Source organism: Muntiacus reevesi, chromosome 5, assembly GCF_963930625.1.
Source record: "Muntiacus reevesi chromosome 5, mMunRee1.1, whole genome shotgun sequence".
NCBI lineage: Eukaryota > Metazoa > Chordata > Mammalia > Artiodactyla > Cervidae > Muntiacus > Muntiacus reevesi.
Window position 1 is genome coordinate 52,192,631 of NC_089253.1, and position 69,663 is coordinate 52,262,293.

A 69,663-nucleotide genomic window follows, 5' to 3' on the forward strand; every position below is an offset into this window, starting at 1 on the left:
CCTCAAAGACTTCGGGAGAGGCAGACAAATAGCACATGATACATCATGGTAATGGCAGAGGTAGTGTTCATAAAACACAGAGAGCTTACTGTGTGCGAGCCCTGATTTTGTGCGATTACTGTTTTAAGCACTTTATATCGTCATGTAATCGTACATGTGTGGATATTACAAATGCAAAAGCTGAAGCTCAGAGAGGTTAGGTAACTTGTCCAAGATCACTCAGCTAGTAGTAAAGGAGGTGGGGAGTGATTCAAATCCAGGTCACCCAGCTCCAGAGTGGAGCTTTTGAACAATGCTAGATTGCTTCTAGACGAGTTCAGGAGGGAGACTCGCAGGGGCCAGGGTGTCCCAGCTGCCAAAGGGGTAGTGAAGGATTGTGGATGGTTTACCTTCTTTTCCCAGACACCTTGAACTACCCTACACTTGGGTCTAAACACAAGGGACTGGCAGGAATCCTTGAGCTTCACGATGTTAAGTCCTGAGAGGTCAAAGCTCTTTCAGCAGAGTCAGTCCTTGGCATGGGAGGGCAGCGAGGAAGCAGCATCATGGTGCCCGTGAGGACCACAGACCCGTTAACCCCACATGAACAGGGTGGTCCTGGGGACCCTAACGAGGCCTGTCCCCCATTTATTTCATTCATGCCTGTTACACTCTATTTCTTGGTCATAACTCATACTTCACGATTTTATTGTATGTTTCATAACTCTCCAAGTTCCCCGGAAGTATGTCTTAAGCAAAGGTCTATCCTTTGCAACCAGGGCCATGCCTGGCACAGAAGATACTTATCAAAGTTATGGAATAGATGGATGGATGGATAGGTAAACAGTAGGCAAGTTAACGAATCTCAACCATACGACTACTGGGGGAAGATGGAATAGGTATTATTATGCCCATTTTATGAGGCTCAGGGCAGTGGCACAGCAGAGGGACCATCTCCGTGATCTGACTCCAGACAAGGGAACTTTGTCGGGTCACACCAGGGGCAGGTCCCAGGGTCACGAGGATCGCTGAAGACCCAAGGAAAGTTGGGCGACAGCAGACTTCTCAGCACCTCAGGTCCTATTATCCTTCCTCTTTGCCGCCTCTCTCCGCTGGTCCTCTCTAGCAGTGAGTCCGTAGACCCCGGAAGGTTCCAGGCCCTTCCCCTAGCTTGGACTGTCTTTGTGTTTTGATGCGCATTACAGTAGACAGCCCAGGGGAGTGATTCAAACGTTGAGTTGTATCTCTGGGACCCTGGTGCCACTACAAAGCCCTCCTACACAAGCACCCATGCTACAGGGAAGACCCAAACCCAGCACTCTAGGGGTGAGTGTTCCATTCATTCCGTTGGTCGACACATACTCCTCGCGGGCATGCTGTGTGCTGGGCAGAGGTCTAGGCACCAGGGACCCAGGCCTGCCCGCAGCGCTCCCAGTCCAGCTGGGGAGACACGAGAAATCAGGCAAACACGCCAGCGACACAAGCTACACGCTCGGTGGGTGCACTGAGGCCGGGAAGAGGACAGGGTCTCTGTGAAGGACCGAGGCACTAGGGGGAGAAACAGCGCAATTTGCTGCGGAGGTTTCTGCAATTTTAGCAGAAGAGCCTGGCTGTCTAAGCACATGTGTGAGGCAGAGAGGGGCAGCGAGGCGAGCTGGAAGGGGAGGGGGAACAGCCCCGGTTCCAACTGCTTAGCACAGAAAAACCCATTTAGTCCTCACAAGTCTATGTGGCAGGGACGCTTTTGAAAAAATATTTATTTGTTCATCTGGCTGTGCCGGGTCTTAGTTGAGGCATGCGGGCATGTGGGATCTTAGTTCCCCAACCAGGGATCGAACCGTCTCCCCGCACTGCAAGGCAGATTGTTAACCACTGGACCACTAGGGAAGTCCCAGGGCAGGCACTCTCAACATTCTGATTCCATAGATAAGGAGGCCGCAGCACAGGGCGGCTTAGCGACTTGTCCTTGGCGAAGGGCGATGCCAAAGAATGGCCAAACTACTGTACAATTGCTCTCATTTTACATGCTGGGAAGGATATACTCAAAATCGTTCAAGTTAGGCTTCAGCAATGTGGGACCAAGAACTTCCAGATGTACAAGCTGGGTTTAGAAAAAGCAGAGAAACCAGAGATCAAATTGCAAATATTTAATGGATCTTGGAGGAAGGAAAGGAAATTCCAGAAAAACATCTACTTCTGCTTCATTGGCTATGCTAAAGCCTTTGATTGTGTGGATCACAATAAACTGTGGAAAATTCTTGAAGAGATGAGAATACCAGACCACCTTAGCTGCCTCCTGAGAAACCTGTATGCAGGTCAAGAAGCAGTAGTTAGAACCAGATATGGAACAACAGACTGGTTCAAAATTGGGAAAGGAGTACATCAAGGCTGTATGTTGTCACCCTTCTTATTTAACTTATATGCAGAGTACTTCATGAGAAATGCCAGGCTGCAGGAAGCACAAGCCGGAATCAAAATTGCTGGGAGAAATATCAAAAATCTCAGATATGCAGATGTCACCACCCTTATGACAGAAAGTGAAGAGGAACTAAAGATCCTCTTGATGAAGGTGAAAGAGGAGAATGAAAAAGCTGGCTTGAAACTCAACATTCAAAACCCAAGACCATGGTATCTGGTCCCATCACTTCATGGCAAATAGAAGGAGAAAAACTGGAAGCAGTGACAGATTTTATTTTCTTGGGCTCCAGAATCACCGCAGATGGTGACTGCAGCCATGAAATTAAAAGACGTTTACTCCTTGGAAGGAAAGCTATAAGAAATCTAGACAGCATATTAAAAAGCAGAGACACTACTTTGCTGACAAAGGCTCATCTAGTCAAAGCTATGGTTTTTCCAGCAGTCTTGCACAGATGTGAGTCGGACCAAGAAGAAGGCTGGGCGCCGAAGAATTGATGCTCTTGAGCTGTGGTGCTGGAGAAGACTCTTGAGAGTCCGTGAATGCACAGGAGTGAGCGCTGCCTGGGGGCCAGGAGAGACAGTACTAGTGACCCTGTGACTCTGTGACCCTGGCCCACTTGCTCAGGCCCCTCGGTACTGTCCAGGGCGAAGACGGAGCCTTTCAGCTGTGCACATCCCTCGGGCTCCCGGAGGGCCGCCGGCCCCACCTTTGGGGGAGAAAGCCCCCGGCCCGGAGTGCGGCTCTGGGTGGGGGAGGGGCACGGGCGGAGACTGCCGGCTGTGTCAGCAAGAGGCGGGGCAGTGGGCGGCTCAGCGCTGGGAGATTACTCTGCTCATTTCCCCGTCTCTGTGTTGGGACGCGCCGGGGCTGGGTGTCTCCGTTTCGGTAAGCCGCTCGTTCCAATCGCGTTCTGGCAGCTTCAGTCTCTTAGAGCGCGCGTAATCCGCTCAGGAAGAGCCTGGCCTGACATTGCAGCCGGGGGCGTGTTCCGCGCGGGCGGGAGCCGTCCGTGCTCCGCAGGCTGCCTGCCCTCGTCCCGGCCCGCCCCGGGGTCACCTTCGGACGCCCTCCAGACCCACCCAGCCCTCGTCAGGGGCGCGGCTAACGAGTCCTTCTCAACAGGGAGGAACTGAGCTGGACGCTAGCAAGAACTGTCCCAGGGTCAGGGTGGTCGAGTTTGAAGTCATGTGGCCTTCCTTTGTCTGGGGTTTAAAAAATACAGATATTTTCTTGTCTGAGGTTGAAGTTGCATGAGTGGAGGTTTGGTATGAGGGCAGGGAGATGGCGATTAAGCTTCCAGAACTTTCTGGAAAGGACTGGGAGTGGGATGGGGGGGGCTCTGCAGCAAAGCCATGGGTGGGGAAGAGCACTCAGGAACAGCACTCTAAGAGATGGCTCCCCTTCCCCTCTAGAGGTGATGAGTTGTGAAGCCCGAGGCCGGGTCTGGGTTTGACTCAGGAAGCATTTCTCCTTCGGTTGTGCAGTTTCGGTCAGTAGGACACCTCTGACCCAACACTCCCAGCACGCGACACTATTTATTCACTCTCCCTCCACTTGGACATCTTCCCCCTCAGTTACCAAAAAGTGACTTGCTTCAGGGATTCCTTCTTCCTCCGCACGGTTAAGGAATATTCCATGTGCAGGAAACAGACAACGCCACCCCACAGAACAAAGGGCGGTTGTTTGCTCACAGTGGCTCAGGTGAGGCTGGGGGAGGCCTCATGGGTGCCCCGGGCTAGGTTTCCATCCCTCCCCATCTCCGCCTGCCTCAGCCTGAGGCTCTCTCCCCCAGGGACCCGGAGCCTGCCTCCTTGTTCATGCACTGGTGCAGACAGCTTTTTTGTCCATCAAAAGCGCTGGGGTTCTCTGATGGGCCTGAAGTAGCACAAACATCCTCCCTCCAACACGCAGTCATGGTTGCTAGAGGGGCGCCGTGTGCACCACGCGGGGTCTGTGGGATGGGATGGGATGGGATGGGGGCCCAGTGCAATTTTCCCCTGGGATGGGATGGGGGTCCAGGGCACACTTTCCCCTGGGATGGGATGGGGGGGCCCCAGGGCACACTTTCCATCTTGGATGGGATAGGATGGGATGCGGGTCCCCAGGGCACACTTTCCCCTGGGATGGGATGGGATGGGATGGGCGTCCCCAGGGCACACTTTCCCCTGGGATGGGATGGGGAGCCCCAAGGCACACTTCCCCCTGGACCGCCTCTTCTTCCCTGTCAACAGCCTCTCTCCAGCTGCTAACCTGGTACCTGGACTCCCTTTCACGACTTTAGAGATCACGTCCAGTGGCTCATTCCTTCCTTTTCTGCATCTTGAGTTCTGATTCTCTTCTAATATCTCATCATATACATCCACAGAGCATTTCTACTTGATGTCTTCAAATTCATCCTCATAGGAAAAAAATTATTTCCCCCTAACATTACTCTTTTCTCAGCCATTACACCTTGACTTTCCAGTTATTCCCGTCTTGGACCAGTCCTCCTCCAGCCTCCCAAATCATATTAAGCTCTACACCCTGGCAATTCTGGAACCCACACACCCTCTCCATTGTACCTACAGTCACCTTAAGCTGGACCATAGAAACATCCTCTCCTGCTTTCTTCCCAAGGCACCCAGTCTCCTTATCACTTTCATATCAACCTCTCTAAGACACCATTAATTCCTACCACATGCTCCCCCAAAGGCCTGCTGTCTCCCCATTGTCCCATCCAAGTCCTCCTCCCTGAGCCTGGCATTAAAGGCTCCTTGTGAAGCAGCCTCCTCTAACTTTATGGACTCTCACTCTGCCCTTAACTGACTCAGGCTCATCCCAAATGACCACACGTGTTCCTGCCTCTTCATTCTCCTTCCTGCAGCTCCCCAAAGGCCATCCTCCTGGCGGTCTTCCTTGACTACTTTTGCCCAGCAACTTCCCTGCCGCTGTTCACTGCCGAAACACATCTGGGTGTGTCTGTATCCATATGCTCTTGTGTTCTGAACTGCATCAAAGCCCCCGGACAGAACAGTCACTGTTGCTTTCAGATACCTTGGGAGAGCCTGTTTTGGGTCACAGTGAGCTCACGTGTTCGGAAGCTCCTGCTGGGTGGAGCAGTGCTTTGGTGTTTCACCAGCCTGGAGGGCAGGGACAGAGACACTGGCAGAAAGTGCTGAAGATGGAGCCTCGTGGGGAGTGTGGTGGTTAAGCCCAGCCCTCTGGCGGGGTGAGACCCACACCTGCCGCCCAAGATATGACCAGAGCTACAGCCCCGGACAGCCTGCTGACTGGCTCTGGGACTCTGAGCGAGTCACTTAGCCTCTCTGAGCTTCAGTTCCCTCAGCGGAATGAGGGGCATCACTCCACGGCTCTGCCTACATCCAGGGTCGCTGGGGGATGATGCGAGGAGATGTACAATAGGCTGGAGAAGGAGCCTTTACCCACTGACCTGGCGTCAGCCTGGCCTGCCTCTGAGGGACAAAGAAAGGGCAAGAAGGAAGCCCGGCCCACCCTCAGTGGAAACCTCTGCAGCGGTCTGGCCCTCAGCAAGCTGTGGGGAGAACAGGAGCTGATCAAAGGCCAGGGTTGTAAACAGCAAGGCGGGCACCCCTCCCCAGGCCGGAAACCTGCAGACTGACTGCATCTGACGCCCTGCAGGCCGCCAGCAGGCCCTTCCTGCCCTCTAGTGGACCCAGCTGGGAGCTGCATGTGCTGATGCAGCCCCCCTGCAGGCGGAGCGGCCTACCCTCAGGGTCTTCTGAAAGCCACTGTGCACCAGCTGTACCCTCTGTCATCTCAGAGACTTCTCAGCAGCCCTTCAAGGTCTTCCTTATCATCCGCATCTCACAGACGCAGATCCTAAGGCTTAGAAGTTGTGGAACTGCACCAGCCCACAAGTTCACAGCGGTGGAGCAGGGGTTCCCAGGCCAGAGGGTATGTGGAGGGGTCTAGACCCCGTCATGGGAGAATCAGGGCAGCTGGCTCTGCAGAGGCCTCCTGAGAGACCGCCCCTCCTCTGCCCCTCTGCCACTCTCCTCTAGGCAGCCCGATTCCCTCAGGCAACTTCTCTCCTGTGGCCCACGGCCTCTTTTCTCTAAGGTAGGGGTCCACAAGCTTTCTTGTGGACCAAGAGTCCACACTTGAAGAGCCAAAGTGTAAATATTTCAAGCTTCGTGGGCCCTGTGGTCCATCCCGATCCACTCTGCTGTTGCAGTGAGACATGATACGTAAGAGAATGAGCTCATGGCTGTGTCCCAGTAAAACTTTATAAACACTGAGATTTGAATGTCATACGATTTTCAGGTGACATGAAATATTATTCTATTTTGAAGCTTTTAAACTATTTGAAAATGTCAAAACACACCCTTAGCTTGCAGGCAGCACAGCAGCAGGCCGTAGGGCCGTCCAGACCCGGCTCCTGTTCTGAGATGCACTGTCTGTCTCTAAAGCACTCAGGTTTCAGCTCTTCCATCTGACCGCATCTTCTCTGTCCCTTGCTCTTTCTCCTTCCATCCCTCAGACGGGCTGGAAGCGTGGGCCCGCTCTGTCCTCCTCTCCCACCTCTCCCAGAGACCCTCGTTCTTGCTGCTCCAGCTCCCAAGTTTGGGGCAGGGACCCCCAGCGTCCACCTGCTCCCCGCCTCTGCTCAGCCACGAAGCTCTTGTGCAGCCACCCCAAATGACCTCACAGTCCCTTACTGTCTGTCCTGGCAGTCTGACGTCTTCTCCAAACCCTCTCACTGACATGCAGCACTCCAGAGGGCCCCTGGTGTCATCGCCACCCTGACCTGGGTCTGCACCCTGATGGTCACCAGCCGGCATGGGGTCGAGGTCTCGTTCTTCTCCAGGGCCTTGTTTTGTCCGTGTCCTCTGCTGCCTTGGTGGAAAAGCAATGCAGTGTTGTGACGTGAACACTGAGTCGGTAGCCGGGACCCCTGCGTTCTGTGCCAGCTCTGAACTTAGGGGAGTCACAGGGTGTTGGGGTACATCAGCATACACAGGCCTGCGTCTCAAAAGAGATGAAGATTTGGGCAGAGAGTTCTCACCACCAAACAAAAAGTTAACTATGTGAAGCAATGAATGTGTTAACTGAAGGTGCTGTGGTGATCATTCTACAATGTGTGTGTGCATCAAATCAACATGGATGCATGCCTTAAGCTTATAATGTGTATAAATATATATCGGAGTCACTGTATTGTATACCTGAAACATTGTAAATCAACTATACTTCAAGTTAAAAGTGGGGGAAATAAGCTGCTGTTGACAAGAATTTCTAGATTGTGTTTCAAGCTATTATTATGATTCAGTAAAAATAATCCAATATTTCTTTAAAAATTTATACAATGTGACATGTCAGTTTCATCTCAATGATGCCGGAAAAATCTGGAATAACAAAAAAGATATTTATTTGGGAATCAACAGCATGTAGTCTCAGGACCCTGGGAGATGCCTCGCAAGGGAAGAAGCCTGAAGAACTCCTGCAGGGCCTGTCTTAACCCTCTGTGGCCAGGAGGTGGCAGCACAGGCCACTGAGGGTGATCTGAGGGGCGCGGCAGGGCGGCTGCACAGAGACACACATCCCAACCAGGAGGTCAGCCTCAGTGGGCCCCTCAGAGAGGTCGCTTCCTCTTCCCCACCTGAGCGCACACACCATGCTTGCTGCTTGTCTGGTATCCAGGTGTGGGAGGAGAGAGACGCGGAATCAGAGGGTACATGTGTATGGAAGTAGAAATGTAGCTTTTGCCAGCTAAAACCCTACTGGATGGGGATGGAGCAGGTGTCACACTGCCAGAAGCCCTGAATTGGGAGCCCAGAGGTAGCATTTAGGGAGTGGGGGAGGAGCGCTGGCTACCCTCTTCCAGGATGCCTGGGTTCAAGTCCCTGCTTTACTGTTTCCTAGCTGTGTGACCATGGGCAGGTTACTCAACCTCTCCGTGTTTCCTCAACCTTGAAACCTCCGCCTCCTTCAGTTTCTCCCACTTTATCTGGATGCGTTGCAGCATGTGGCATCTTTCATTGGGTGCAGGGGCTTTTCTCTAGTTGTGGCGTGCAGGCTCTAGAGCCCATGTGCTCAGGAGTTGCGATGTGGGGGCTTGGTTGCCCCGTGGCATGTGGGATCTTAGTTCCCCGACCAGGGATCCAACCTGTGTCCCCTGCATTGGAAGGCATTTCCTTACCTACTGGACCACCAGGGAAGCCCTGCTTCAACTTTAAGGTGGGGACAATGATGGCATCTGTCTCCATAGGGTTGTGTAAGTATTAGATGATGAACTGATACCTGAAAACCACTTAGAATGGTGCTGGAATAGAAGGTGTTTCATATATATTAGCAGTTAATGTTACCTTAAAAATCAATACTGAAGATCACCAGCCCAGGTGGGATGCATGAGACAAGTGCTCGGGCCTGGTGCACTGGGAGGACCCAGAGGAGTCGGGTGGAGAGGGAGGTGGGAGGGGGGATCGGGATGGGGAATACGTGTAACTCCATGACTGATTCATGTCAATGTATGACAAAACCCACTGAAATGTTGTGAAGTAATTAGCCTCCAACTAATAAAAATAAATAAATTTAAAAAAAAGAAAAAAAAATCAATACTGAAAGGGAAACTTTCCAGGTCCCTCCATCCCATGAAGAGGCCCCAAGATCTCAGCCTGAGGACTCCGAAAGGTAGCAGACATGTCAGACCAGCCGCTGGAGAAGGGTCCTGGGAGACTCATAACAGATCGCATCACCCCAAACCCTCAGGTTCCAGAGGCCATGCCAACGGTAAGGCCAGGGGACCTGGTGTTCTGGGGACCTGGCCAGGGCCTCGCAGCTCCCCGTACAGCCTCCAGGAGGCGCTGGTGTCTGCGTGTGGATCCGAGTGTGACCACACAGAAGATGGGGCTTCTCTTGCTGCGCCGCTTTGTCTCTGAGCCTGAAGTCAAATGGTGTGCCGGAGGGAGCCGCAGCTGGACCGCAGGAGACCCAGCTGCCGGTCCCTGCTGCGTGACTTTGGGCGCCCTGCTCTCCCTCTCTGGCCTCAGTTTCTCAAGGGTGCCTTCTGAGGCTGATGTTTCACGGTCCTCGAGTGGGCTTACGACTCCTCTCCCCGGCCCCGCAGCTGCAGCCCCGCCTCCTCTCCCGCGGTCCTCCGCACCCTCACTCTCCCGACTCCCGTGTCCTTGTCGCAGGCTCCTAGTGATGAGGCAGGCTGGGAGAGTGAATGAGAAGGACAGACAGCTCTCCAGCCTATCAGGTTGTCTTTCCCCTCTTGCCCTGATGCTTCTCAGAGTTCAGGTGGTGGGCCCCAAGTGCCAGTTTAGCAAACAGCTGGGCCTCTGGGAACTGGAGTCTAAAAACAGCTCAGGGCAGACACAGCTGGAGGCAGAAGCCTAGGAGCAGTCCGCACCAAAGGAGGGCGGCCTCCGGCCCTGCCTCGGGGTCTAGGCCTGGGACCTGCAGCGTCTGGAGGCTGCCCTGCCCATGACCCTCTGAAGCCGCTCAGAGCTCTGCCTCTGTCCTAGCCAGCAGCCCTCTCCCCGACGCTCTGGAGACATGCAGGCTTGCCCTGGAGGAAGAGGGTCGCGGAGTTGGAGGCTCCCAACCTCACAGAGCTTTAATCCTAAAGGGGCTGCTGGCATCTGGGAAGTCACGTTGACCACCAGGAGCCCGAGCTCACGAGTCTCTTCAGAAAGAGAAAGGGGGGATCCTCTCCTGCCCCGCGGGAGGTGCTGGCCGCCAAAGCGAGAAGGGACTCTTGTCTGCTCTCCCTGTTTGCTTGTCAGCAACAGAGAAACACTTCCTGGGCCTGGAAGACTGTGAAATGATGAAAGGACACCTTGTTCCAGAGTGTGGGAGTCAAAAGAACTGAACCCAGATCCATAAGCAGGATTCGATAGAGAATTTGGGGGACCCAATACAACATGAAAATGCTGGGCCCCTGGTTCGAAAAGTGTTCAAAATTTCAAGAAGGCACCAATAAAGCTTTAAACCAGGAATGGAGCCTCCTATGTGTGGGCCCCTCCGAGCAGAGGGCCCTGAGTGATACATGATCACAGGCCCCAGCAGCCCACCCTGCCTGGAACCATCTTTTACTAAGCGCCTGCCATGGGCTAGACTCTTTATATGCAGTATCTCATTTAAATCTCAGATAGCTCTATGAGGTAGGCATGTGTATGTCCTCTTCACAGATGAGCAAATGTAGGCTCAGAGAAGTTAAACCCTTTGCCCAAAGACACGGGGGCTAATGAGTGGGCTCAGTCATGCAGTCGTGTCCGACTCTTTGTGACCCTTTGGATTGTAGCCCACCAGGCTCCTCTTTCAGGCAAGAATAATGGAGTGGGTTGCTATTTCTTTTTCCAGGGGATCTTCCTGACCCAGGGATCGAACCTGCATCTCCTGTGTCTCCTGCATCGAAGGCGATACTTTACCTGCTGAGCCACGAGGGAAGCCCAGCGAGTGGTATGTGAATCCAGATTTTTCCGAGGCTAGAACCTGTGTTCTTCTCTTGAGTGTTGCTGTCTCTGATGGGCAGTCTTTGCAGGCTGCTGGGAGCACGACCTCTGAGTTTGGGCACCCTGAGGTTGTGACTGAGTCTCCCTCCCCTGGCTTGACCTGCCCTAGGTTGGGCTCTGGTGTCTGGAGGGGGCCTGCAGCCTGGTTTGAGCAATGAAGCATTGCAGAAAGCACATGTGTCCTCGACTCAGACCTGGATTTGTATTCAGCCCTGCCTCTCACTGGGGACCTTCCCTGGTGGCTCAGGCAGTATAGAATCTGCCTGCAACGCAGGCAACCTGGGTTCCATCCTTGGATCAGGAAGATCCCCTAGAGAAGGGAATGGCTACCCACTGCAATATTCTTGCCTGGAGAATTTCGTGGACAGAGGAGCCTGAGCAGGTTATATTTCATGGGGTTGCAAAGAGCTGGACATGACCGAGAGGTAACGCTTTCACTCACTAGGGACCAGGAAAGTCACTCGACCACTTAATAAGCCTTAGTTTCCTCATCTGTAAAATGGGATAACAATGTCTACTTAATGTCATCAATCAGTCAGTTCAGTCGCTCAGTCGTGTCCAACTCCTTGCGACCCCATGAACTGCAGCATGCCAGGCCTCCCTGCCCCTCACCAACTCCCGGAGTTTACTCAAACTCATGTCCATTGAGTCGGTGATGCCATCCAACAATCTCATCCTCTGTCGTCTCCTTCTCCTCCTGCTTTCAATCTTTCCCAGCATCAGGGTCTTGTCAAAGGGAATGGCAAACCACTTCAGTATTGCTGCCTTGAGAACCCCATGAACTTAATGTCATCATGAACTTTAAATCTGATCTGCGTAGGGTGCCCCCGTAAAGTAAATTCCCATCAGGAAAACACATTGGCTGCTACCCTTGTCCCTACTTTTTCTTTCTTCAGCAAGCCTCCCCACCACCTTGGCCCCCTCCCTGCCCTTCTTTGAAGCTCTGTCTCTAGGGCTTCTCCTCCAGGCCCGGCTAGTGAGAGATCCCTCAGCTCCTCTTTCTGTAAGAACCTGGCAATTACATCGGGTTTCGAAAGAAAGTGAAAGTGAAAGAAAGCAAAAGTGAAGTCGCTCAGTCGTGTCTGATTCTGACTCTTTTACAACTCCATGGATTGCAGCCCGCCAGGCTCCTCCATCTATGGGATTCTCCAGGCAAGAATTCTGGAGTGGGTAGCCATTCCGTTCTCCACGGGATCTTCCCAACCCAGGGATCGAACCTGGGTCTCCTGCATTGCAGGCAGATTCTTCGCCCTCTGAGCCCTTAGGGCTTCCCTGGTGTTTTCGGTTTCGAGATTTATGGCTAATCATGCCAGGGAGCGTTCCAGTGCCTAATGCAGGGAAATCACCAAGTTCCTGGATTCTCACAGAGTCTCAGGTCTGAGTCCTTTGCGGGGAGGTGGCCCAGCCCGTTGTTGAGGAGCCACCCGCTTTCATTCCTCTGAGGGGCTCCCCAGTCCCCCTTTCCTCTTCCCATCCCCTTCCAGAGAAAAGCAGGTTGACCGCTTCCCACAGGGAGGCTCCTCCCCCCAGAAGCCTCCCACCCACTGGGTCCAGGGCAGGATCCGGGGGCCTTCTTATCTAGAGGGAGAGGTTTGGGTTTCTAACAGCTTCTGGCTGAGGTCCCTTATCTACTCGACTCTCACACTCCTAGGGACAGTCCCTGGGGACAGAGTCCCCTTTCTGTCCCTCCCAGCCTGAGCCAGAAGGAGGCGGGAGACAGTTGCCCGGGGGCACACCCGCGGCCTGAGCGACCCTCCGGTGCCCAAGCAGATATTCATGGGAAGGATGATGCTGAAGCTCCAATACTTAGGTCCCCTGATGCGAAGAGCTGACTCATTGGAAAAGACCCTGATGCTGGGAAAGATTGATGGCAGGAGGAGAAGGGGACGACAGAGGATGAGATGGCTGGATGGCATCACCGACTCAATGGACATGAGTTTGAGCAAGCTCCGAGAGATGGTGAAGGACAGGGAAGTCTGGCGCATTGCAGTCCATGGGGTCGCAAAGAGCCACGACTGAGGGGCTGAACAACAACAACGACCCAAGAAAAGACAGCAGGCCCCCCTCCCTGGCCCTCCCCCACACCCAGCCGGTGGCGGCGGGCTCCTAGGTGACGCCTGCTCCATTGCCCTCCCTCCAGGAGTAAATACAGGGTAAATACAAGGTAAATACAGTAAATACAGGTTCAGTCCCCAGATATTTAACAAAAAGAGGAGCCATGAGTTCATGAATGGCTGGGGTCCTGCGGAAGGAACGAAACGCATAGTGGTGTTACCATCCCTGAGGGGCCAGGGGCCAGCTCCCTGCTGCAAACAGCAGGCCTGGGATCTGGACGGGTCACAATGCCCCCTTCCCCTTGCCACAGCGGGCACTACCAGATGCCCACCTGTGAGGCCGGGCTGTCACGTGGAGAAGCTGGCTCCCCAAAACAGGCCTCTCTTGCCAGGTCATTTGGCACTCGGGTCTGCTCTGGGGCAGCCTGGAGTATTCAGGTATTGTAGTTGGTCGCACCTGTTCACGCAGAGACTTATCATCACTGCCTGGCCTCTCAGGCCCACTTTCACCTGTGGGGACCCGACACGGCCAGATGTGCTTTGACCAGACAGGCTTGTTCATGCAGATGTCGGGGCCCTGAACCTCACTGATCACTCAGGGGTGTCTGAGCTGAGCAGTCTTATCTGCTCCCTCACGCAGACCAGATGTGTTTCTGGGAGGCCCTGGCAGTCTTCACCACTCTGGTCATGGGCTCCCCCCAGAGCAAAGGGGACTGTGAGTATAACCTCCCACTTCCTCCTCGCTCCTCCAGGCGTGCCCCCACGCCGGGGCCCGTCCGGATCGCTTCTGGCTCCTGACCCCGCTGACCCCTGCTGTCTGCCTGGCTCCTTCCCACTCCTCAGGCCACACCTGGCCACTCGGGAGCCCCAACCCCTCCCTGGCTGCAGGAAAAGGGGAAGCTGGCCTGGGAGGAGCCCCCAGGAAAATGAGCCGTGGCTCCAGGGAACAATGGTCCCTGGGCTGGGCTCCCAAGGTGTGGTGGCAAAGGGCTCCCAGTGGGCCTGGCGGGACAGGCTGGGCTGGGAACCTTGGTTCCTTTGGGCCGCGGTGGGAGGGGGGCCCCGGCCCCGGCCTGGCGCAGGGCTGCTGATGAGCTGGGGCTCGGAGCGGGCACTGGGAGGAGCCCAGCCCGCCTGGCGTTGCTCCAGGCTCTGCCAGCCTCGGAGACCAGCAGTGTGAGTCACCCTCTGAGGCCGTCCGCATCCTCCTGTCCTCCCGGCCGGGACTGGGGGGCCCGGGGAGGCAGCAGGCGCGGCCTGGGCCGGTCAGAGCCGGCAGAACCGCCTGGGGGAGGGCAAGGCCCAGGTCCGAGCCCTCTTCTCTCAGCAGAGGTAGTTCCTGAGCTCTGGCTGGGCACCGGCCACCACTCCCGCCGCCCCGTTAAGACGAAATGCCTCACTGATGGATGCCAGACGGCGTCCACATCCATCCACACCTGCCCTCGGGGGCTCTGGCCTGGGTCTCCCTGTCTCTGGCTGTCTTGCCCGTTTGCCATGTTTTCTCTGCGGCGCTCCCCTTCTCCATCAGGATGGGGCTGCTGGAGCTGGAGGTCGGAACAGTGCCCATCCAGGCCCAAGCCGCTTGGGCTGGGGAGGGGGCACACGAGGGAACTCGGAGGGGCCCGGCGCTGCCGTCTGCAGGCCCCAGGCTGCTGCCTGCCCTCCAGTCTCCCCTCTCTTGCTTCATCCTCTCTCCGGACCTGGTCCGCCGCGTATGACGAGTGCTGCAGGCATCCCGCAGTGTCCTCTGCCTCCTTCAGCGGGCGGTCGTGGTTGGCTGGAGACCCGCGGGCAGGCCGGTCACCTGGCACCTCCCCGGGACCTCCCTTCACCTGTGCAAAGCGGATCTAGAAGAGAGGCTGCCTGGGGGCGGGCAGAGGGCTGCTGGGACCAGCCCAGGCCCCGCCTGCCTTCCCAGGGGGTCTGTGTCCTCCACTCGGCAAAGCACAACCCCACTGTCACTGGAGCACCCCTGACCATTAGGGGTGCTCACCTCTGCCCTGAGAGGCTTGGAGAATGATTTCTCCTACACACATCTTGTTATATTTCCATCTTGGGCACCTGTCTGCCGCCCCAACCCTTACTGCAATTCTGGCTACAGGGGCTTCAGGGGGCCATTTTTCCCCAGCCCCGAGTCCCCTCCCAGCCCCAGGTACCATCCCCACCAGCCCCCGGGTGACTGAGAACCTCTGTGTGTGTGTGTGTGTATGCGCATGCATGCTGGGTGGCTTGGGTGCTTAAATGCTCTCAGACCAACCTGGAGCAAAGACCTCCCCACTTCCCCACTTTCTGGAGTTTCCCTCTAACCCAGAGTCTCCCGGGAGGCCCGTCTGGCCCACTGCCCCCGGTACTGGGCGTCCAGGTGGGCAGAAGGCGGGGTCCCTGCCCTTGTCCCTGCCCTTTCACTTCCTTCCCCCGAGGACTTCCCAGATCTCCTCCCAAGGTCACGGCCGGGCTGGGACTCTCTGCTCAAACCTGTGCTCTGACCTCCCTTCCCCTGAGCAGGGCTGGCAGCCGGGCCCGCCCGTGCCCTGCACCTGCCCTCAGGAGGGGCGGGTGGGCGCCTCGACGAGGCCGGGACTCTGTGTCTAATTATGGAGCAGGCGCTTGGCAACGGGGCGGCTCCCGGCAGGGCGTGTAGCGTCTCTGGCACCCTGGCTAATGAGATAGCGCCGAGCCGGCTGACAGAGGCAGGCTCTGTAATTTACGGGGGCCTAATTGCCGTGCAGGCGATTGCTTTTTAATGTGATCAGGAGCAAAGGCCCTCTTCTTCTTCTTCTTTTTTTCCCCTCCCTTTAATTCGTCCAACTGGGAGAAACGGAGTTCTGGTCTCACCTCATATGTTGTTCCAGCCTGAACTCAATGGCCACGAGGGGGCCGTTCAACAATCTTTACTTCTGAACCACTGTTCAGAGCAGGGTCCCGAGCCACCTGGTGCTTGGGAGACGCAGAACGGAAGTTGGAGGTGCCCGCAGCGCCCCTCTGGCACCTGTCATGCGTGTCCTGCAGTCAGCATGCAAGTCAGTCTCATCCACTGGGCCCCCGACTCTTGGTCTTTTCTGGACCAAGAACCCTTTGAGAGTCTCACGAATGCTTCTCTCACCGTCTCTCTCAAAAACAATAAGAGTTAACACTAATCGTCCTCTTATTCTGTTCCAAGCACTGTGGCAAGTTATTTATATACATTCCCCATTAAACCCTCACTGTGCCCCTAGGAGAAAGGTACTATATAGTCCCCATTTCACAGGCCAAGAAACGAGACACAGAGTGGAGAATAATTTGCCACATCACACAGATAAGACTTGAATCCAGCTGATTGACTCCACTTGAATATGTTCATTTGTAGAGTCTCTCTTTAGAACCATGCAGTCTCCACCACATACACACACACACACATCCCGAGTCAGCATTGGCATATAACAGTGTGGGTTTTTACAGACTCTCTGAGCTCTCTGCTGGCTCCAGGTTATAAAATTCTCCACGTTCAGGTCTCCTGAACCCAGACTGGGAGACACCTAAGAGCAGCAACTCTAGCCATCATCGTGACCGCTGGAGAGACAGCACTTAATTAGTGTTTACTGAAGGCAGGAAAGGGGAGGCAGCGGGGAGGACATGGTCCCTGCCTTCGAGAAGTTCAGGATCTAATGAGTTGGACAGATTCAAAGAAGACTTTCACAACTCAAAAGAAGAGAGGACCCCCAAGCCGTCCAAGCGGAATCCGCCGTGCTCAGTGGACAAAATACACAGAGGCCAGAGGCCGCAGCTGCTGCTGCGGGGACCAGAGTGGCCGGAGGAGCAGTCGGGTGACCGAGGCGGCGGGGGTGGAGCCCTTTGGGAAGAAGTCACCCAGATGCCCACTGTGCTCCTGACAGCTTTGTCTGCTGTCTGTCCGAAGTGGCGGGGCCGGGGAGCCCCCAGGTTCTTGCCTGCTCTCTCCTCTCAGCACAGCCTAACAACTCAGCAGTCACAGCACCCCAATCTCCCTTCCCTGCCTCCATCACTCCTTGGCTCCTCACATGAAGCTTCTGTCCACCCCCACCTGCAGAACTGCCCTCATCAAGGTCACCAATGTTGAGCGACTGACCACCTCCATCTGCCCGGGACTTTTCAGTCTAGAGCTGGGTGAGCCCTGGGAGAAGTGGGACTGTTTGCCTCCTAGTTGCCAAATTCAACGATAATTTTCAGTCCTTCACCAGCTCGACTGCCAGGCTCCTCTTGATGCCTCCTTCCTTCTTGATGCCCTCTCTGCTCAAGGCTCCTGACTTGTTCTTCACCTCTTTTGTCCGCTCCGTTTCCTCTGCCAATTCAGTCCCACCCTTTTGGTTCTCCAGACCTACTAAACGCTAAATCCTGGGAATACAAAGGCTACAGATGTGGTGTCTGGCCTTAGGAAGCTCATAGCATAGTAAGGAAGACAGACACAGAGTCCCCGTGTATCAGGAGGCCCTTGGGGAGAGAAGTGTGCAGAGGAAGCAGAACTGATTCAGGCTGCGGAGTGATTGAGCCTGTCTGGACAGCATCGAAGGTGTGACTCCTGAGCTGGGCTTTGAGGAACGAAGAGGCGTTAACCAGACACCAGGAGGAAGCCTCTCCTGCTGGTGAGGACAACATAAGCAAAGTCACAGTGAAATACAGCAGATGTGCAAGAGAACTACATGCAGATTGATGTGGCCAGGCATACACCAGTGGGGGAGGTCAGGATGAACTGGCGGGGGAGGCAGAGGCCGGGTCACCTAGGGGCCTCGTAGGCCAGGCCTCCACAAGCGACTCCCTGAATGAGCTTGAAAGAGGCCCAGGGTCCCCCAGAATGAAAGAAAAATACTGTGCATATGTGACTCTAGGAAGGGAGTTCAGTTTTCACCAAGCTCTGAAGGAGGTCTTGGGGGCCCGAAGGCCCTCTGTTGGGGAGCTATCATGACGCTGGGCAGAGGAGGGCACTGTCTGCTCCTCACTCTTAACTGTGATCACGCTGGCAGCTGACGGAAGGGAGGAGTCTGAGATGTGGAAGCAAAACGCCAGTGGGGCCCAAGGGTCGAAGCCTCAGCTTTCTCGTTGGCTGGAGCGGTCTCTGCAGGCAGTCTGCCATCCGTCCCAGCACCTGTCTCAGGCCCACTTCGCGGGTCTCCTGGACCTTTCCGGTCGTCTCCACCAAGACGCGCTGCAGGCCCCTCAAAGTCTGCCTGGCCACGGCCGAAATCAGCATCTGTGCTGTAAGTGTTCTCAAGTTGAAATGAGTTCCAACTCACAGTGAATTCATGAGCTGAATTTTAGGACTTGATTTTAGGTCTTTCTGGGGACCTATCAAGTCTCTTTTTACCCAGATCTCTCATTTCTTCAGGTGTTTCTAAAAACGTAACCTACAGTTCCCATCCCTATTAACTAGTTGAAAAGTAATTATATGCTCTGAGCACATAATATAATATAATATAATACACGCAGGAGCATTTGACCCTCATCTATAGATGAGGAAACGGAGGCCCGTGGCTAAAACAATGGGCTTGGAAAGTCTCGGTGAGCCAGCTCTTTCTCCTCCCCGTCCTTCTCCCCTACTCAATGTCCTAACTCCAGCCTGTGCTGCCTGCATCCTCATCCCAGTGACTGTCCGGTCTCATCGCCTTTCCCATTTTCTTGGCTCTATGTGGTGGTTTTGTTGCCGTGGCAATGCAGCAACCTGAAGGCTGTGTGTGTGTGTGTGTGGAATGTTTGGGAGGTAATGCTGGATACAGGGGTGGGATTCTAATTGGTCTGATGGTTGCTAGGGTCAACAGGACTATGATTGGCTGGCTCTGTTTATGTGCCCACCCTGTCCTAGAACCCTCTAGGGATGCAGCTGTTAGCCCATCTGAAGTCTGGAGTGGTAGTGCAGTATGTATGTGTACACACACACAAGTACAAATGTGTCTGTACATTTGGCACAAACAGTGAAGAGAGGATGTGATGTTTGGTGTGGTGGTAAAGTGGAAACTCCCAGGCCTTCTACCACACTCATAACGGAATCAGGTAAATGATATTTTTCTCCTACTCATCCCCACTCTTCACAGATCACTGGAAAACATTTGGCCTGGGTTTATGTAGAGGAGGAGTAAGAATTGGCTGAGTCCAGCCACATCCTGCTTTTCCAGCCGACTGGTGCAGCCTAAGGAGCAAGGCCACAGGGGTTCAGTCTGTGGGCTCAGGTCGCTGCTGCCACTCTTTTCCCTGCCAGGGACATACATGCCCCTCGGGAGAGCTTCTCTCTGTTCTTACTTACTCTCTCAGTTCTCTTGTCATTACTTGTCTCCTAGAATCCTAAGAAGGGCCCTTTGGCCAAACACTAATGATCTACACACATGCAGATCTCCTTACAGTTAACTAAGCACTTCTACATTCATACTCATAGAAGCCTCCTGAGACGCAAGCATTTGCTTTATTCCCATTTTGCAGAGGAGGAAAACTGAGGCCCAGATAAAGGAAATGACTCCTGCACCTTAGGGGCAGAGTCAGGTCAGGGCCCGCCAAGGGTTCCTGCAGTGCTTCGGGAGACTGCCTGCCCGTGTGCGGGGTGGGGGTGGGGGGTCAGAGGGGGGAGAGCCCGCAGCAGTGGTGCAGGAAGGGGGTTTCTCTGCTGGCTGAGCTCTCCCCGGCTGGATGCTGCGCCTCCCAGGAAAAAGTGCGGCGGGCTTGAACTTTGGTTTTTCAGAAGCTGCCCACACAGTCTGTGAGGGAGAGCTGTTTCCAGCTTCCGCACTCGGTCCTCAGGGCGCAGGGATGCCTGTCCTACCTGCAGGGCAGCAGCTTTTCGCTGGATCAGGCAAGGAGTGAACTGGGCTGCCCCTGGGCCCCGCTGTCATGCTGCCCGGGCCTCCCAGCCTGCCGTGCTGGGGCTGCCAGAGCCTCCCAGGAAAACCGCAGACCCTTCAGGTTAGCAGAGCAGAGGCGTCTGCAGAAGAGGGGCCCCCGGGGCTGGGGTGCCAGGGGAAACCCCCAGCTGAGTCTTGTCTGACTCTCTGCAAGGAGACAGTTATTGGACTGAGGAAAAGGGAAGAAAGCATTGATTGGGCGCGGGTTTACATCTCACAACAGCCCCATGAGAGAGGGACCATTACCATCTTCATGTTACAGACGGGCAAGCCAGAGATGTGAATAACTGCCCAAGGTCATGTCTATGTGGCTTTACAGCCCGAGGTCTTACTTGATGTGGTGGTAGGGTGGGGGTCACTCCCTAGTGGAGGACCCAGGCAGTCCTCTACTAAGCTCGGCTTGTTGAGAGATGGATGGAAAGAAAATCGGCATGGGAGAAGGGTGGGGACATCAGAGGACTTGGAGGCAACTTTCCAAAGAACAGAGAAAGGGAGCAGAAAAATCAGGGTGAGCCCCACACATGCACACAGGCTAGCAAACTCCACCTGCAGCCCATGGTCACTCTCACCTGGCTTCCCCTCCTACCTGTCCCTACGCTTGTGACCTTCCCTGGGGCTGCCAAGGCTCCATCTGCTATTCAGACTCCATAGAGACACCCATCTACAGCCCATTCCCCCCACCCAACTCCAAGGAGCAAGGCTTTGCAGTCAAAACTGAAGATTTCAAAGATTCTGAAATGCAACCCCATGTCAGAGGGTGGGGGCGACAGGACAGTCTCTGAGCAGTAGCTGACTCTGCGTCATTTCAGCTGTCCCCTCCCCTCTGTGAAGGTGTTCCTGACTCTCCTGGGCCCCAGCCCCGATCACCTCGCTGTGCTTCTCTTCCTCTGCACACCTCTCTCCCCCTGGACACTGACCTGCATGAGAATGGGCAATGAGATTTTTTTTTTTTTTTTCCATTGATTTTTATTAGTTGGAGGCTAATTACTTTACAATATTGTAGTGGTTTTTGCCTTACATTGACATGAATCAGCCATGGATTTACATGTGTTCCCCATCCCGATCCCCCCTCCCACCTCCCTCCCCATCCCATCCTTCTGGGTCTTCCCAGAGCACCAGCCCTGAACACTTGTCTCATGCATCCACCCTGGGCTGGTGATCTGTTTCACCCTTGATAGTATACTTGTTTCAATGCTGTTCTCTCAGAACATCCCACCCTCGCCTTCTCCCACAGAGTCCCAAAGTCTGTTCTGTACATCTGTGTCTCTTTTTCTGTCTTGCATACAGGGTTATCGTTACCATCTTTTTAAATTCCATATATATGCGTTAATATACTGTATTGGTCTTTATCTTTCTGGCTTACTTCACTCTGTATAATGGGCTCCAGTTTCATCCATCTCATTAGAACTGATTCAAATGAATTCTTTTTAATGGCTGAGTAATATTCCATGGTGTATATGTACCATAGCTTCCTTATCCATTTGTCTGCTGATGGGCATCTAGGTTGCTTCCATGTCCTGGCTATTATAAACAGTGCTGCAATGAACATTGGGGTGCATGTGTCTCTTTCAGTTCTGGTTTCCTTGGTGTGTATGCCCAGAAGTGGGATTGCTTGGTCATATGGCAGTTCTATTTCCAGTTTTTCAAGGAATCTCCACACTGTTCTCCATAACGGCTGTACTAGTTTGCATTCCCACCAACAGTGTAAGAGGGTTCCCTTTTCTCCACACCCTCTCCAGCATTTATTGCTTGTAGACTTTTGGATAGCAGCCAGAGAATGGGCAATGAGATTTAGATCCCAAGGATCCACCACCGACCCTGGCACACAGCAGATGCTCAATCAATGTTAGCTGAATGGACGAAGGTAATTACATCTACTCTGTACTGAGTTCCTGTTATGAGCCAAACCCTGTGCCTTGGCATACATTATCTTTAATATGCACCACAACCACACACATTAATTTTAGTATCTTTACTTACAGATTGCAAAACTCAGCTCAGAAAGTTTAAGTCACTTGCCTAAGGGTACACAGGAGGTTCTAGGAATCAAGGTGTCCCTAAGAAGCTCCCAGCTTGGCTTATCACACCAGTGGTTCCAACCTGGACACTCTCTGATCCCTTATCTTCTAGGCACAAAGTTCTGTGACCCTGTCTCCTGTCTCCCCTCCTCTCTGCTCCTACTCCTCATGATGTTTCACCAGATTCGGCCTCCAAACTGGGGTTCTTATCTCCCAGTTCAACCCCACCATCAGTCCTCCACTTGACTACCTGAGGGCTTATCCTAAATCACAGACCAGGTGATTCCGCTTTCTTCTGAAATGTTCTAGGTTGCCTCCTTTTGTCAGGAGAGGGTCCTGGATCATTAGCCCTGGTGCATGTAGAAGGCTCTTCAGAACCCAGCACCTGCTCCCTTCGTGAAGTCACCTCCAGCCCCACTCTAAGCCCTGGCCTCACAGAGCTGTGTGGCCAGATTCTCTACCCTTGCACTTTGCACTTGATATTATCCCTGCTGGAAAAACACAAAAGCATTTCCTCCCCTCCACTGTCCTCTCATCCTGTAACCCTGCGCTCAAGTAGCAGAACAACCCCTCCAGGCGGCCACAGCTCTGACCTCAGCCCTCCAGCCCAGGAACTGGTCACTTACTGCCCCAGGGAGAGTGAGCTCCCTGAGGGGTGGGACTGCATTTCATTCATCTTTTGTGCCCAGAGAATCGGCTGTTGTTTGCACAGAAGAGATGATCAGTCAAGTTTTGTTGAAGCCTCTTAACTACATATACTCCCCTGGTTCCTTTAGCCTCATTCTCTCTAATCCTCTAAAACATAGTTCTTCAGCATAGCTCCTGCCCTGCTACTGCATGGACTCCTCCCTGCATGCCTGTATTCTTATTACACAGGTGGATTATGGAGCCAGGCAGGTTGCTGCTGCTTCTGAAAGCCTGTAGTCTCTGGATCCAGGAGACTTTGCTCCGGATCCATCGCTTTTTGCACCCCTTCAACACGCAGCAGATTTAGTCTTATAGAGCACATGGGCCCAGGAAATCTGCATGCCCTGGCAGAGAAGACAGAGGGAGCAAAGAGTTGGGAGGCCCTCTGCCAGGTCCCTGTCCTGATGGGCCTGGTGTTTCTCTTCTCCTTCCCAAGTCCAAGCCCTGTGGAGTCGTGAGAGATCTTGTGCTGCAGGCTGGATGCCGGCTGATGTGGGATGGCAGATCTCAGGCCTATGTCTTCCAGAAAGAAATTTTTCCTATTCTTAACCACTCAGTCTCTCTCTCTAGGGAAAGGGCCCAGGCTCAAAGCCTAGGACTTAAAAAGTGGTAGTCACTTTTGACCAATCATCAGAGAGCATTCAGCAGAAACACATCCCCATTTTGCACTACCCCTCAGGAGTCCTCTGCCAGGACCCCCAGACGGCAGAGGCCACAGACCTCCCCAATTTGGTGACCATCTCCTCTCCTCACAGCCTTCAGGAGGAAGTAGCACTGGAAGGGGGCCAGATTGGGTACTTGATCCCATCCCAGTTTTCCTTTGATCCCTGAAGTCCGATGGGGCAGGGATGGTGGTGGCCATTGGCCTAGGTCTTCATCGTGGCTTGCTGCTAACTCCCTATGAGACTGTGCCAATCCAGTATCCTTTCTGGGTGTCAGCTTCCCCTTCTCTAAAATGAAAGCTGGCCTAGCACGAGGTATTCCATAAGCCTTCTTGGGCAATCCTCAGTCGGCTCGCAGGGTTTTATTCCAAAAGGAGATACTGAATTACTCCTCGGGGTAGGAAGTGGGAGCGATGATTATCTTTACTTACCTGTGTGCAAGTGTGTTAGTCTCTGTAGAGTCCAACTCTTTGCGACCCTATAGACTGTAGCCCACCATTCCTCTGTCTATGGGATTTCTCAGGCAAGAATACTGGCGCGGGTAGCCATTCCCTTCTCCAGGGGATCTTCCTGACTCAGATTGAACCTGGGTTTCCTGCATCGCAGGCAGAGTCTTCATTGCCTGAGGCACCAGGGAAGCCCTTACTTACCTGAAGGTAAGTGATAAGTCCCATTGGACAGAGGGACAGCCCTGCCAGGACTGCGGCTGTCAAGAACTCTAAAGGCAAAAAGGACCAACGGGGCCCGTCTGTGCATATTAGCTCCTGGGGTGCCAGGTGCTGGGATCCAGCGTCAGACCCAGAAGTCTGGGAGAGCTTGACTGAGAGGGGGACACTCAGCAAATCCCCCCCTTCCCCGGTGCCCTGGCCCCAGTCCTGGGTGCTCCAAGTCCGGAGACCTCATCCCCGGGTCAAGGCGCTCAGGGCAGCCCCAGAGGGCTGACGGAGGCCAGGCGGAGGAACGAAACCGGAAGAGGCGCTTGGACCCTGGCTCCCAGTTGGGAGAGAGGGGTGGGCACCAGGGCAGAGCGAGCCCCAGGGATTGGCAGCGGCTGTGGGCAGGGCGGGCGGGCCGGGGGCGGAGTCGGGCCGTGCGTGTGAAAAACTCCGGCGGGCGCCGGGCTCTCCCCTCCCCGCCCCGCCCTCCTCCCCCCTCTCCCCTCCCCCATCCCCCCCCCCCCCCCGCCTCCTCCTCCTCCCGCTCAGGTTGCAGCCTCTCCCGGGAGCCGCTCACCTTTCCCGAGCAGCGGCTGCCGCTCCGAGCGCGGGCAGGGACCCCAGCAGGGCGCAGGGCCCGGCCCCTCGGCGGTCGCGGGCGGGAGCCGGCGCGCCGCGGCCCCCAGGACACGCGCGGTGAGTCCCGCGGGCCACTCGCGGCGGCCGGCCGGGCGGCCCGGGAGGAGGGGGCAGCGCGGCGCCGGGGAAACGGAGCAAAGGTAAACCCAGCGGCTCTTAAAGGCGCAGGGCTGCTTCTGCTCGGGGGCCGGGGCTGTAGGGCGACTCCAGGGCCACGCGGGGAAGTCGGCGATCGCCGCGCGGCTGGGCCGGCATGCTGGGGGGCGGGCGATGCCCTCCCTGCGCAGGCCGGCTCCCGGCATCCAGGGACTTAGGACCGAGGGCTGTTTTGCCTTCTCAGGTCCGCCGCCCCTCCCGGGCGTCTCCAGCGGGACTCACTTTGACCTCCCCCGAAGCTCCTAGGAAGCAAAGTTTTTCACCCGGTCGGGAACCGGGCGCGTTCTCTGCTCCCTTCCTTCTGGGAAGGGCAAGGGTCAGGAGCCTCCGGTAATGGGAGAACCCGCCAGTGTGGGACCAGACCCCGCCTTGAAGGGCTTTCGGGGCTCCGGTGAACTTTCCGGAGAGGCAGGCTGGCGCGGTGGGAGGCCAGGGCCCTAGGGTGAAGGTGGAAGGACACGACACGTGAAGCCCTGAAGCGTCCAGCGCTGGGGGGGGTGTGGGGGTGCGGGGGTTGGGGGGGGGGGCTCTTCTCTCCCTGCCAACCGAAGGAGCAGTGCCCCTTGCCCACCCAGCCACAACAGGCAAAGGGTTAATGCAGTCATGGGAAGGGTGGGTGGCCAGTTGGGAGATGTAGCCTAAGGATTCTTGGGGAGCGGGGGGAGATGGTCAGGAATCAGAAATCTGAAGTCAGCTCTGGCTGGAGGCCTCTCTTTCCTGCCTGTTGGGGGCCAGGGTTTCTGGAGCTGTTTGCAGGCCTTGTGGTGGGAGTCCTGCGGTTGAGACAGTGACTGATCTCCTGTGCTTGGGGTCAACACCCTGCACCAGGGGCCTTTGATCCTCTCGGAACTCCTTCCCTACAGCTTGAGTGGAGACCGCTCCCCAGAACCTCATCCCCACCCCCAGCCCAGCCCTCAGCGGTTCCCCAGTTGCGTCCTGAGCCCTGTGACTCACTGACACCACCGGCCTGGCCCTCCAGTGCCAGCGCCCTGTGAGATTCAGGGTGCTCGTGGGGTGTTTTCCACTGGGCTGGGGCTCACAGCACATTCCTTGACACTGGCCTGAGGGAGCAGAATCCTTAGAACGAGGATGCTGGAATGTCTGGCTGACAGACACATCCTCGGAGACGCCCTGCCTTTCCTCTGACCTGGGCGGGGGGTCTGGGACCCCCTTGCTTAGGGTTGGGGGATGGCAAAGATGGCCCAGGCAACACTGGCTTCTAGGTTTGGGTCTGCATCCCAAGGTGTTCTGGAGAGAGGGTCACCTTGCCACAGGAGAGCTTCTGTCTCAGGTTACCCAGCTCCAGGCACCTCCCGTGCAGCTGATGAGCCTGTGAGCCTGACCTCCCCCAAGCCTTGCAAACGCCCCGCCCACTTGGTTCCTGGGACTCTCCCCTCTGGCTGCCCACCCCCAGCCAGGAGCCTTCATTCTTCCCAAACCTATTGGGGTTTCCAGAGTCAGAGTAGTTTTCAGTAAGTTACATTTGATTTCTTAATGCCCTAGTGGCTACCATTTATCAGTTATCTACTGGGTGCCAAGCAGTGTGTCATACAGCTTTATGAGGTAGGTATTATTTGTGCATGAGTGCGTGCTAAGTCACTTTAGTCATGTGCAACTTTTGTGACCCTATGGACTGTAGCCTGCCAGGCTCCTTTGTCCATGGGATTCTTCAGGCAAGAATACTGGAGTGGGAAGCCATGCCCTCCTCCAGGGTATCTTCCTGATCCAGGGATCCAACCCACGTCTCTTACATCTCCTGCATTTGCAGGCAGGTTCTTTACCAGTAGCGCCACCACAGCTGTTACTGTTATCCCACTTTATGGTGAGGAAGCAGAGACTCTGGGACACCAACTTTCCCCAGATCCACATAGGTGGGATCCCACTTCCTCTGACCTCAAGCCCCCTGGCTCTTAGTCTGTGCCCCCATCAAGGGAGACCCCAACCTAATCCGGAGCTGTCTGGTTCTATGTTGGTCCTTGCAGAAGGAAGGATGGATCTGGTGCTGTGAGTAAGGAGGCTCCCACTTGTCCCGTGCCAGGCAGAGCCCAGCTTCTCCACGGGTCATGGGAGAGAGGCACCTGATCCGAGGACAACTAAGTTCTTGGTCTAAGACCTCATGGGATCAGGCTGCCTGCCTTGGAAATGCCGCCCACCTCGGGCCTCGAGGAGATGGAGCTGCCTTTATGCCTGCATTTGTTTTCCCCGCAGACCCAGACTGACCTCTGGTGATCTGACCTTCCTATGCCCAGGTAGACAGGCCCTGTGCCTGGCTTGGCCCCCCGCAGCTCCTACCCCAGTCTGGCCTCTACTTTCTGGGGTCACCCTGCTTTGGACTTTTGTTCAGTGTCTCCACCTATCCCTTCTCTGATTCGTTTTTTCCTTCCCTGAGTTTGAGATCTAAAGGAGAGGGCCAGCCCAGCAAGTGCTCACTGTGTGACTCCTCTCTCCCAGCGAACTCCCGAGCTTCTCCCAGCCTGTTTCCTCACCAGTGAAATGGAGGTCATAACAGGGAGGGTTGTTACCCGAATTAAATGAAGTAATGTACAGTGCCTGGCACCTGGCAAGTGCTAAATAACCAGTGACTTTATTTGTTGTTTGGGAATGAATTCCTAGTTATCACACTGTGCCTGGCTTTGGGTAGAGATGGAGGCAGGCTTTCCTAATCTCATCAGGCTGGGCCCTTAGCAGTGTCTTTTCCATTCCTCCAGATTGAGGAGGCAGTCCCTGTGTAAGAGAGTGGGGGCTAGGTGGGGTTCTTGTTAGGTGAGAACCTACCAGGAGGGACCCAGGGGTCTGCGCTGTGGGACTCTACCCTCCCCTCTATCTCAGCTTCCTAGAGGAGCGAGGTGGGCCCTGGGGGCTGGAAAGCTAACAGCCTCCTGCTCTGAGGGCCCTCCACCAGGCCTCCCTTCCCTGGGGTAAGAAGACCCTCCCCCAGTGCTTAACTGCGGGCCCAACTCTGCTCTGTTGTCTGGGAGGGAGTGGCTGGCCTGCATCCAGACTCACCCGATTAGCTTTGCCCCTTTGGGCGTGAGTCACATTTCTCTTCTCCTGTCCACCCTGGACCCTTCGCCCTCCTGGCATCAGCTGCTGAGTAGGCACTTTCCCATCTCCGGGGTGGGAGCAGACCAAGGTCTTGTCCTGGGCGCCCCAGCGCACGTGCCCGTGCACGTACACAGAAGCCAGTGCTAAGGCTGGGCTCGTGGCTGCTCAGACACCGGGGACCCAGGATCATGACAGAGCCAGCGGCTGGCCTGGCAGGAGCTGGCCCATGGCGCAGCAGCAGACTAGGAAGAAGGGACACTGCGGGCGCATCTCAGCCAGACCTCCCGTTGGAAGGAGAGCTCCCCCTAGCTCCTGACATCTTCAGGGTCTTGTCTGCAGAGGAGGAGTGGTAAGGTGGCAGGGTGAGAAGTGCCTTTAAACTCAAGAGGGTCTTCAGGCTCTCTGACAGCATGAGTGGCCCTGGTAAGACAGGACACTGGTCTGGAGACATTGGCCTGAACCTCTGAAGGGCAGTGGCGAGACTGGGAACTCTGGATAGTGGTTTCACCCTGTGCTCCCACCCCACCCTTCTGATGTTAAATTAAGTCTTTCCTGGAAATAGAGGGGTCGGTATAGACAAGATGACCCGATAATTTTCTTAAATATTTATTTATTTGGCTGCACTGGGTTTTAGTTGCAGCATGGAGGATCTTTGATCTTCCTTGCAGCATGCAGGATCTTTAGTTGTGGCATGCAAACTCTTAGTTGTGGCACGTGTTTGATCCCTAACCAGGGATCAAACCTGGGCTCCTTGCTTTGGGAGCTCGGAGTCTTAGCCACTGGACCACCAGGGGGAAGTCCTGGATGGCCTGCTAGTGATGGCGCGCTGGTATGTTCATTCAGTTTTGCGTGTGGAGGGTGTGTCTCTTGCCCGTCATGGATGGGGGCAGTGTTTGGACTTCGGGGTCAGTTCAGTCCTGCCCCTGTTGCTCAGGAAGTGGTTGCCTTAGGTGAAGGACCTCGCTCACCCGAGTTTTAGTTTCCTCCTTTAGAAAATGGAGAGAGAAACAGTATTGCCTCATGTGGTTGTGAGAATTCCGATGAGATAATGTCAACAGTACTGCTCGCCTTTTGCCTTACCTGGTGTTGTGACCAAGGGCTGGTGGCAGGCAGAGTCAGCGGACCACATTTGGCAGTTCTCAGAACCCTGCTCTCTCCTTGATCGCTGTAGAAGCCAGGGCTCAGGCCCCCAGCTGGGAAGGAAACTATTCTTAAAACGTTTCTATGCTCCCTTACCCCAAGCGCCCTCTCCAGGTTATCATTATCGTGAGAAGCTCTGGCAAAGCTCCAGAATGATTTCTGTCCTCACCCCTCGCTGCCATAAAGGAACCTCCCCTTTTCTTTCTTTGGGGTCCCCTCAGGAAACAGGGCTGCTTCTCCCCTCTGGCCCTGGCCACCCAGCAAAGGAGATTCTTGCTGAGAGAGCAGGCCCCGGGGGAGGGGGCATAGCTGTCTTTCCCCACATCCTGGCAGGATCCAGCGCCTGGAAGCAGGTAAGGAGTAGGCCCTGTGCTTGAGGGCATCACGCTCGTGACATGAGCAGTGCTGGGTCCCCAGACCCCCTCTGCCAGCAGGCCATGGGCTGAGGCCAGGAAAGGGGGCCCTAGGCCCCTCCCTGTTCCTGGCACGGAGCTCAGCTGGCAGCACCCCTTGCCACGGCTGGGCTGGGTGCCATGCTCTGGGCTGATGCCAGACCTGCCTGGCTGCTTGCCTGGGCAAGGTGGCTCTCCAGTGGACGGCTGATGTCCCTGATAATGGTGCCCGGCGCAGGGAATGCCACCTCTGGCCAGACCCTTGCTGCCCTTCTAGCCTCGGGAAGCAGAAAGGGCACTGAGCTCAGAGTCACAAGCCCTCGGTTCTAGTTTGGCTCTACTCCATCGTCCAAGTGGCCTCGGGCCGGCCGCTCCCCTTTCTGAGTCTTCCCTTCTTCACCTGGTAGATGAGGGCCCAGACCTGGGGGTTCCTAGAGCCCCGTCCAGGATGGCTGGTTTGTGGTTCTAGCTTTTGCCAATCCTGCTGGCGAGGGGAGCTGTCCTTGGAGACCCCAGGAGGGACTCTTGATCCTCCAAACTCTGCAGCGCAGGGCCTTCCCCCAGCTGAGGCCGGGGTAGCTGGCCCTTCCCATCGCTCCGGTGGATGAGGAAGCCCTGGAAGGCTGCCTCCTTGTCAGACAGGAGGAGAAAAAGTACTTCCCAAAGCCGTGGGTGTGGGATTCAGACATCATACAGGCACTGATGCCCAACGGCAAGGCTTGAAGAACCATGGCTCTTGGCCAAATCCAGCCTATATTAGTCTGACCTGTGAGCTAAGAATGATATTTATAGGTTTAAGTGGTTGGGAAAAATTCAAAAGATGAAAGTAATATTTTGTGACACTTGAAAATTACATAATATATGAATTTTAGTGTCCACGAGTGAAGGTTTACTGGAACACAGCCACGCATTCCTTTCCATCCTGTCTGTGGGTACTTTTAGGGGGATAGAGTTGTGTGACGGCAGCAGAGACCGTATGGCCACAGAGCCTAAAATACTGGCAGTCTGGCCTTTATAGGAACGCTTGCCCACCCTGCTTAGATAACCATAGTTCTTCCAAGGTTTGCACCAAACAGTTCTGGAATCTCTATCTAAAAATACTTTCTTTTCATTTAAGAAGAAGTGTTGTTCTTTTAACATTAGCAATGAAAGTTCATTATGGAAATATTAGAAGCTGCAAATAAGCAAAAAGGAGGTATTAAAATCACCCATAATTCTGTCACCCAGTTAGATAACTACTGTTAGCATTTTAATTTAGAGCCTTCTATAATATATATATATATATAGTGTGTATGTATGTGTATGTGTGTGTCCTGCTGAATTATTTACAGTGTTTGTCTACATGTATTTATAGGGTGTACATGTATGACACATGTATGTCTAGCACACAGCTTTTATAAGTTGTACACAAATGCCTTTTCATTTAAATACACATCTCAAACTGCTTGCTGTCTCAGGGACTGTCCTAGGCCCAGTGGGGTAATCCTAGTATCCCAGGCCCTGGGGCAACATCCAGACCGAGATGCCCAGCAGGCATTCAGGCCTGTGTGTGAGGCGCAGGGGCTTGGTGGGGCCTGAGCTGCGAATCTGGAAGTCATCAGCACGTGGGTGGTGGTTTCCACGGCAGGAAAGCCTGAGGTCACCAGGATGAGCGTAGCGGCAGAAGAACAGAGGACCAAAGAGGGAACTCTGAGCGGCGTGACATTCAGGGCCAGGTAGAGGAAGTGAGTTCCCAGACAGGGGAGGGAGGAGGAAGCTGGAGAACCAGGGGCTGGGGGAGGGGAGACATAAGGAGACCGGGACTGGCAGAAGCCAGCGCTGCCCCCAAGCTCTGAGCGGTGGGTGCTGCTGACGGGACTTCTAAAGCACGGGATGTTCGGAGGTGTCCCAGAGTGGGCCTTGGAGACAGACAGGAGCAGGGCAGTGGTCGTGGCCGCAGTGGCTGCCTGGACCCCGCCTGGTGAGAGGGAGGTAACGCTGAGTGTGAGGAGGCCAGCGTGCCCTGAAGGGTGGAGAATGTTGGCCAGGGTCCTTCAGAACGTGGGTGTGGCATCGCAGGGCCAGACTGGTGGTGGCGAGTGCAGGGAGTGCAGTATAAATAGGAATGTGGTCTGGAGATGTGGGAAACCCTCCCCTCCGGCCCCCTCACTGATCGTGAGACAGCTGTTCCCCTGGGATGCACGCTTGAAGGCCCCTGCTGTTCTGTTGCTAAAGTTGGGCGTGGTGAGAAAACCAGTGACGTTTCTCAGTCGTGTCAGACTCTTTGTGACCCCATGGACTGTAGCCTACCAGGCTCCTCTGTCCATGGGATTTTCCAGGCAAGGGTACTGGAGTGGGTTGCATTTCCTTCTCCAGGGGATCTTCCCAACCCAGGATCGAACCTGGGTCTCCCACATTGCAGGCAGATGCTTTACCCTCTGAGCCACCAGGGAAGCCCAGAGATGTTAACTAAGATCCCCTGACAGGCTGTTCAGTCTGGATGAGCGAAGACTAAAGGGCAGGCGACCTGGGTGCTCTTTATTTCTCCTCCTGTTGGTTAAATAGAGGATGGTGGGCCTCAGGCTCTGTGCTTAAGCAAACAGAGTGGAAACAGAGATGAGCTGTTTCCACTGAGATTTGGCAAGGAACACTTAAGAAAAGGCTCCCGACTTTGGAATTTTAAAAACACTGGATGGTAGGTGAGGGGCCTTCCTGGAGGGTCTTTCTTTAAGACACGCTGCTGAAAGGAGTGGAGGAGGGTCTCCTCTGTCTGGGAGGTGGGGTGGGCCTGGTCTGGAAGCAGATGTAGGAGACAGAGGTCTTGCCTGCCCTGGCTCCTTGCTCCCACATCTGGTCTGGGATGTCTGGGACAGCTAGGGCCAGAGCTGACAGAAGGGTGCCTCGTCCCACCTTATCGCTTAGAAATCCACAACCTCTCCAGAGATTCCTGGCCAGCCTTGGCTGGGTGTCCAAAAAAGGCCAAAAGAGAAAATGCCAGAAGATAATATATGTGGCTTCATTCCTTGAGCCCCAGGAAGCCAAAAAGAGTGACAGGGTATCAGCAGGACTGATGGAGCGGTCTGCGGTGAGGAGGGGTCATCTGTAGGGGTCAAGGTCTGAGCCTAGGTGGTACACGTGACCCGTGAGGCCCTGGAAATCTGCCCCTGGGGGCCGGGAGCCCAGGAGGAGGGCCCCGGTGCCTGCCAAGCCCCCTCCCCACAAGACCTGGGAGCCCCAACTCGGCACATGTTCAGCTGGAACCTCTCTTGAGGATCGTCTCCATCCCTTGTCTATGCCTCACCAAAGTGTGGCAACTGCCCACCCCGAGGCCTGCACAGACCTCAGTGGGAGCGCGGCTGCTGGGCCGGAAGCCGCTGTCTCTGCCCCAACCCCCCCCCCCCCCCCCCGCCCCGCACCCCCACTGCCCTGGGAAGGAGCCAAGCTTACGGCTGAGGCTTGGAGTCCAGTGGGCAACTGGCAGCCTCGGGGCGGCCTGCTTACCTCCAGACACTCCGCAAACCAGGAGAGCTGGGCTCTCATAGATTCGCTCACTGCTTGTTCGAGGGTTTGTGCAGTGCGGAGCTCTGTGTCAGGGGCTAGGGGTGTAATGATGAGTCAGACCAGTCCTTGCCCTGAACCCACCCACAGGCAAACCAGGGAGACAGACAAGGCAGCAGTCACAGCACAGCAAGCCAAGCGCGCTGCTTGGGGACATCTAGAGTGCCATGGGGGCCCAGTGAGGGCCATGTGGCCAGGCCAGCAGAGTTTCAGGCCAGAGAGAACAGGAGGGGTGTGGCAGGAGGCATATGAGGAGGAGGCCACGTCTGCCTAGAGCCTTGAGGATGCAGACACTCGGTTGGCTTCCCCCTTGTCCCTGGCGCACCGGTCCCTGGGTTCCAGTTTCCGTGGAGAGTCAGGAGAACCAAAGAGGAAAGGTGTCCCAGGGAGTCCTGGGCTGGTTGATGGACCCCTGCGCTTGCTCTCGTGTCCCCAGGAGGAGGGCAGGGCCAGGCCACCCACATGGGCTGAGTCCCACCTGCTAAGAGTTGGGGCTGGCCTGACAAGGAAAAGACAAACGTAGAAGCAGGACCTGGCCGGCCTGAGAGTGGAAGAAAGGGTCTACACACCGACAGAGTGTCCTGGGGGGTCAAGGTCTTTGTCTTCAACGGGTCTAATGTTTAAATGTAGCGGAGAGGCTCAGATGAGCCACTGCAGTGCGCGGACTGTGGTCTAGTTCGGTGTGGCCATTCATTCCACCAACACTGGCCAAGCACCTGGAAGGTTGGTTCCACATGAGGCCGCGGAAGCAAAGCTGCCCGAGTCCGTGCTCTTGCCCTGAAGGACATGTCAGTCTGGAGGCATCTCGTTTTACCTCCAGGGTGGGGGGGCGGCCATGTGCAGCCTCCCAGGGGAAGCAGCAGCTGAGTTTGGAAGCAGTCTTACCGAGGGAAAAGCGAGGAAGGCCTTCCCAGGGCCAGGAGGGTGCTTTCCTCTGAGAATGTCAGCTGTGTTCTTGAAAGCTGGACCCTCCAGGCAGGGGTGAGAGCAGAGAGAGGAGGAGACAGGGGTCAAAACACAAGAGGCCTAGTCTTCCGGCCGCTGGAGTTTGGACTTTTTCCTGAGGGTGGTGTTAATACTGAAGGATTTAAAATGGGGAATTGACATCATCAGAAGGCAGCTGAGAAAGTCAGGTCTCATAGCTGGTGGCAAATGGATAGGAGGTTGGACATTATCCCCATTTTGCAGACAAGGATGCTGAGGTCTTCCCAAGTCACAGAGCTAGTAGGTGGGAGAGCTGGGGCTCCTCCCATGACTCCAAACCGCAGAGGCTTCTGGGGAGCAGGCCCGGGCAGCACGTGGCCCTCACGATGGGACTCTTGCATCAGGTAGGGTGCCATTCCTCACTGCTGTGGCACCTGCCCGCCCGAGGCCCGCGCAGACCTCCCTGGGGCAGTGGCTGCTGGTCGGAAGCTGTCCCCTCTGCCCCAGCCCACCCTGCCCCCACTGCCATGGGGAAGACTTGGGGTGCACTTGTCTAGGAGAGGGGCGACCCGGGGCCCCAGACAGCCGCCTCCTGACAGGCTTCCTGCGGGTTAGTCCAGCTTGCTCCTGGAAGGCCTTCCCCACCTGCCCCCACGCATTCTGGTAGGAGCTGTGGGAATCTCTGAGCTCTGTCCCTGCATCCAGAGCATCTGCTCACGGGCAGGGTGACCACAGGCCTCACGGTCCACTGGGTCCTGGCCCCTTAGAAGGGCCCGGGCTGATGGCCTCTCCCCAAGGCTGGAGCTCCTTGGGGAGCAAGGTTAGTGATGAGGGCTCCAGGGCCTCTGCTTCCCCACTTCCTCCCAGCTCCAGGCGGTCATGGGGTGACTGGCTTCCCCTGAGGTTTGTTGCGAGCTAGGGAAACTAAAGCCTGAAGCCGTGCAGGGCAGGGTCAGTGAGAGGGTGAAGGAAGAGATGCTATCTGCCAGCTCCCTGCAGGCACGGTTCTGCTGGGCGGAAGGGGTGTCTCTGAAGTCCCAGTGTGTGACGTGTGCAGACTTGGTCAACCGTGACCCCTGGTTATTTTAAAACCTGCCCATGGGCCCAGAGTGGCCGAGGCAGGGCCAGGAAGCAAGCAGCGGAATGTGTAATGAGGACCGTAGCTGGTGGTCAGCCTTTGAGAATGAGGGACAGACCCTCGGGGCTTCGGAAAGCGGGCAGTTGGAAATTGCTTCCTTCATCTCCTAGCCCTGGGCTTGCAGAGACTGAGACTGAAAAGAAAACAAAGCAAAAGGGGGACTTGAAAAAGCACTCGCATGCCTGGAACTCAGTAGGTGCTCCAAGTGCTGGTGAAACAGCCAGGTTGCTGTGTGCCACAGAGCTAGCCTGGGGGTCGAAGTGCGCCCGGTGAGGGCATGAGCGGTCCTGCCCGTGGCCCCATGGATGACGCACTTTCACAAGTGTGCCCGTCAGGAGGGTTCCCTCCTGGGTAGGCTTCTGGCAATGTGGGGCCAGAACCGCACGCCACGGTGGGGAGTGGGGAGAGCTGAGCCCCAGAGGAGGGTGATGCGGCTTCTGAAGGGCCCTGGGTTGCAGGCTGCGAATCAGGACTTTAAAAAAAAAAATAAACTGTATTTCTTTATTATTTTGGCTGTGCTGGGTGTTTGTGGCTGGGCACCAGCTTTCCCTAGCTGCGGTGCACAGGCTTTTCTTATTGCAGCCCACAGGCTCAGCTGGTCCTCAGCATGTGGGATCTTTGCAGGCCAGGGATTGAACCCATTACCCCTGCATTGACAGGCAGATTCTTAACCACTAGACCACAGGGAAGTCCAAATGAAGGCTTTATTGAAGAAGGCAAAGGGGCTTCTCATAAGGTTTCCTGAGGGATCTCAGAGCCTGGCTTCCTGGAGGTTGGGAGGTAAAGCTGACCTCGCCCTCTGCAACGGCCTGCAGCCAAACTCCTGTGAGAGGGAGCCGTGGCCCAGCTTCCCTGGATGTTCTGCCAGGCTCCTTCTCTGTCTCCAGGGTCTGCCCATCTGGGTCTTCCAGGTGTCCCAGCCAGAGGGCGGGGGTTAGTTCTGGGTCCTGGCGGAGGTTGTCCTGGGGGTGGGGAGCAGCTGCCGTCTCTGCGCCTCCTGGATGGGGGTGATTGGCCTGCAGGCCGGTGGCCTCCCCGGGGATGGGCGCTGTCTGCCGGGGCGCTGGAGGGCCCTACCTGGCGGTGTCAGCCATGGGGGACCCCTCCTGCCTGCCCTGCCCTCCATCTGGAGGCTCCTGCCTGCCAATCGCTGACCACGTCCCTGCTTCCTGTTCCTCTTCCACCCCAAGATCTCAAAGCGCCTTATGGACGGTAGGAATGTCTGTGAGGGATATGTGTTATAGGATGAGCTTTATATGGGCCTCCTTTCTGATATATTTTTACATCTGTGCCGGAAGCCGAGGGAAGAAAGAGAGGAGAGCTAACATTTTCTGAGTGCCTTCCTTGTGTCAACTCAGCACCCCCACTCAGACATCAGCAAATGTAAAACTCGTGCCCCAAACCCACCAGGCCTCTGCTCCCAGCACCCCTCACCCCCACGGCGGCTGCCCGTGCTTCCCTGGCTCAGGCCACCCCCTTCGGAGCCCCGCCTGGCTCTTTTCTCACCCTCCCTTTGCAGCCTGTCAGCAAATCCCTCCGGCTGCCCCTCTGCGACACACCCAGGAGCCAGCGCTTCTCCCCGCCTCGCTCTGCCGCCCTGACCCGGCCATCTCCCCCATCACTGTCGCCTCCTGGCCAGCCTCCCTGCAGCCCCCATGCTGCAGTCAGAGGGAGCCTGTTAGAACCTAAACCCGATCAGATCACTCATCCTCTCAGACCCTCCCAGACCCCGCGGGGACCCAGCATGATCTGCTGCTCCCAGATCACCCCAAACTCACTTCTGCCTCAGGACCTTTGCACCTGCCGTTTCCCTGTTACCTGCTTCCCCGGATTCTGTACGACTAGCCCCCTCCCCACTGCCTTCTCAGAATTTTCCTCAGAAGATGCCACCTTCTCAAGGAGGACTTCCTGATCACCGTATTTAAAACTGCAACACCTCGCCACTCACACCCCATCTCTTTCCTGTTTTTTCTCCCTTGCACTTGTCACCATCTAACATGTTGTGTATTTTATTTAATCATATTGTCTGCTACCTCTCCCCACCCCCATTAGAGTGTCAGCACCATGAGGACAGGATTAGTGCCCGTTTTGTTCACAAGTAGATTATCAGGGTCAGCAACAGCGCCTGGCACATAGTAGGTGTTCAATAAATAATCATGGGATGAAAGACTAGAGCCGAAATATGAGCAATGGCGTCACTACGAGCGGCCTGCTAGTGGTAGCGCAGAACTGCCATCTGGGGTTGTCTGGCTTTGAATTTGGGGTGAGGGTGGAGGAGACCTGGGAGGCAGAGAACAGCTCTTACAAGCTGGGCCTCTGGAGGGGCAGGGGGGAAGTTCCAGCTAGGAGAAGAAAGGAGCGGTGCGGTCACGGAGTTTGTGCACTTGGCAACAGCCAGGAAGTTGCTGCATGATTTTGAGCAAGTCAGTTCCCCTCTGGGAGCCAGAGAGGATTGGGATGCTGGCTCTGTGAGTGCCCACTCCGGCTAGCATTCCAGAAGCCCAGCCCTTTCTCACGGCGGCCTCCGGAGAAGTGTCAGTGTCCTCCTGGCCCAGCTCCCCCTTCCTCCTGTGGGATGCACTTCTCTGGCACTTCTCTGGCTGCTGGTGTGTGCCAGGAGGAAGTGATGGCAGTTAGGCAAGAACTTAATGGACTCACTTGGGCAGGAAGAAGGGCTAGGGTCTGCCTTCCATCTCTGCAGCTCCCGAGGGGGACTGCTTCTTCAACAACCCCCACACCCAGCCAGGCCAGCATCTCTGAACGCGCATCTCCCTCTTCCCCTGGCACCGGTTGCCCGGGGACAGCCCCAGATGGCTCCCTGGCCCTGGGGACAAAGGCCACACTGTGCCCAGCCCTGGGCTGGCTTCAGGCTGGGTGACACTGAGCCGTTCTGTCCCCTGATGCGGGTGAGGGGCCGACTGCACGAAGGTAACTGGCCTTTTTCCTGTCTCCCTTCCCCCTTGACCCTCAAATCTGAGGAGCTGACGCTCCCAAGAAAGAAGTGACAGAGGCATCTTGTGTCCTGAGCTAGGAAACAACAGATCATTCACTGCCCAGTCTGCCCTGTCGCACTCAGGCCCTGCTGGGTTCAATGCCCCAATTGTCCCCATCGGAGAGCAGCGTCCACTCTCTGCGTGGTTACCGCCGCCTGCTCCCCGGCCGCCATCAGGAGGCCCAGCCTGATGTCTCGCCCCCATCGCTGCTGCTGCAGTCGCAGCCACTTCCTCTCTGTCTCTTCTCAGGCCGCTGAGAGCAGCTGGTCCCCCGTGTCGTCTGCATCGCTTGGCTCCGCATTCCCGCTCAAGTCTCCAGTTTCACTCTTTCCATGCCTCCTGGTCCCACTGGTGGCTCCTTGCTCCCAACTTAGCCATGAGAAGGACGGGTGGAATTCAGGCTGGTTCTCCTTTGTCTTGTAGAAATTGGGGACTTCCCTCCCACAAGGCTTTTGATGAGTTTCCCTCCCCCTCCCCTCCAGGCAAGAGCAAGGGCATCAGATTTATGGCAGCTCCTGGTGGATTCCTGAGTCACCAACTCAACCTGCCATCCCATAAATCCCAGACTGTACGACGGCTTTATGGGAAGCCCTGTTTCTGGAAGAGGGCATGACTGGCCCCCCCTGGCGGAACACAGACCTCAGGAAGCCCAGTGCCCAGTTCCCCCACCCACTAGGATGACCACGACTGAGCTTGGGGCATCAGTTTGTGCAGTGCAGTCATTTCCTCCCCTCCTGGGGAGGTCTCACGCTCCGCCCAGCGTTCACTCCACCTTCCTGTGGCTCCTCCACCCCCTGGATTCCCCATCTCAGCACATTAGGGCCATCTGGAAACCTGGGCAGAGTCCATCCCTTACCTGAACCTCAGCTACTTCCCAACCATGGCTCCAATGTTCAGACCACTGGGGATGGTTTTTAAAAACACATTTTCCCAGGCACCACCCTCAGAGCCTCAGTTCTAGAATCTGAGAGTGAAACCGAGGAATCGGAATTTTTTCTGACGCTCCTTGCTGATGTTGATGTTCAGCCAACTTGTAAACAGGTGGTCTGTGCAAGGGGGAGATCTCCACTCTCCTGTCGTGTGGGAGGTGTGAGCAAACACGCAGGGCATGTCGAGGTCCTCCTGTCACTGGAACCTACATGCTGCCTCCATCAGGAAGCCCCCGTTCCTGCTCCCATTTCCCTGCGAGCTCCACACAAGAGTGAGGTGGCTGGCAGCCTCTGGGAGCTTTCTGTCCATGAGAATCCTGCAGACTGTGGGCTCGGGACATCACACGGAGCCTGGAGGAGCGGCTGAGGTTGACTGATGGGGATGAGCTTGGAGATGGAGAAGCAGGGAAGTTCCAGGCTGGTGAGGTTTGCAGGGAAGCTGCAAGAGGAGTTCTCGGCTACCTTCTTACCTCAGGAGCCCTCGCAGCCCCAAGTCCCTTGAGAATAGGGACCAGCCTTCACTCACCACTAGCCCCAGGGCCTGGCTCTTCGTTTGTTGAGCTGAACTGAGTGAGACTTCAGGGCCCAGTGGCAGAGATAGGCTCAGCGGGCAGTGTGGACCTGAGGCCTATACTCTGAGAGGTGCCAGCCCGAGGAAGCAGGGGTTCTGGGCTCAGGAGAGCTGGAGGGTCTCAACTTAGCTGCCTCTGGGGGCAGCCAGGAGCCAGGGGAAGGACCCTTTCCAGTCTGGCTGAGGACAGAAGGATGTGATCATTAGGCAAAGTAAACATTACTGACCCATCATCCCTTAAACCAGGATTCAGGAGGGGCCTGGTTGCCTTGGCAACTGGTTACTGGCCAGTGACAGTGCTGAGAGCATCCTCTGGGGAGGGGCCATGCTTGGTGCATGGGTGAAATCTGGAGAGAGTGCAAGGTTATCCTTTTCTCGCAGGGCTGGCCCTGATGGCTTCTTGGCAGGTGTCGGGGGCGGGGGGTGCCTGGTGAGGCCTCTTGATCCTGGCCCCACTGTAGCTGAGGGAAAAGTGGGCAAAGCAGAATGAGGAGGCGGACACACTGGAAGCTTATGAAACCATGGAGGGAAGGGGAGGGGAGGGAAGGGAAGGAAAGGGGAGGGGAGGCGTGACAGCTCCACTCTGAGTTTTCAGGGCAGAACAGAGAAGGAAGAGTCGGTGTGAAGAAGCAATGGCACCAGTCCCACTGAGAGGCCAGCAGGGTGTCCCCTTCTCAGAGTCCAAGACGGCTGCGGAGCCTAGGCAGGGAACTGGCTGGGGAAGGGGTCCTGGGGCGAGCAGACAGCCCGCCCTGCTGCTTCATGGTCTTCACTGCAGTGGATGCCCTGCCTGCTGGCTTCTGTATGGGAAGGACCGACAGTGCTCTGTGTCCTCTCCCCAGGGGGCCCTGTCTGTTTCCGCAAATTTCTGCCTTTGCCCTGAGACATTCAGCTGCTCCAGACCTCTCATATTTCAGCAGGAGAGATGGGAGGAGGGCCAGCTCAGATGCACACATCCTCCCCTCATCCCTTTCCTCTCTTTTCCTGCCTCCAGGGAACTCACAGCAAACTGGAGAGGGGCTTCTAGGTATCAGTATTAGGATGAAAATGTTTGGGCCAGACTGCATTACAAGGGTGTAGGCTAAGGTACGTTCAGCTTACGGACATCCATCATTTAGGCTTACTGGCTGTTGACATATTCGGCCTCCTCCACCTAAGTTGGTAAAGAGCTGCTGGCCCAGGGGCCACCTGGCTCTGGTGTCCCCCCTGCCCCCCAGCCTCATTCCAGAACTCTCTAGGCCTCCAGCAGCTAAAAGGCTACTGTCCGGCCCTGGGGAGACCTTCAGGATCCTATTGGCACATCAAGCCACTATTATGAGCAATACCTTTCTCTGCTTCCTGTTATACATTGTGAATATCTCCCCAAGGGCAGGGAATCCAGAGGGGATAAGATTCCCAGGAAGGAAGATGGTTAGCAACATGTCGCCCTGGCCCCCAAGTGCAGGGTGATTGTCAGAGCTTGATGGGAAGACCCAGGATTCTCATTTGGTGTCAACGAGACCCACTGCACGTTCTCACCCGTTCTCACTGTTCTCACCAGTTCTCATCTGTTCTCACCCGTTCTCACTGTTCTCACCCGTTCTCACCTGTTTTCACCCGTTCTCACCGTTCTCATCTGTTCTCACCCGTTCTCACCGTTCTCACCCGTTCTCATCCGTTCTCACCGTCCTCACCCGTTCTCATCTGTTCTCACCCGTTCTCATCCGTTCTCACCCGTCCTCACCCGTTCTCACCGTCCTCACCCGTTCTCACCGTTCTCATCCGTTCTCACCTGTTCTCACACGTTCTCACCTGTTCTCACACGTTCTCGTCCGTTCTCATCCATTCTCACCGTTCTCTCCCGTTCCCATCCGTTCTCACCCGTTCCCATCCGTTCTCATCCGTTCGCACCCGTTCTCTTCCGTTCTCATCCGTTCTCACCCGTTCTCTTCCGTTCTCACCCGTTCTCACCGTTCTCATCCGTTCTCACCTGTTCTCACCCGTTCTCAACTGTTCTCACCCGTTCTCATCTGTTTTCACCCGTTCTCATCCGTTCTCACCCGTCCTCACCGTCCTCATCCGTTCTCACCGTCCTCACCCGTTCTCATCCGTTCTCATCCGTCCTCACCCGTTCTCATCCGTTCTCATCCGTTCTCACCCGTTCTCACCGTCCTCACCCGTTCTCATCCGTTCTCACCCGTCCTCACCGTTCTCACCCGTCCTCACCGTCCTCATCCGTTCTCACCGTCCTCACCCGTTCTCATCCGTTCTCACCTGTCCTCACCGTCCTCATCCGTTCTCACCGTCCTCACCCGTCCTCATCCGTTCTCACCGTCCTCACCCGTTCTCATCCGTCCTCACCCGTCCTCACCCGTTCTCATCCGTTCTCACCCGTCCTCACCGTCCTCACCCGTTCTCACCGTTCTCATCCGTCCTCACCCGTTCTCACCGTCCTCATCCGTCCTCACTCGTTCTCACCCGTTCTCACCGTTCTCACTGTTCTCATCCGTTCTCACCCGTTCTCACCGTTCTCACATCTCCTGTCCCAGGACCCGCTGCTCTTCCCTGCTGATCATGAACAAGATGAAGAACTTTAAGCGCCGCTTCTCCCTATCCGTGCCCCGCACGGAGACCATCGAGGAATCCTTGGCGGAGTTCACAGAGCAGTTCAACCAGCTCCACAACCGGCGCAACGAGGGTGAGGGGTCTGGGACCCTTTCCCCACCCCTCCTCTCCCCTGCCCTCCCACACACCAGCACGACTGGCCCTGGTGGGGAAGGACAGAGGTCAGGGTAGACTGGACTCCCCACTCTGCCCCCACCCCGGGGCAGAGGCCGGGAGGGTAGCTGATGCCTCTCCCTTCAGACCTACAGCTTGGTCCTCTTGGTGGAGACCCCCAGCCAGAGTCCAGCACCTTCTCCCCCACAGACAGTGGGGAGGACCGTGGGCAGCCGTCCCCAGGCGTGCAGTACCGGCGGCAGAACCAACGCCGCTTCTCCATGGAGGTGAGGTGCTCCGGACTCTATGCTATGGATGTGATGAGAGACACATCCACAAGTGTGTATGCCCAGGAAGGTTTGCCTTGGTGACAGACTTCAGAGGTTCAAATCCCAGCTCTGCTATTGATTAGATCTGTAACTTCGAGCAGGTTACTCAGCCTCTGCATAACACAGTCTCCTTATGTTAAAATGATCATGATGAAGATGAAATCAGTTAATATATGGCACATGCTCAGAACATTCCTGGTACACAGCAAGGGCTAGACAATTTGACTACTGTTCTTATGGCCCATATCCATGTGTCCAAATGTATGAAAAACAGGCTTACAAAAGCACAGTGTCTACAGGAATCTCATGCTACAGATGGTGACTCTGAGGCCCAGAGAGCACGAGGGACCTCCTGAAATCACCCAGCACCATCTGGATGTTCATGTTTGTCTCTGAGCACAACTTTGATGCAATCGCCACCCATGATTCAATCCTGCCAGGATTGTTCACAGGGAAAGCGAGACCCAGGGTGGGAGATGCAGGCCCCACAAGCCCTGGCTACCCGGGAGCAAACTCGGACACCTTGTCTCATCCTGGCCCCTGCAGGACATCAGTAAGAGGCTCTCTCTGCCCATGGACATCCGCCTGCCCCAGGAATTCCTACAGAAGCTGCAGCTGGAGAGCCCAGACCTGCCCAAACTGCCCACCCGAATGTCCCGCCGCGCCTCCCTGGTGAGTCCTAAGAGGGTCAGAGGTCACCAGAATGGCCACCCACTCCTCTGCATGGTCCTGGATTTGCCTGTCCCAGCTGAGGCCTGCAGCGGTTTCCTGGGAGGTTTCTGGGCCTCTGGCGCCACCTGCTGGTCAGGGAGGATTCCCACAGCAGATCTTCCTTTGTCAACCTCCATTCCCTAGTTGGGTCCCACCAGTGATGGAGCTGGACTCCAAGCCCACTCTGGGTTCCAGAGTCTTCACTGAGATGAGATCAGTAAGCAAGTTGGCATGTGTTTCCGAGTCTTGGCCTGTCAGATTTCCTCGGGAGCATCTTACAATACACAGATTCTGATCCCCCGTCCAGATGCCTACAGAATCACACTCTGGGTGGTGGGTCCCGGGAATCCGTTCTTTTAAGGGTTGGGTAGTGCTGAGTGAGAGCAAATGTGCTGATGGGAGGCTGTAGGGAGGTGGGTTCTGAGCTGGACACTCAAGGTGCGGTGACAAAAAAGGCATGGTTCCTGTCCTTGAGGGGCTTCTGAGCAGGATGGAGACAGATGATGAAGGCGTGGGGCAATCCCAGGCCAACACCCTGGGTCCCTGCACTGCCATGGGAGAAAGTAACTCACCCCCAGGGACAGAGAGAAGAAGGGGCGAGAACGACTGGCACTGCCCTCCCCTGCTCACCTCAGACCCACAGGGTCTCATTCCCTTCCCACCTGGAGCCCGGGGCAGGGAGGTTGACTGTATGCAGGGGCCTCCAGGCTCACCGACCCTTTGTCTCTCTCTCAGTCAGATATCGGCTTTGGGAAACTGGAAACATACGTGAAACTAGACAAACTGGGAGAGGTAAGAGGCCAGGTTGCCAGGCAGGATGGCGAGGAGGAGGAAGGGGGTCTCCCCAGCCTCCCCTGGTCTGTGCTCACGCCCCTGCCCACAGCTCCTGCCATCCACGCTCTTGGCCATGCAGTCTGTCTGGCTCTGCCTTTGGCAGGTGTTAAGGTGGGCCCAGGTCCTGGCAGAGGCCCTGAGGATGGAGTGGCTGATGGACTCTAGGGCAGAGTGCAGTCTTTTTATTCTGCAAGTATTTCATGCCTGGGATCATGTCCCAGCTCCACTCTTGGCTAGCTGTGTGGCCTGGGGTGAGGTCTGGGGTGACCACCCCCCTTCCCCATGCCTTGGTTTCCCCCTCTGTCAGTGGAAGTGGTAACTGTTCTACCTCATGGGGTGCTGTGAGGTCTGAGGAGGTCCCTAGAATAAGCTTTTGTGCCGTGTATTTACTGGCTATTTCCATTATTACTGCATTGGCCTTTGTGTTCCTGGCTGGAGGTGGGCAATGGTTTACAGAGAGGAGGAGGGTGTAGCCCTATCCTTCTAGGAAGCCAGAGGAGACCTGCCTGTAAACAGTGACAGAATATAAGGAAGAAAAAGCTAGTGCTGTAACAGACGGGCACCTCGCCTGCTGGGAGCTTACAGGAGAGACGTTCCTTCTGACCAGGGAGGAATTAGGGACAGCTTCACAGACAAGCGGGCTTTGGAGGAAAGGGAGTTTCAGTGAAGGGTAGAGGGTGGGGAGGGTAGGCAGGGCGTGCATGCCAAGTCACTTCAGTCGTGTCCGCCTCTCTGCGACCCCATGGACTGTAGCCCACCAGGCTCCTCTGTCCGTGGGGTTTCCCAGGCAGGAACCCTGGAGTGGGCTGCCATTTCCCCCTGCAGTTGGCGGGGCAGTCTGGCCCACGTCACGGCCTAGGCAGAGGCACAGAGAGGAGGGCGCTTGGCAGAGGAGAGCCGGCCCTGAGTGCGGTTCTTGCTCCCAGGGAACCTATGCCACGGTCTTCAAGGGGCGCAGCAAACTGACAGAGAACCTCGTGGCCCTGAAGGAGATCCGGCTGGAGCACGAGGAGGGGGCGCCCTGCACCGCCATCCGCGAGGGTGCGCCCCGGGGTCCTGCGGGCTGGGGGCACCGGGGGCCGGGAGGCGTGGCTGGGGCGGGGCCCCCGAGGCGGGTCCCCGGAAGAGGGTGAGGGGCGGGCGGGGCTCAGGCGCGCCTGTCGCCCGCAGTGTCTCTCCTGCGGAACCTGAAGCACGCCAATATCGTGACGCTCCACGACCTCGTGCACACGGAGCGCTCGCTCACCCTGGTGTTTGAGTACCTGGTGAGTGCGCGGGGCTGCGGCGGGCGGGCCCCGCCTGTGCCCAGAGGCCCCAGCCAGTGGCGCCCGAGGGCCGAGGTGCGGGGCTGCGGCGGGCGGGCCCGGCCTGTGCCCAGAGGCCCCCAGCGAGGGGCGCCCGAGGGCCCAGGCTCGGGGCTGCGGCAGGCGGGCTGGCCTGTGCCCAGAGGCCCCCAGCCAGGGGCGCCCGAGGGACCAGGCTCGGGGCCGTTCCACTCGCCGGCTGGGCCCTGCCTACGGGAGGGCTTCTGGCCAGCGATCGGTCAGCGTGTGGCTGAGCCAGGCCCCGTGTTCCAGGACCGAGACCTGAAGCAGTATCTGGACCACTGTGGGAACCTCATGAGCATGCACAACGTCAAGGTGAGAGCCTCCCCCGCAGGGCCGGCGTAACCCTCCCCGCTCCCAACACATCTGTCCATGGACCGCCCCCAGCCCAGGGCTGATGTAACCCTCCCCGCTTCCAACACATCTGTCCATGGACCACCCGCCCGCCCCCCACTCAGGGCTGGTGTAACCCTCCCCGCTTCCAACACATCTGTCCATGGACCGCCCCCCTCCCCCTACCCCCCCAGGGCCAGTATAACCCTCCCTGCTCCCAGCACATCTGTTTCTGGACCGCCCCTCCAGGGCCGGTGTAAGCCTCCCCACTTCCAACACGTCTGTTCAGGGACCACCCCCGCCGGGGCCGTTATAACCCTCCCCGCTTCTAGCACGTCTGTCACTTGAGAGCACGAGTTCCCTGTCAGGGTGAAGAGGAGCTTCCGGGGAAGCTGGGAGGAGTGAATGGCCTCTTCTGTGTGTGCACACCGGGCGCGCTTCCCGACCCACAGTGGCCCCTCTCAGCTCCCCGCTAGAGTGCTCTCTCCTGCCCACTCTCCTGCCTCCTCTGCCTGCCCGGTGCCCTCCCCTCTGGCTGGGGCCGAGGACAGGGAGTCCAGGTGGGCGGGAGAACCAGATAGCCTCCAGTACCTCACCTGCACTGGGTCGTGTCCCCCACCCCGTGCCAGCCCCGGGGCAGAGGTGCAGGCCCCCTCGCTCCCCCCGCCGTGGGGCGTGCTCCTGCCTCGGGGCGTGCTCCCGCCTCTGGCTGCCCCCTTCCCTCTCTCCCTCCAGATTTTCATGTTCCAGCTGCTCCGGGGCCTCGCCTACTGCCACCGCCGCAAGATCTTGCACCGGGACCTGAAGCCCCAGAACCTGCTCATCAACGAGAGAGGGGAGCTGAAGCTGGCTGATTTTGGTGAGGGCCAGAGCCTGCGGGACTGGGAGGACCTGACAGTCTCTCTGGGATGCGGGTGCCGTGGAGCGGGGAGGTGCAGTGACGGTTTGCTTCTAGGACTGGCCCGGGCCAAGTCAGTGCCCACGAAGACCTACTCCAATGAGGTGGTGACCCTGTGGTACAGGCCCCCTGACGTGCTGCTGGGGTCCACGGAGTACTCCACCCCCCTCGACATGTGGTAAGCTGGCCTGTGGGACCTCCCGACTTGCCTCTGCTGCCCCTCAGGCTTCTTCAAAGGGCTGTCTAACCTTTGAATAAAAGCTATGTGGCATCCTACTGAAGTGGATGTCAGAGAACTAAGTCAGAGCTACATTGGGGTTTCCCTGGTTCTCAACAGACTGTGCTGGGCTGTGCTTCTGAAATACCCCCCAGGAGCACATAGTGGGTCACCAGAGGGTGCAGGAGGGCCCCCACAGTGCATATGATGAATCTTCCCCAAGCATCAGTTCTGCTGAAAAATTTAGAAGGGATGCATGCTTTTTGTGTTAAAATTAACACACACAGGATTCAGTGTAGAATGAAAAGTTGGCCCAAGTTTCCAGGTAAAACACAGGTCTGCGATGAATGGCCTCTGCGGTCTGCAGGGGTTTTCTTGGAGAGTGGATCTGTGGAATTCTCTCTTTCCGTGCGGGTACACAATGGACAAAGTATGAGATAGCGCAGCTTGAAGAGCCGCCACAGGAGTGCTGGTTATGCAGACACAAACCCTACAGAGTGAAAGGGGGAGAGCTCAAAGCGTCCTGGAGACTGCAGGGGGGGCAGTGCTGTGCTAGGGGCCTCGGCCTCCTTGGGCCCCCACCCCCATGCCGTGACCCACTGGAGCCTCCGTGGTGGTGGATCTCGGGGGAACAGCTCCAGGGAGCGCGGGTGCAAGGAGCCCCAGGCTGACGCCAGCCCTGCCCATCACTTCCTACAGGGGTGTGGGCTGCATCCACTACGAGATGGCCACAGGGAGGCCGCTCTTCCCCGGCTCCACGGTCAAGGAGGAGTTACACCTCATCTTCCGACTCCTCGGTCAGTCTCCTGCCGCTCCCTCCGTCTCACCTCGAGGGGGCACCAGCACCCCGTCCAGCATGGACGCTTCCTGGGTTAGGCAAGATCCTCCAGGGTGGGGGTCCTGGTGGCCTCGGCCACTCTCTGCCCCCACCTCCTCCCTTGCCCCCCACCCGACGTCGCCCTCGGCCCTGGCCTCTCACCCTCCCAACCCCTTCTCATCTCCCCAGGGACCCCCACGGAAGAGACGTGGCCCGGGGTGATGGCCCTGTCCGAGTTCCGAGCCTACAACTTCCCCCGGTACCTCCCGCAGCCGCTCCTCAGCCATGCTCCCAGGTAGCCCGTCCTCCCCGCTCCTGTCCGCTGTGGTCCTCACAGTCCCTCGGGGAAGTGGCCTCAGGGCCCGTCGCACCCCCATAGGCCTGCACTAGCTCCTTCCTCCCGCAGGTTGGACCCTGACGGCATCAACCTCCTGAGCGGACTCCTCCTGGTGAGTGTGCTCCCTGCTGGCCGGGGCCTGGCAGGCAGAGAGCTGAGCCTCAGGACGACCCCCTGGCCCCCAGCCCCAGCCCTGGGCCCGGCTTGGGGCTCCCTGGGACCCCTAGCCCCCAGCATGAGAGGAGTGCCGGCCTCCCCAGACTTCAGAGCGGGCGTGCTCCAAACGGAAACCCCAGTTCAAACCCTAGCTGCGTAGCTGTGGGCGGGTTACAGAACTTAGCTGTGCCTCGCTTCGCTCAACTGCACAGTAGAAGCAGTCACACCTTGTAAGATGGATAAAGTGAGGTTGTTGAAGACACTTTGAATGGTGCGTGTCTTGCGTAAGCCCACGGCAAGGGTGGTGGTTGCTGTTCCTTGTTAGTATTGCTGGTACTCACGTTACAGCTGTGTATGCTTTCACATCTGTGTCTCCATCCCCAAAGGAGATCATCCTCTTTAGGTCCCACGTCTGGTTCTCTCCTGGCGGCTGGGGACCTGGGACCCTGGACTCTGGGCTGGTCTTGAGCTGGGCTAGCAACTGACCCCAGGGGTTGCTCAGGTCAGACTGGCCCTCCATCTGGGCCAGGGGACTTAGCCTAGAGGTCCCTGCAGCTGCCCCCCTCTGCCTTTCAGTATGAATCCAAGAGCCGCGTGTCAGCAGAGGAGGCACTGAGGCACCCCTACTTCCGGTCTCTGGGGGAGCGTGTGCACCAGCTTGAAGACAGTGAGTGCGAAGGGGAGGCTGGGGGGCCTCCCTGGACCCGGGAGCGGGGCAGCGGGTCTGGGGGAGGAGGGAGCAGAGCCCAGAGCCCAGGGCCCAGGTCTGGCTGAGCATCCTGGCTCCCCCTCCCGGGGTTTTCCTTCATAACGAGGGGAGCAAACCCGGTCATCCTGGGGCTGACAGCCCCGACTGAAGGGGTGCCCCCAGCTCCCCGCGCGTGATGGGCGAGGGGCCGCAGACTGCAGGAGCGAGACCTGTTCACTGAGCCATCTCCCGGCCTGTGCCCTCTCTGCCCACAGCCGCCTCCCTCTTCTCCCTGAAGGAGATCCAGCTCCAGAAGGACCCTGGCTACCGGGGCCTGGCCTTCCAGCAGCCAGGTAGGGGCCTGTCCTCCCCACCGCTCGCCCCTATTAGAGGAGGCCAGGGCGGGCAGCGCTTGCCTCCCCGAGGAACAGAGATAGGGCCGGGAGACGGGGGATCCTCTCTTCCGGGGGCCTGCAGGGAGCAGGGCAGGGCCGGTTTCCCTATCTCCTGCCCAGGCTTCCTCCCTGTGTGTTCCTCCTCAACCCCCAGTCCAGACAGAACAACACATCTGACAGTAGCCCCAGGAAGGTGCGCCCATTTCCTGGTGCCTTCTCTCGGCAAATTCTGAGCTCTGTATGTAGCCTCTATCCTGGGAGAACTGTGCTTATTTCCAGGCTAGCTGATGGCCTCAGATGTGATAAGTGCTTTCCACGTAGCATCTTATTTAATCCTAAAATTTTCCTTGAAGTTGATACCATTGGCTAGCACTCCCCATTTCTCAGGCAAGGAGACTGAGGCTCTGGGAGGTTGAGTTGCAGTTTCACACAGCTGGTGAGCAGAAGGGATGGGATTAGACTTCAGGACTGACCGGCTCCCGAGCTCATACTCTTGCTGGCTCTGGCAGAGCAGTCCGCCTCTGCTGATCTCAGGCGAACTTGGCCCCTGCCTGCTCCTTGCAGCCCCACATCTTTCCTTCCATTTTCCAGGGCGAGGGAAAAACCGTCGGCAGAGCATCTTCTGAGCTGTGCCCGACCTGCTGTGGCCCAGGGGCAAGAGGTCACTCCATGCACAGCTGCGGCGGGATGGGGCCCACATGGCCTCGGAGGACAGACGAGTGTGGGCTAGTGGCTGGCCCAGGAGACCTCGGGCAGCCCTGCTGGCCGTGGCTGCTTCCTCTCCCTGCTTCCCACATGCCTCCCCGGTGGCCTTGGCCCAGACACCAACCCCTCCACCACCTGCCCTGGGGCCAGGCATGAGCTGCTTCCTTGGGAAGAGGCGTTGGGCAGAGAGGACCTCAGGCACTTTCCCATCCTGAAGCCCTCGGGCACCCACGGGGAGCCCACACGGACCGGGGAATCCAGAGGCCGAGCTGAGCGCTGTGCCCTGGACACGGGCACCACCGTGCCCCCCGACCTCCTGGGGGCCTGCCTGCCTCACCAGTTTGGTTGAGACGCTTTCAGGCCCCCTGGGAGCCCGCACTTCTTCCCCCAGTTTCCCCTCCAAGGGCAGGAAGCGACATGGCACTTTGTCTGGGACCTTGGAACCCTGGGTGCCTATGTTTGTGCCAAAGCCCCTCCCACCTGAGGGGGCGGGTGTCTGCAAGGGACAGAGCCACACAGAGCCACACCCCCTCTCCCATCGCTCAGCTCCTCGCCAGGGGCCCTGTGTGCTGCTGGGGGCCCAGCCGAGTCCCTTGGGACCCTGGCCCCCAGTCGCGCTCCTGAAGCTTGGAGGAGCCCGCCCTCCCCCCAGTCTGAGCGGGATTGCCTTAAACTGCAGGCAGGAGAGCACGCACTGCCCTGGGAGCTCTGCCTCCCGCTTCTACCTGTCTGCCCTCTCCCCAGAGCTCTTCCTGCTCATCATCCCCAGGTGCTGGTGGGTCCGCCCTGCACCAGCATCCAGCGGGCAGCTCCTGGGTGTGCAGGCTCACCCTGAGCCTGGTGCCAGGCGGGCCCCAGCCCTGTGGTGTTGGCACAGCCTCCCTCCTCCTCCCCAGTGTCCGTGGCTCTGTCCTTGCTCTGGCCTGTCTGGAGCCTCCCCATGCCCAGAGGAGACCGCGCCCATAGTCTGAGGTACAGGAAGGTGGGATGGGATGGGGTCAGCTCTTACCCTGAGCCCCAGGGTACCAGGAGTGTGCAGGGCCGTGGCCCCCGAGAAGGCGCCTCTACCCCCCTATGGAGCACGTCTCTTGTATTCCCAAAGTCTCAACACTGGGCTGGGTCTTAGATGTCAAGGCCAAAGGGAAGCCAGGCCGCCTGCCCAACCCCTTTCCACCTGAAGAGCGGCCCTAGAGGGTCTTGGCTTCCCCATAATTCCGCCCCCCCCCCCCCACCACTGTACTGTGAATGTCCTGTGACTCAGCATAAAGACAGATAATATATTTAATTCATGTTGTACAGAAAGGAGTGAGCAGTCTCCTGCACAAAAGCTGGTGTTGACAAACTGATGCCAGAGGTGGAGGACGGAAGGGCCTCCCCAGGCCTCCTGAGTGCAGGCCGAGCCTGTGTCTGTGTAGATAAAGGGGGAGAGTTTGGTTAGTGTGTGTCCCTGAGCCCCCTCGGGGCCATGGGCACGGTGCCCTATATTTTCCCTGCTGTGTTCCGGATGCTGCTGCCTTCAGGGCTGGGAATCAGTCCTGGGGACCCTGGGGTGGGTGCAGGAGAGGCCTGGGGCTTGGTGCTCTCTGTAGCCGCCATGGCCCGAGCTGCTGCCAGGGGTCCTGGGGAAGGGTCTGGGTTCTGTCCGATGTAGCTGACCTTTGTGCTCCCCCAACCGAGTGAGTCTCTGACTTCTTGGGAGGCAGGGAGGAAGGTTTAAGAGCGGGTTGATGTGGAGAATGGTCAAGGCCAGCACTGCAGAACTAGGTCACAGACCTCCAGTATTTCTGGCCAAACAGTAACTGCACAGACCTGATTCCCGTTCCCGCTTCCCAGATGCCCCCTTACCTTGGATCTGTTCACATCTCCTTTCATACTCACCTCCCAGAGTTCTCAGCGCCGTGCTGTTTTCCAGTTCAGTGTCCAGGTTTGTTCTCTCCAAGACCACCCTGAGAATGTCAGGCTGCAAACCACGCCTCCTGCCTGCGTCTAATGCCTCACATCTGGCCGTGAGAACTTTCCAGTTTGCTGGCACGCGTGAGGGGCCAGCTGCTTTCCAGGGGAGGAAGCTTGTGTTGAGAGGTTGGGTGGTGTGCCCCAAGACCATGGACGCAGAGGGTGGATCAGGGCCTGGTTCTCAACATTGATTCTGCCAGCCTTAATCCCCTCACCTCCTACAGGCAGCCGGTCACCAAACTGGAGGGCAGGGGCCAGGAGCCACGTTGGTGGGGATCTGCGTTGGGCTTTTGAAGTTGAATTTGGGAGGGGACGAGCAAGACCTGAGGTTTGCTAAGCTCCCTACTCTGTGCCACCGCCGTGCGTCTCGTTGAAGCCTCACGGCAGCCCCCTTTCTGCCCACTTTGCTGGTGAGGACAGTAAGGTTCCCCGGGGTTAAGTGACCCGCCTGAGGTCCCACGGCGAATTAGAGTCCAGGTCTGTCAGCTACCACGGCCGTGGGTCTTCACGGAGGACAAAGAGGGAAGAGGGGCAGACCGGAGGAGCACACGGCAGGGAAGTTGGAGCAGACCCTGCTTCGCTGCAGCTCCTCTTGGGACCGGAGGCCACCGCTGTACCCCGAGCCGTGGCACACAGGGGTTCATGCAGGCGCCAGCCCCTTTGAGAGTCTGGAGGGGCAGGATGGCCGCTCTTGCTGCGGCAGCTCCTGTCCTCTCTGGAGGCTGAAGGGGTCGGGGGGACTCTGGGGGTGTGCCGACATCACAGCACTCTGAGTTTCTGCCCCAGAGAGCTCTGGGGTGGAGTTGGGGGGGTGCCCCCCAGGCCTCATGTGTAATCAGTGCCTGAAGGAAAAGGACGTTACCGGAGAAGGAAGCTTGGTGGCGTGATGGTTGTGGGCGGCTGGGGCAGACAGGCCTTGAGGGCCGTCCTCAGCGTCTCCGGTGGTCCAACCACCACCGCCCGGGCCAGGTGTCCTGGGACCTCTGTCTTCCGGGCGCCCCCCCCCCCATCATTCTCATACACCTCTCCCGAGCAGCGGCCTGCCCCCGGACCGGAGCCCCTGGCCCAGCGTCCCCCACAGCGGCTGACCATCTCCCCCTCTGGCCACCCTTTGTCCTCCTCTGCCCCTGGGATGAGTCAGGAGCGCCTGGGGCGCCCGCGGCCTCTCCCTCCACTGCACCAGGCCGTCTGCAAGGGCACGGCACCCTGCAGGGGCCCTCAGCTTCAGGAGGTCGGCTTCAGCGGTGGCTGCAGAGGGCGGCTGGGCTCCGTTCTGCAGCAACCCCACCCTGCCGGCCCTGGGGCTGCCTCTGCCCTTCCTGTGGCTCATTCACGTTGTCCCTCTGGGCTGGGTCCAGTGGTCAGGGCTGCTGGTCTGACCACGGGTCACCGCCCTATTTGCCTGCTGGGCTCCAGGTGTCCTGGGGCCTCTGTCTTCCGGGCGCCCCAGAGGACACGTGCTGAACCTCCTTTGCTTCCTCCTTGAAGGAGCCCAGTTTCTTCTGGGCTATCTTTCCACCTTCACCTCTGCTCAGACCCCTGCTTCCTGTCTTGACACAGCGCAGCATCCTGCGGGCCCTCGTCTCCAGGGCAGACCTTCAGCCCCCAGAATTTGTCCCGGCCTGGCCCCGGCTGGGAGCCAGTATGCCGAGTCGCGGGACTCCACACCCTTGCTTTGCAGCGGCAGGAGCTCAGACCTGTTGGTGTGGATGACCTTTCAGCATTTTTGTATCAAGCACCCGCTGCGTGCCAGGCACAGTGCTGGGCCCAGAGGACGGGGCAGCGAGCAAGATCACCTTGTCACTGCTGTTGCAGAGCAACATTCTGGTGAGGGGGGAAAGCATCACCCAAATTAAGCACCCTGTGTCAAGGGCTCAGGTGTGAGGAGGCAGAATCAAGCAGAATCAGGGGCCATGTGATGGTGCAGTGTGGTCAGGGGCCTCTGATGAGATTGGGGAGAGCAGGGCCTTGTCAGTGGGGAGCTGTGTGGACCCCCAGTGACAAGAGTGTTCCAGCGAAGACCCCCAAGGGAGGGTGCATGAGGATGAACAAGGAGGCAGCCGGGCTGGGTGGAGCACAGTGGCCCGGCAGGGTGGCGGGTGGGCTGGCATGCGTGGAGGGATGGATGGTTCTGCACCTCAGGCCCATCAGGGAGCACGTAGGAAGTGTGGTTCCAGGTTTCCATGCTGGAAATTCACAGATTTTCCAGCAGTGGGGCCAGGTGTCAGAAATTAAAAAAATTTGGGGGGCTGCACGCCCTCTGCAGCCTGTCAGATCTTAGTTCCCTGACCAGGGTTCAAACTTGCACCCCCTGCATTGGAAGCATGGAGTCTTACCACTGGACCACGAGGGAAGCCCCATCAGAAGTTTTTTTAAAAGCTGCCCAGTTGACCCCAGTGTGTAGCCAAGTTGGAGTCCTGTGGGGCATGGGAGGGACTCTGGATCTCACTTTGAGCTGGGAAGCCCCTGACCCCTGCTTTTAAAGGCTGAGAGAGGCCAGTAGCATCCACGGGCCCCCCCCCACACAGACACTGGGAGGCTTCATCTGAGGAGCTCAGGAGTGGAGGAGGAGCTGCCCTGGGAGCGGAGCCCTGAGACGGGACTCTCATTCCCTTTCCTGCAGCGAGCCTGAGGCTCTGAGCCCCGCGGAGCAGGGGGATGTCAGAGCTCACACCCGCCTGCCGCCCTGAGGCGCAGGGCTCGCAGGACAGCCCCTGCTGGGATATGTTGGCAGCTGGCACCTGGCTTGCCTGCCCCTTTCCTGGCAGCTGGAAGCAGGCCTTCACCCTCCGGCCACCTGCAGGCATGGCTGACAGGCCCCTCCTCGGGACCCTCGGGGACTCCCCACCAACTCAGCAGGCGGCCTTGGGCACTGGGGGCCCAGCTGCCACGCCAGCGTTGTGGGCGACACCCTGTTCCAGGGAGAGCTCTCCTCAGACAGGACGGCCGGGGAGGGCAGCGGCTCGGAGGGGCTGCAGAGGCCATTTGTCCACTTCCTGGTGCCTTCTATCTCTCTGCCCCTTCCCCTCTGCCAGCTGCTCTTTCTGCTCCTCCCCCATCCCTTCCAGAGGTGAATCATCTGACACGGCCTCTCCCTTAAAGAAGCCTTTCCTAGCTGCTCACCCAGCCCCCAGCCCCTGGGAAGTTCTCTCGACGCCGGGCACCATCGCTTTCTCCTGCACCCACGTCCGCCTCGTCCTGGTGAGGTCAGCACGAGGCGTGGCTGTGCAGTAGCTGTGTCACTCGGGGGCCCATCCGAGTGGCAGGGACACGCTTAGCCCTCTAGGATGCCATCAGCGCTCCTCCCTGCTCAAGCTTCCAGCCCAGCGCCTCATCTTCCTGTCTCCGAGCCCCTCCCACCCACATTCACTCATTCATCCAAGACTTCCTGACCACATGCTGCGCTGTCTTTCCAGTATCTGGGACACCAGCTCGACCCTGACTTAGACCCCACTTGCAGGAACTCAGAGTCTCAGCGTCAGTTAGGATGTGGTCTTTGCTTCCTCTCGTGAGGTCTGGGTTACTTGGGGGAGGGGGAGTTGTTTATTTGAAAAAAAATGTACCAAGAGTTTTTTTTTTTTTTTTTGCTTTTCTTTTCTTCAGACACAACCAAGACTTTATACCATCCATGTTTTCCCTGGAGAAGGGGTCAGTGGGGTCCTGGGTTTCCAGGGAAGAGTCTTGCACATCCAGGGCTCCAAAATACAAGAATCTGGATTCAGATCCCTGCTCTGCTGTTTGCAAGCTGATTAAATTAGATCATACTTTTTCTCTTGCATTCTTCACCGTTGATAAGATCTTGATTAGCAAAAATGTATTAAGTACATTCTACCTAAAAGATTTCACAAGAGTTTAGGATGACCTCATCCCAGTTTTGTTTCCACAGAGCTTTAAGTATAGCTGGGGAAGTAAACATGCAAAGAGTTTTATGATAAAAAATACTGGGTCATAGCTGCCTTCCAAGGCGTTGAATTCTCTGTCCCTAGAAGCATCCAAGCAGAGGATGGGAGACCACTTGGGAATTCCAGTGGCAGGCAGTTTTTCTGACAAGTCTTATAAGGTTGCATAGGAAGGAGCTGTCTTGGGGTTGGCCAGATCGCTACTTTGCCAAGCAGGACAGGAAGATACAGCCCACAGGTAAGAAGCATCCCTCAGAGATGCTAAGAGGAGTGTGGCCAACCGTGGTTGTAGGCTTGCAGAACCCTTCCACCTGGATTGCAGGATGCCTGGAGCGTCCAGTGGGGCCATTTGCTTTGAGGCCAGACTACCTTGGCTTTTCTAGACCTGGGGCTGACTCTGGGGTGTGGGAATTCCTAAAGTTGGAGCTGATGAGGTCTGGCGCAAGGGCTGCCTTGGAGCCCACGGGCAGGACTCAGTGCGGTTTCCTGCCTTGAGGTGTTGACTTGACGTTTACCCTCGACCACCTGTGTTTCTGCACATCTGCTAAGTGTTCTGCTTGGCAGTGGAACTGACCACCCCGCTTCAGGGTACCGGAGGAGGCAGGGTTGGGGTTCCCAGGCAACAGAGGTGCTGGAGCGTGACGGTCGAGAGCAGAGCTCTAGTGCCGGGCTGTCTCAGCTTGAATCCCGGCCCCATCACTTCCTAATTGTGGGGTCACAGAAAACAGCTTCTCCGTGCCTCAGTTTCCCCATTTGTAGAATGGGGTGATCACAGACTTAGTGTGAAGATTAGATGAGTAAATACACGGAAAGCACTCAGAATTTATTGGCCACGTAGAAAAGCACCACCTAAAGTGTTGGCTGTTGCTATGTTGCCTGTCCCCTAGGGTGGAAGCCAGCATCATTCTCTCAAGGGGGAAGGGTTGTAGGAGCACAGGAAGGAATAAAATCTGTCTGTCCATGAGAACCCACCCATCCTTCCAAACTGCCACCAAAGTTTCAGAATTCTGATGTCCCTTGGGCTTCCCAGATGCAGAAGTGGTAAAGAATCCGCCTGTCAGTGCAGGAGATGCAAGAGACTTGGGTTCCATCCCTGGGTTGGGAAGATTCCCTGGAGGAGGAAATGGCAACTCCTCCTTCAGTATTCTTGCCTGGAGAATTCCCTGGACAGAGGAGCCTGGCGGGCTACAGTCCGTGGGGTTGCAAGGAGTCGGACACAACTGAGAATGCTCGCACATATTCATTCATATCTTAACAGATGTATGTCAGGCAAGGTACTGTGAACTTAACAAACCATTACCTAAATCAAAATTTTCAGGTAACATTCAGTTCAGTTCAGTTCAGTCGCTCAGTCGTGTCCGACTCTTTGCGACCACATGTACTGCAGCACGCCAGGCCTCCCTGTCCATCACCAACTCCTGGAGTTTATTCAAACTCATGTCCACTGAGACTGTGATGCCATCCAGCCATCTCATCTTCTGTCATCCCCTTCTCCTCCTGCCTTCAATCTTTCCCAGCATCAGGGTCTTTTCCAGTGAGTCAGTTCTTTGAATCAGGTGGCCAAAGTATTGGAGTTTCAGCTTCAGCATCAGTCCTTCCAATGAATATTCAGGACTAATCTCCTTTAGGATGGAATGGTTGGATCTCCTTGCAGTCCAAGGGACTCTCAAGAGTCTTCTCCCACACCACAGTTCAAAAGTATCAATTCTTTGGAGCTCATTAAAATTTAGGTAACAAACCATTACCTAAATTCACATTTTTTTTCTCTAACAGACATTTATTAAAAATCTCCTTGGTCCAAACCACTCTGTGAAGCGCTAAAGATTCAGAATTGAGTAAACTCCTCAAGGAACTCACAGATGCAGATAACCCCATCGGGTATGAGCAACCTGCCTAGGGTTTTTTCACTTATGAGCACCTTCCCTCCCCTTCCTCAACCTCTGCGTACCTTGCAACTGCGTTGCAAGTTTCAGAGAGTGAGTTGGATCTCTGGGCCTCATACATAGTTCATAGTTGTGAATGAGAATGAATTAACATTGAAATGAAATATCCGATGCATTAGGAACTTGCTGGAACCCCACCTCTGCAAGTCCTTCCCTTCCTTACCTGCTCCCAGGTAGTGAGTGCCCCCAGGTGACCCTCAACTTTGAGTTTAGACCTCTCTAGACTCGTGCCATTTAGTCACACGGTAAAATCAGTCTTATTTCTAGGTGCTTCTATACTCTACTCCTGCAACCCCCATTCCACCCCCAGAATACTCAAAAGAATGTGGCCCTGGGCCACAGAGGTGCTCCTAGAGGCCTCACGACATCCTGCCGTCTTCCCACCATCATCCTAAGGGGCTGTGCCTACCCCAGCGAGGTGCCCTCTGGGTCCCAGCCCTGACACTCCTCTCTCTCCAGCCCTGTGTCTGACCACCCACTGCGCACTCCTTTCCTGCTAGCAGACCAAGGATCACCTTTCCCTGGAAGGCGACTCCTCCTTCAAGTCTTCGAACCTCTGCCTGGACATCCCCTCCCACCTCCTGCAGCAGCTCAGCCAGACACTGGGCCTCAGGCAGGTGATGGGGCTCAGTGCTCCCGTCCCTACAGTGATGGGGTTGGGGGGTGTAGATGCCCTCAGAGTGCCCTCCTGCTCCCAATTTTTCATCAACATGCCTCTTTTCACTTTAGGATTTTGTGGGAACCTTTTCCCTCTGTCTTCCTTTCAAGTATGCCTCAAACCCTCCTCCAGGAAGCCTTCGCTGATCAACCCCTTGAGCACCATGTGCTCAGTTCTGTTGATGCCAAATAGGCCTACACCAATGCTGATGCAAGGGCTTCATGGGGGCCTTAGCCCCTTATAACCTCCATTTCCCAAAAGGCCACACTAAATAGACACAATCTAAGGAAAAACGCAGAGCTTAGTATGGAAACGTGACCTCCGGGTGAGTTCTCCAGTAAACGCTCCCTGCCCCCTCTCCACTCATCCTGCCCCAGCCTGCCCCCCAAGTCTGTCTGGACATCCTCACCGCCTGTGGTCGGCACTCACGTGTCTGCGTTTCCAATCTGTTCAGTCTCTTTACTGGGTTCAGGTGGCCAGCTGCCTGGGCTGGGGAGGGCCCTGTCCTCATGGGTGCGCCTCCCCAGGCATGCAGCCCACTCCCAGTCACTCTGCTATGATAATGACGCCAGTAGTGTATTTATGGTTACTGAGGTGCTTTCATGCCTGGTAGCCCATTTTGATCTGAGAACACCCTGGGTAGTAGATAGGACATACATGAGTACTCCCATTCAATGAATGTGGAAACTGAGGGCCTGGGAGGTTTAACACCTTGCACATCAGTTAAGTGCGAATCAAGACCTCCCACCAGCTATGCCCACCTGCTGACTGCCCTCTGAATAGCTTTATGTGCCAGCTCAGGCTTTAATCCATTCTGGTGTCGGGGCTGGTAAGCAGCGGTCTTCGGGGACTGGCAGGGGAGCCAGAAAAAGCAGATTTGACTTGTAATCTAGCCCGCCCAGCTGGTTCCGGAGGCAGCCAAACTGGGGAGATCTGGTCCTGCTTCCACCCCATTCCCCTCCTCCACAGCTGCTCTGGCATCCCTTTGCCCCCGCTCTGCACTGCCATCTGGGAGCCGCAGGGTGGGGCCCTAGGAGGATGTGAGCCTATGGACAGGCGGGATGCTTTTCCTGCTCTGCCCATTGTGTGGGCTGAGCACGATGTCACCAAGTCGGCTGGCAAGCTTTCAGCAGAGCTGGGAGCGTTTCCCAAGGGAACTGACCGTTATGAATGGCTGGAGCTTTTTACAAGTTTTGGCATTTCTTTGGATCCAGACTAGGGGAGCCCGGGAAAGGAAGGACTTGTAGACTCCCGGTTCCTGGCAGCCTGCTGCAAGGCTGAAGGTCCCAGGGACCTTGGCCGACCAGAGGTTTGCCAATGCCTGACCCCAACTTGGAATGGCTCACACCTGAGGGTGGGAATGGACCTAGTCACCTTGAAAACTTCACTGAGCTCACCCCAGAGGAAAGGCAAGGTCAGAACTGTTTTGAAGCTGCTCTGTGTTTGCTGTGGGGTGAGTAATGTTCAGCGTTCTTAGCTTGCAGCGCCTCCCTCCCGAGGGAGGCATTTATGTCTGCATCCTCTTTGCCACGAGTCGGGGTGTGCCTTCAGAGCAGGTTCTGAATGCCAGGTGCTCTGAATCAATTTTCTCAAGGTCTGATTGAATCCTCACAGCAAGACCAATAAATAGTCAGGTATAGTATGCCATGTCTTACAGAGGAGAGGTTAGGGATTAGTTCCAGTACACACAGCTACCTCGTGGCAGGCCTGGGATTTGAACCCAGGTCTGTGACACTCCGCAGTCCACGATCGACAGCAGGACTTCTCAGCCATTCATGTCTGAAAGAGTTGACCGGATTTGCTGGCCAAGTGCAGATTTCTGGGCCTGCATTCTCCCCTACTCTAATTCAATAAACCAGGGAGGGGCAGGCACCTGCATTTTTGCCAAATAAAAAGCGATTCTGTAGCATGTGAGCCGCAGGTTGGGAAACACTGACTTGGGGGCTGGGTTCTGTTCTGTGATTTCAGCCAAGAGAGCAGCACACTGGTCTCAAACAGAGGTGCAGCCTCAGGCTCCTGCTGAGACCCCAAGAGGTGGTCCTGTCCCGCCACCTGTCCCTGCCTATGTGTGAGACCCAGGAGAAGCAGCCTGGAGCCTCGGAAGACGAAGGGAACCCATCTGCAGCCTACAGCAGTCTCCCATCACCCTTCATAGTATTTGAAATACATAGAGAGAAAACTAAGCAACAAAAGCAGAATAAAGGGGCCCTCTCCATGGGAGCTTCTCAGGTGGCATAGTGGTAAAGAACCCGCCTGCTAATGCAGGAGATAAAAGATATGTGGGTTCAGTCCCTGGGTCTGGAAGATCCCCTGGAGGAGGGTAGGGCAAACCACTCCAGTATCCTTGCCTGGAGAATCCCATGGACAGAGGAACCTGGTGGGCTAAAGTCCATGGGTCGCAAAGAGTCAGACACAACAGAAGTGATTTAGCCCACACATACACCGTGGGATAGGGCTTGGGACAGACACCTCTGAGATGGCAAATGGAGTTGCATCAGGAACCTGCTTTAGAGACACCTGGGGTTTGCTAAGAATGCAGAGTCTTGGGCTCTGTCCCAGCCTTTAACAGTCAGAATCCCTGGTGGTTGAACTCTAGGAATCTGCATTTTGTTTTAAATGTGTTCCCCGAGACAATTCTGAAGCAAATAGAGGTTTGAGAATTGGTGGCTGGAGGGCCTGGGGAGGAAAGGAACTCCTGAGGTGAGGGCCCCAGAGCTGCAGCCCCTGGGGGATGCCTGGGGCACAGCTGTAGATTAGTGAAAGGGGTGCTACACCCAGTGTGTGGACTTCTGGGTTTGAATCTGCCTTGGCCACTCTGCACTCCCAGGCAAATGACAACCTCCCTGAGCTCAGCTCACAGACCAGATGAGGGCCATCTGGTCCACCTCTGCACATGGCTGTGAGATCATTGCGAGCACGCAGGGCTCCCTGCATGGACAGCAGCAGCAGAGCAGTGGGAGGAGCTGACCCTCCGTGTCCAGGCTGTGCTGGCCGAGGGCTCCCAGCAGCATCCACCTGCCACTGACCCGTTGAGAGCCAAGGGCTGGGCCAGGTCGTGGGGGTCAGAACTCAGAATGATGACTGTGGGCTCTGATGAGTGGCCTGGGTCACCCTCAGAGGGTCAGGGGTCAGGCTGTGGCCTGCAGGACCCTGAAGCCCCGGTCAGGTCCAGAGGGCTGCTTCCACCCCTCTACTCCTCTGTCCGTCCACGCCCCAAACACTTGATTTCACGCCAGGAATCACACCAAAAGCATGCACTCTGAGGGATCATCCCAGGGGCCCTTCCCACACGACCCTCTCTGCTGCTCAGGCTTATTTCCCTGGAGTTGTCTCTGTTGAGCTTGGGGGCCTAACCATCCCTCCCTTCCTCCCCATCACCTTTGCGTGCCTCCAAGGACCCCTATCCCCTCTTCCTTGACCACCAAACCGTCTTTTGAGGCTCCTTTTCCCCTCTTCATCTCAAGAAGGCCAGGGGTCATTCTCAGGCCAACTGCCAACTCCCTCTGGGAAAAGGATCTGATAAACCAATTCATCCCCAGTGGGTGGACAAGGCAGGCCTGCAGCCCTTCCCTGGAATAGGTGCACTTTACAAGCAGCTGCAAGAAAGCGGTCCCGGGGCACTTGGAGGGCCTTTCCCCTGGCAGAATAGCCTTGAGGTTAACAGCACAGGCTCTGGAGGCAGAGAGTTCACCCTGGCTAAACCATTCATTAGCTGAGTGACCTTGGGCCACTTGCTTCAGTTTCCTTGGGTATCACACAGAACAATAACAAGTGTATTTGCTTCTTTAATGCAGGAGAAGCACCCAGAATGTGTCTGGCACATACTAAGTATTCAGTAAATATTACTCATTATTGCTCATTAATGGAAAGATTTGGGGCACCGAGGAGACCCTTAATAGTTTGAATTTCATAGGTAAATGGCCGTGTCCATTCCAGCGCTGTGTGCCCCCCACATCCAGCCTAGCCCTGACTGTCATACAAAGCAGACGCTGCAAGTGGGGCCAAGTGTCTGAGTTCTTGGGCTGGGATTTATCCTCTTAGTGTATCTCTTTGGGAATAAGGATATGGATGAGATCAACAGCAGCTGGATTAGGAGAGAATGTTAGTGTCTCTTAAGCCGGGGCTTAAGGGAAAGCATAGATGGATCTGAAAGGAATCTGACATCTGCTCCTCTCTTCAGGCTCAGTTGCCCGCGGACTGAGGGCAGGTCTTGGTGAATCACTGGGTGTCTGCGCTCTGAGAACCGGGGAAGGAGTGGGGTTCTCTGACAGTTTTGTTTCTCTGTACCAGTCTGTGAGTCTGTGAAGAGACGAGGAACAGGCTCAAATCCTCCAAGAAAGGGGATGGCTGATGGGGCCTCCTCCTCCTGCTTCTATCTTCTTCACTTCCAGCCAATTTCCCTCTGGAGAGGAGTGGGAAGGAAGACTTAGAAGGCATCTGGAAGGGATCGGAAGTCTTTGGGGCAGAGACATCTCACAGCCCCACTTTCTCCAACAGACATGAGAAAAGCACCTCCTCTCTCTTGGGCAGACCAGCCACCCTGGGGAGAGTGCAGTCCCCTCAAACTGGACTGCTGGGGGCTGATCTGCGCTCACCATTGGTTTGGAAGGTGCAGTTCTCTGTGAAGAATGCCGCTAGGTAGAGGGCCCACCGGGATGGGAACAAGGACTGCAGCCAGGTCAGGCATGACACCAAGATCACATCCCCAGAAGCCCACGAACAGAAAGGAGGCACCAAGGTAAAGTGAGCTTCGCAACCAACAGTAACTCTCTCAGCACCTCCGTCTCGCAGAAGGCAGAGAGAGCCACAGGGGAGACATGGGCCCATACTTTCCCGGCGTTCATCCTGAGTCAGCACCTGGGCTGCTCCTGGGGGCCCAGGGACTCGTGAAATAAGGGCCACAAGCCTAAGGAGTCCAGGCCTGAGGAAGACAGCAGGTCCCCTGAGCACAGATGGGGCACCACTGATTCTGCCTGGGTGGGAGGACATTTGAGCTGGGTCCTAACGTCTGGGCTGCAGTTCCGTAAGGCAGGGGAGAACAGCCAAGGAGCCTGTTCAGGGTCACAGAGCCTCCTGTAGGGGCAGAGGGAGGGTTGATAGGAGAGGAGGGAAACACAGGCAGGGCCTGAAAGGCACATTGAGTTCACCGAGCTTTATCCTTGGACAGAGGGGAGGGGGAGCACACATGATTTTTTCCTGATTATTAGGAGCAGTATACCTTTGGCAGTATAAACCAGAGAAACAGAAAAAGTATAAAGAAGAAAATTAAAATCATCTATATGTCAACTACCCAGAAATAATCACTGATGTTTTCCTTTCAGACTGTTTCTTATAAAGAGACCTTTAAAACAATATGTGTAGGATACATACAACATGCAATATATAGTCAAATTAATATAGCAAAATACATACTTCATATTAAAAGATTTGTTATATTAAACATATTCTGAATTCATAGAATATATAAACATATGAGTTATTTTATAATCATTTAGTATAAGACAATGCCTTAAAAAACTAAATTGAGATAATATAAAGAGGGAGTTTTACTTTTTATTTGTTTATTTTTAATAGACAACAAATTCATGTGCTCCATAAATCAGAAGGCACGAGGGGTGGGTTCAATCCCTGGTCAAACTGAGATCCTGCATGCTGCATGGCATGGCCAAAAATTATTTTTTTCAAAGAAAAGGCTCAAAAAGTTATAGAGTGAAAATATCCCCTTCATACCATCCCCCACCATGCATCTCCCCTCCTTGGACTAAAAAAATGTTCTTGTAACCTTCCAGGAGCTTTATGCATAGACAAGAAAATAAACACGTATTATTTTTCCCTCTTTACAAAAATGTTACACAAGCGTTAGTCCCTTACTTTGCATCCTTCAGTTTTTACTTAGTATATCTTAGATACCATTTGCTATAAATATATAAAAAGTTTTCTTAGTTTTTTATGACTGCATACAATTCCATCATATTGTTGAAGGGAAAAGCCAATTCTGACTCCATGTTGAAACTGTTTCTTTGACTTGCTTTCCGTTGCTTTTATTATTATAATCATACATAATAGCCTGCCTCAGAGAACCCTGCCCCTCTACTTGACTGTTAAAGTGCCTTTGTTCAGAACCCTGTCCACCTGTAGACGGCAGGAAGGAAGGAAGAAATAAACACATCCCCTGCCTGAGGCTTGCCATTCTAGGAGATATTTGCAAGATTAATGGCTGTTTTACATTGTTTCCTCACCTCTCCCATCTCTGATCTATAAAAGAACCTGGCATCCAGACTCCACTAAGATGGTTGTTTAGAGATATTAGCCTGCCGTCTTCTCAGTCAGCTGTATTTCCAAATAAAGTCATATTCCTTGCCTCAAAACCTCATCTTTCAGATTCACTGGCCTGTCACGTGGCAAGGAAAGAGAGCTTGAACTTGGTAACAAATTTGGCTTAGCCATCCAGGATCTTTGCTGCTAGAGGCTAGCTGGCCCCTGTCAAGGAATATTGGGACAAGATCCTAGCAGCTGCCAGGACCCTCTTGATCTTTCCTTCAATATTCTGGGAAGTGGCACCAGCTGTCCCAGGGCTTGACAGTTTGAAACAAGGAACTGACCAACTTCTACACGTCAACGAACTCAATTTCATAGGGTAAGTCTCCCCAATTTGATAGCCAGTCGATTTGTTTGTGGCTTTGCATCCCCTTTTGTGTTATGAGTCAACAGACTTGGTTTTGTAGGGTGAGTTGCTCTGGTGTGCACACTGGGAACATATTTCCCCCTCAATTTGGATTTTTCCTTTATGGGACAAACAAATTTGGCTGGGGTACCCTGTTGGAGAGGAGAATTATTGTTGGACTCTACCTCAGTTGGAACCAGTTCATTGGGGAACTAGTTCTGATGTGGGTAGGCTACCTGGTTGGAATTAGTTCATTTGTTTTTTAGGGTAACTTTACTTACCTGAGCTGGGAACCGGTTCCTCTGTGCATCAGTGCTGGAATTTGTACTGTCTTTGTTGAAATTTGCCAACATCTTTTGTGTTTTGGTGTTATCAAACTTATAGAAATGGGAAATATTTCATCTATCCTAAAGGAAAGCTCTTTGGGGTATATATTAGATATGCTAAGATCAGAAGAGCAATGGCCCATGAATGGCTCACAATTAAGCAATCTTGCAGTTAGAAGTACTTTGCAAAGGAAAGGAACACTCTGAGAATGAGTGAACAGATCTGGAGGCTCCTTTGGACTTGAGGTGTCCAGTTCCCATTTCCCGTATAGGAGCCTTGGGTAACTAACAGTGAAGAACTTCAGCTCCAGTTTGGGGAGCTTCCCCTGTGAAGGAAAACTCCTTTTATAAAGCATTTTGGACAAAGGTCATAGACCTAATGGAACTGGGAGGTCACGTTAGTGTGACTTTCCAGCTAGCTAGGTTTGGGTTTATTTTGGTTACTCTGATAATTTGGTAATGTGCAGACATCCAGTACTAACTGCTTAAGCTAAAAAGAGAGGGGCTTCCTCTAAGGTTCCCGCCCACCCCAAAGCAGCTCTCTCCTTTCTCTCTCCTCAAACCCCCTGTGAACAGGCTAGTGGCTATAGAAGCAGCTGAGGAACTCCGGCCAGGGTTACTCTCTGGCGTGTTCTGAAGACCCCACAGCCCACTGTGGCACAGTAGCTACCACCCAAGGAGGTGAGGGCTCTCCTTTCCACTTTCTCCTTTAAGCTGAGGACCAGGTCAATTAAACCTGTGTGCCATGGGTCAGGCACCTAAAAGCTAGTAAGGCAGCTGCTGCTTGAAGACGGCCACAGCAGGATGAGGGGGTCACAGATTAGCCCCGGCTCCTAGGGCATCTGCCCACAGAAAGACAACTTTTGTGCAATGTCGGCACATACTGGTTCAGGCACATCACTGAACCCACTTCTCTGGCTGCTGCCTTCCTAGGAGGCCAGGACTCCACGGTGGGCTCCTCTGCCTATCTTTCCTATTACCTTCACCTCTTTCCCCCTCAGTATCAAACAAAGGGTAGACAGAGTCATCCTAGGAAGAACTTGCCTGTAGCATTGAGATGCAAATGTCCTATCTGGTCTTCTCAGGAACGCTCATCTCTGCTGTCTTCTAAAATTCAAATTTTAGAGAGGGTAAAATAATTTATAAGTTGACTCATCCAAGGTAATTAGACATCTTAAGTCCTTTTTCTGCAAATATTTAGCTGTCTAGCCAAGTGAGCTTGACTTGTTCCATGTATGAGAAACCCAATTTTAATCCAAGCTTTTTGGTAAACTTATGGGTTTTACATTGCTATACCTGACTCAGGACTAAAATCTTGAAATAAGCACTGAGGCCACTCAGTGGATTTGGCCTTTTGGCTAAGATCAAGTGTAGTAGCTTCCCTGGTGGCTCAGATGGTAAAGCGTCTGCCTACAATGCAGGAGACCCAGGTTTGATCCCTGGGTTGGGAAGATCCCCTGGAGAAGGAAATGGCGACCCACTCCAGTACTCCTGCCTGGAAAATCCCATGGACAGAGGAGCATGGTAGGCTACAGTCCAAGGGGCTGCAAAGAGTTGGACACGACTGAGTGATTTCACTTTCACTTCTTGCCATGGTTGATTTGTAAAAGAGCTCTATTTAACTGGCTTAAATAAAAGTGCTTACAAACCAAACAATTCTAAGTACAAGAGAAATTAAGCTAAATGAATTACAGGTTCACAAAAACTGGGAAATATTAAATTAGTCCCTAGTATTAATGTTTAAAGTTTGTTAATGTAATTAATATAGACATGTCTTGAGTGATCAACATATTAAATACAATATTAGGTATAATACTTTCATTGTGCCTAGGTTTAACATAAGCTAAATAAGATCTTATTATGTTTGTTGCAAATATGTCAGCAAGGAAAGTAACTCAATGTGAAGAAACTTTTGAGGAAAGAAAGTGCAAATGGGAAAAGAGTTTTGAGTGAACTTTTAGAAATATATGTTATAGGATCTCTCTAGATATTCTAAAACTCAAAAGTTAAAATTGTGCTAAAATAAGTTAAGGGATGAAATATTTGTGGAAAATGGACTCCCAAAAGGGTTTTGTACATGATCAGTCAGGATTGACTAAGTTTAAAATAAGTTTAATTGAGTAAATCAAGGCAAATTGGAAGTGGTCAAACAGGAGATGACAAGAGTGAATATCGACATTCTAGGAATGAGTGAACTAAGATGGACTGGAATGGGTGAATTTAATTCATATGACCATTATATCTACTACTGTGGGCAGGAATCCCTTAGAAGAAATGGAGTAGCCATCATAGTCAACAAAATAGTCCGAAATGCAGTACTTGGATGCAATCTCAAAAAGGACAGAATGATCTCTGTTCGTTTCCAAGGCAAACCATTCAATATCACAGTAATTCAAGTCTATGTCCCCACCAGTAATGCCGAAGAAGCTGAAGTTGAACAGTTCTAGGAAGACCTACAAGAACTTTTAGAACTAACACCCAAAAAAGATGTCCTTTTCATTATAGGGGACTGGAATGCAAAAGTAGGAAGTCAAGAAACACCTGGAGTAACAGGCAAATTTAGCCTTGGAGTACAGAATGAAGCAGGGCAAAGGCTAATAGAGTTTTGCCAAGAGAACGCACTGGCCACAGCAAACACCCTCTTCCAACAACACAAGAGAAGACTCTACACATGGACATCACCAGATGGTCGACACCGAAATCAGATTGATTATATTCTTTGCAGCCAAAGATGGAGAAGCTCTATACAGTCAGCAAAAACAAGACCAGCAACTGACTGTGGCTCAGATCATGAACTCCTTATTGCCCAATTCAGACTGAAATTGAAGAAAGTGGAGAAAACCGCTAGACCATTCTGGTATGACCTAAATCAAATCCCTTATGACTATACAGTGGAAGTGAGAAATAGATTTAAGGGACTAGATCTTATAGACAGAATGCCTGATGAACTATGGATGGAGGTTCGTGACATTGTACAGGAGACAGGGATCAAGACCATCCCCAAGAAAAAGAAATGCAAAAAAGTAAAATGGCTGTCTGCGGAGGCCTTACAAATAGCTGTGAAAAGAAGAGAAGCAAAAAGCAAAGGAGAAAAGGAAAGATATGCCCATTTGAATGCAGAGTTCCAAAGAATAGCCAGGAGAGATAAGAAAGCCTTCCTCAGTGATCAATGCAAAGAAATAGAGGAAAACAATAAAATGGGAAAGACTAGAGATCTCTTCAAGAAAATTAGAGATACCAAGGGAATATTTAATGCAAAGATGGGCTCAATAAAGGACAGAAATGGTATGGACATAACAGAAGCAGAAGATATTAAGAAGAGGTGGCAAGAAGACACAGAAGAACTGTACAAAAAAGATCTTCATGACCCAGATAATCACAATGGTGTGATTACTCACCTAGAGTCAGATATCCTGGAATGTGAAGTCAAGTGGGCCTTAGGAAGCATCAGTACGAACAAAGCTAGCGGAGGGGATGGAATTCCAGTTGAGATATTTCAAATCCTGAAAGAAGGCGCTGTGAAAGTGCTGCACTCAATATGCCAGCATATTTGGAAAACTCAGCAGTGGCCACAGGACTGGAAAAGGTCAGTTTTCATTCCAATCCCAAAGAAAGGCAATCCCAAAGAATGCTCAAACTATCGCACAATTACACTCATCTCACACGCTAGTAAAGTAATGCTCAAAATTCTCCAAGCCAAGCTTCAGCAATACGTGAACTGCGAACTTCTTGTTCAAGCTGGTTTTAGAAAAGGCAGAGAAAGCAGAGATCAAATTGCCAACATCTGCTGGATCATCAAAAAAATAAGAGAGTTCCAAAAAAACACCTATTTCTGTTCTATTGACTATGCCAAAGCCTTTGACGGTGTGGATCACAATAAACTGTGGAAAATTCTGAAAGAGATAGGAATACCAGACCACCTGACCTGCTTCTTGAGAAACCTATATGAGGTCAGGAAGCAACAGTTAGAACTGGACATGGAACAATGAACTGGTTCCAGATAGGAAAAGGAGTATGTCAAGGCTGTATATTGTCACCCTGCTTATTTAACATATGCAGAGTACATCATGAGAAATGCTGGGCTGGAAGAAGCACAAGCTGGGATCAAGATTGCTGGGAGAAATATCAATAACCTCAGATATGCAGATGACACCACCCTTATGGCAGAAAGCGAAGAGGAACTAAAAAGCCTCTTGAAGAAAGTGAAAGAGGAGAGTGAAAAAGCTGGCTTAAGGCTCAACATTCAGAAAACTAAGATCATGACATCTGGTCCCATCACCTCATGGCAGATAGATGGGGAGACAGTGGAAACAGTGTCAGACTTTATTTTTGGGGGCTCCAAAATCACTGCAGATGGTGATTGCAGCCATGAAATTAAAAGACGCTTACTCTTTGGAAGGAAAGTGATGACCAAACTAAATAGCATATTAAAAAGCAGAGACATTGCTTTCCCTACAAAGGTCCGTCTGGTCAAGGCTCTGGTTTTTCCAGTGGTCATGTATAGATGTGAGAGTTGGACTGTG

General features: G+C 55.1%; 1 protein-coding gene and 1 non-coding gene across 2 annotated transcripts; both read left to right on the forward strand.

Annotated features, from left to right (window-relative positions):
• The first annotated feature begins 24,353 nt into the window (after window positions 1-24,353).
• On the forward strand, window positions 24,354-50,993 carry CDK18 (cyclin dependent kinase 18). The gene is made up of 16 exons (XM_065938247.1): window positions 24,354-24,487; window positions 41,784-41,932; window positions 42,100-42,239; window positions 42,828-42,953; window positions 43,728-43,784; window positions 44,753-44,867; window positions 44,997-45,091; window positions 45,404-45,466; window positions 46,220-46,343; window positions 46,440-46,560; window positions 47,299-47,396; window positions 47,606-47,711; window positions 47,823-47,865; window positions 48,486-48,576; window positions 48,873-48,950; window positions 49,584-50,993. Exons 2-16 carry the CDS (start codon window positions 41,809-41,811, stop codon window positions 49,616-49,618), a joined length of 1,416 nt encoding a protein of 471 aa, XP_065794319.1. The 5' UTR covers window positions 24,354-24,487; window positions 41,784-41,808; the 3' UTR covers window positions 49,619-50,993.
• Window positions 50,994-66,519: 15,526 nt separating this feature from the next.
• TRNAC-ACA (transfer RNA cysteine (anticodon ACA)) lies at window positions 66,520-66,591 on the forward strand. Its single transcript has one exon. It is a non-coding gene; the product is annotated as a tRNA-Cys (tRNA).
• Window positions 66,592-69,663: the final 3,072 nt, after the last annotated feature.

Bases quoted from the DNA above. Each gene is read 5' to 3' on its own strand.
- CDK18 (XM_065938247.1), top strand. From the start codon at position 41,809: ATGAACAAGATGAAGAACTTTAAGCGCCGCTTCTCCCTATCCGTGCCC. The intron at 41,933-42,099 runs GTGAGGGGTCTG...CTCTCCCTTCAG, and splicing joins CCACAACCGGCGCAACGAGG to ACCTACAGCTTGGTCCTCTT. The intron at 47,397-47,605 runs GTCAGTCTCCTG...TCATCTCCCCAG, and splicing joins CCTCATCTTCCGACTCCTCG to GGACCCCCACGGAAGAGACG.